The following is a 72089-nucleotide window of genomic DNA, read 5'->3' on the forward strand; positions in this document are numbered from 1 at the left end:
GAGAGAGAGAGAGAGAGATCGAATATGAGGGTTGAATGGGTTCTAGGAGGAGTTGGGCGAGGGGAAAGCATGATCAAATTGTATTGTGTGGAAAAATTTTTCAATAGAAAGGTCAAAGTTGAAATGAGAAAATCTTCTCACATTTTGTTGGTCGTATTTGTTGAGTACCCACCATAGTCTGTTTTACTGTCATTTAAGTGTTAATGGGAAAAAACAGAAACACATGTATACACGCACGTGCATGCACGCGCTCACACACACACACACACACACACACACACACACGAAGCAAACACAAGACGACACTTTATAAAGAAGTACTCTAGGTAATGAGATAACAGGCAGGGAAGACCTCCTGGGGATGGCGCTGGAGCCGACCACAGACTCACAACGTGGCTGCAGAAGGCAGAAAGAAGAGGCTAGCTAGAGGAATAGCGTGAACAACCACATCTTTCCTTGTTGCCAAGCAACAGGACTGCTGGGTCCAGCAGCATTGGGAGGCTGGGAGAAGGCCCCGCAAAGTGGGTCCCCACAGCAGCAGGTGCCTTGCTGTGTTTATCAGTTTCACCTGTTCATGTGGAGCAGGGCTTGGTGGGAAGGGACCTGTGACAGAGCGATGCTGATCTAGCTCTGATCTGCTGCTGAAGTGCCACAGGACGGGCCTCCGGGCCTCCGATAAGATGCCTTCTGCCCCTGGGAAGCTACTTCCTGTCTGGCCCTCTGCTGCTCATCTTCCGTGTGACGTCTGAACACCACAGCTCTAAAAAGCACTACTACCCCAATGCCTGGCCATTATAAACTAGATGAAAACGAGATACAACAGAATCTGGTTGTCGGGATTAATTTGTCTGAAGGAATCCAGTACTCTTCCATGTAAGCTGCACTTTCCTGGGGCGGGGTGGGGTCTGGGCTGGGCCCCCTCTTAGATGAAGACTGCTCTTCCACGTCACAGCTCTTGCTGGTTTTCCTCACGCCAACAGCTGGCCTGCAGCTGTCCATCTGCTGGCCTGGCTCCAGGCTGATAGGGATGGTAAAGCTATGGCACAGCCATGGGGTTACAGCTCCCCCAAATCACCCAGAGTTTCCTTAGAAATGGGCCACCGCCTACCACCTTCCCTCGCTGATGTGTCTAGAGTGTGGATTTTGGCACATGAACGCTGTGCACCATCCTCATGTGTGGCAGCCAGGGGACCACCCAGCCCTGAAAAGCTGGCCCACCACCCCTCAGGGTGATCTCTCTCTCTTCATGGCTGAACTTGTTTTTCCTGGCAGTGTAAAGGCCACATGTTTTGTGGCCTTACGTGTGAGGCGCCTACGTGGGCTCCTTTTACACAGCAAGGGGAGAGCGATATAAGAAGGGCTTCGTGGGAACAGAACCATTTATAACCCGCTAAACTGCCTGTCCTGATAGAGACCCAGTCCCTCCTGCGTGGAGTAATGCGTACAAGATGTGGAGCGCTTCGGGCCATCCCAGCCATGTGAGCCGGCCAAGCACTTATGTTTTGAATAACCTCTTGGGCGGCGCTTGCTAATTGATACCAGGGACAGCTTCGCAGCCCTCGGAGAACAGAGAAGCCAGGAATCCCCAGGACAAGGGGAGGATTCACCAACGCCCTTGAGTTACTCCACACCATCACATGCGTCTGATCCAGACAAACACTCCTAGTGACTGGAAGTGCACTGCCCATGAACTCCGGCTAGTCTGCTGGAAAATAGCTTCTAGAAAGTTCTTTCCTCAAGGAATCCAGACCCTGCCTCCACAAGTTTTCACGTTAGGGCCCTTGCCCAGTCGGTTCTGGTGGCGCCCCTCTCACAGGAGCACCCTTTGCTGCTGGAAGACAATCCTGAATTGACCCAAATTGCGTGAGACCCCCAGACTTCGTCTCCCAGGGCTTCTTAGACAAGTAGCTTCCCAAGTGCTTGCTGAGTGTCCCAGCGGGGAATCTGGATGAGTTCCAGGTTCATTCACAGTTTGCTCTTAGCTGTGGCAGCTACCAGGAACTAGGAGGCCTCCTCCTCAGGGTCTCAAAATATCTGTGACCCTGAGCTTCACGTCCACTAATGGGTTAACAGGACTTCGTTCAATTCTTTGACACTAAGAAACAGCAGCCCTGGTAGAACTGTGCTTGAGATATATCCAGATCCAGCTTAATCTCGTAGGCTTCATAGGCTTCAAGCAAACAGGAAGATAAGCACACCTGGGAAACTGAGGCTGGGATTAGGAGAAATGACATGTGCCCGCAGATACATGGCACACTCCCTGGGATCCGGAACTCTGCGTTTTGAGGCCTGATCCAACGCCTTTCCCTTACCCTCAGACAGCTCAGCCAGGCAAAGGGGATGGGACAGATCAGCCACCAGACACTTGTGTTTCGTGTGTTCCTGGGCACAGGTTGGTGTGGCTTCGAGCAGCCACCGTGCCCCTCCTCCCCTGGAGAGCACAGAACTGAGTGTGTATGGACCCCTGCTGTGGTCTCTGGCCCTAGAAACAGGGTGTGCCCACTCAGCCTGAGGGAGCCAAGGCGGCCAGTGCCTGGTCTGCCACTCTTCTCTGCCCGGAAGCCTGAAGGCACAAGGGCTGGCCGCTTTCCCAGAAAACCCAGCTCACTGCCTGCCTGTTCTGTCCTTGAGCTCAGCCCCAGCGCTGTCCCGTGACAGGATTCAGATTGGGGATGGAAGAAGCAGACCTCCTCTGAGGCTCCTCTGAGCCTCCAAGTTAGGGTCTCCAGGGGTGGTCCCTAGGACCAGGACCCCCCTACCCCAGGCAGTATGCACCTTCACTCAGGTTGGGAGGCCTGTATCTGGAAGACAGAACAAGGGTGCCCTCCCCTCCTTGATGAGTTACTTCTAAAGGTCCTGTCTCCAGAACGGGGGGGGGGGGGGGGGGGACGACTTGGAGGCTATCCAGGGGACAGCCTGCAGGCTTCTGTGGTTTCTACCAGCAGGGCTGGAGGACACTCCCCACTCCCTGTATTGTGTGACCCAGGCTGAAGCCTTAGAGTTGACCAGAGGCAACTTTTGAACTCTTTCTCCCCCACAGTGAGCAGAAAGCCCCTTTCTCCTGCTTTGGTGGGGTGAGGTGTGTTGTTGGAAGCCTGCAGGCACTGACTCTGATAGTGGCCATCAGTCAGTCTGTTCTCAAGATGGTGTCATGTCTCCCTTATCGTGTGGCCAGGTGGAAAGGCATGGGCCGTGGGTATGGTCATGTCTCCCTCATTGTCAATTTTGAGAGTAACATACTGATGCAAAGAAAGTGGTTGCGGTTCAGCCTGAGACTGACTCAGTGCTCTCATCTGTAAAATGGATCCTCAAAAATGTGGCCCGCTTAAAAGTCACTGGATTTGAATGGGCCTTTTCCACTGTGAGGTAGGGTGGGGTCAGCTGGTCAGCTGACGGTGCCATCCAGCCATTATCATGCTGGCCTGGGAAGAAGCCCTTAGCCCTAGCTGCCTGGGAGGGCTGCAAGCCGGGGTGACGCATCCTTCTTCCTTCCCCACTAGGAGGAGCACTCGGCACTTGCTGAGGTCAGGAGGGCGGGCGAGGGGGGCGGGGAGGGGGAGAGGAGCGTCTGGTCCCCGCTGCCGGGTCTTGCCCTCCCCGCAGAGCTGGACCTCGCGTCTCCAGGGCCGGCTCTCCCTCCCGGGTGCTGGCAGGCTCTCAGAGGCCGGAGGAGGAGGTCTGGCTGCCAGGAAGGGTGGGGCTGCCAGACGCTGCAGAGCCACACTGTGACCCAGCCGTCCCGGAAACGCTCCCAACCTTGGCCCTCAGCGTGCACATCCGGCCGGGAGGGGTGTTGGCCAGGCTGTCAGGGGGGACGTGGGATACCTCCGAGGTCAGGCTGCTGAAAATCACCAAAATGGGAAAGAACAAACGTATTTTTTTCTAGCTCATCCTGGGGTGAGAGGCTTTTTGAAGGGCTACGTGTGAAACAGAAACAAGCCTTTAGCAGTGAGTTTCTCTCTGGAGTCTTCCTCAGGTTTGCATGTAAATTGGATTTATTAATTAAAAGAAAATAGTCAATGGATATTAAAGAGTGTTCATTCTGTGCCAAAATGGTTACCTACACAAACACTTCTGCAACAACTCGGTATCTATTTTGTCCGTTTTATACATGGGAATGCAGAGGCAGGAAGAGCCATGGGACCAAAGTCACCTTAGTCCCAGCGTTGGATCCCAGATACAACACACCCCCCACACCGATTTTTTGCATTTTTCTTTTCTTTTCCTTTCCTTTTTTTTCCTTTCCTTTTTTTCCTTTCCTTTTTTTTCCTTTCCTTTCCTTTCCTTTCCTTTCCTTTCCTTTCTTTTCTTTTCTTTGTTGAAAGCAGAACCTTAGGTTACCCATCTCTGCAAACTGTCAGTACCTGGCATGCCCTCAGTCCAACTGTGTTGAGCAGGAGCCCATGGGCACTTGGGAGGGTCTCCTGAGCACCATGAACAGACCAAACGAAGTGACAGCTTTGAGGTGGGCACGCCATGGGGCCACAGTGAACCTGGGGCTAAGGGTCTGCACTTCTTCCCCTTCCCACAGACTGTGTCAGGACGATGCTGTTGGGAGTCACCGGCATACCCCTCCCTCATCCACAAGGGAGGATGTACCTGGTGGGAACGGAGGAGGCAGAACCAAGAGTCCCTGTGTGTCCCAGATCCTCCGGGCCTGGGGGAGGAGTTGAGTGGAAAGACACCTGCTTCCTTCGCTGACATCACTGTGGGAGGCCTTCTTCTCACCAAGTCCTGGTAGAGGAGATGACGTGGACCCAGACGGAATCTTGGCCTGCCTAGAGCCCTGAGTCACAGCATCTGGCCCATGTACTTGAGGAGTGCGGACTCTTATGTCACAGCTTCCAAGGATGCCTGGGCTGGTCCAGCCTTTTGCAACTAAGTGTGAGAGGGGAAGGGGTGCAGGCAGGGGACAGTGGGTATCCTTACTCCGACATACCACCTCACCTACCAGCTATAAGCGGAGCTCAGTTTTCCCTTCATGTTCCCCTGCCCTGTGTTTTTGACACTCAAGCCAGAACTGTCTTTTTCTCCCATCACTTTGACTCTTTGGGTGTGGGCTGGAGTTCAGCAGGTCACACTGATTTAGATTCAGAAGGAATCCCTATGGAAAATATAATCCATCCTAGAATCCTCAGCGGAGGGAGAGAAGTCATGCAGGCGTGGGACGTCACGAAGGGTATACACGGGGACAGCAAGCAGCCTGAGACTGGCGAGATGGGAAGTTGCTGTCATTCCAGACTGCAGGGCCAGAAAGAAAAAGGCATTGCCAGAAGCCAGAGGGGAACCACAGCCTCGGTGCACATTTCTTGGTAGGAGTTGGGCTCCAGGCGTGGTAATGCCAGGCAAAAGGAGAGAAACTGCTCCTTATTCTCCTCCCTGGATCTCCTGGCAGTAGGAGGCTTGCCCTTGGCAATGATAGTTTACAAGAATAGAGCTGTGAATCGGAAGGCAGGAAAGGAGGATGGGCAGATACAGCCCTGGGTCTGAGGCAGAACCGGTCACACACCCATTAACCTACCATCCCTCTAATGTGGGAGCAGGAGAATTGAAAAGCACACTTGCCTCCTAGAGACTGGCCTGAGTTGTTAACTCAAATGTTACTTCTGTCCTGAGGGGGTGGCATGGTGGACCATTTTTGGAGGATGACCTGCTTCCTGCACATTTTTCAGAAGATGGAGCTGTGTCTGGTGCTTAAACGAGCCCCAGATGCTTCGATAGACTGTCACAGCAAGGGTGGGGGAGGCGGCAAGACAGACTGATTTGACATGCTCATTTGGTTGATGCTGGACTCCATCAGGAGACTGAAGAGTCTCAGCTCAGATGTACCAATTAACTTTGAGCCTCTGGCTCTGCATCATTCTTCAAATGGGGACCCTGCTTTCTTCAGGGTTCTATAGAAACGAATGACAAGATGTGCCAGGGAGTGTGTAGGTAGATTGCTCGGATAAAGGCTTGTGCCTGTAAACAAGCGCCCTACAGGAGCATTGCATGACCTCGCTCATGTGGTTATCATCATGATGCCCTCCGGGGTGGGCACCTGTACTCCTCATCGCGTAATCACAGAAACAACAAACGGTATACAAGAGTCAGCTTGTCCACCACCCGGCCACGTCTGCAAAGAGTTCACTCTTCAAACTCCTCAAACTCCTTCCTCCTCTTTTTCACCCTACCCGCTACCTTGTTTCAAAGATATTTTGTAGCATTTTGTCAGGTGCGGGTCAAATAGTGGTCCTACCGGAGCAGGGTCTGGGCTCATCTCCCAGCTGGCCCAGTCTGTGAACACTGTCTGCTGAACATCGCTAGTAACAGGAAGCTCACTACTTTATGGGACAGCACAGTCTTCTTTATTAAAGCTGAGTTCCGCCTCCCTGCCATGCTTGTTCTGACTCCTTGGAACTTTGCCGGATGAGTGTGGCTCCAATTTCTATGTCACAGCCCTTGAAACGTAGGGAAATGAAGATGGTGGATCCGGCAAATGTTTTCACTCTCTGGTTTCCACTCGGGACAGGGAAGCTGACTTTCCACACTATTAGATCCCTCAAGACGGTGAGATAAGAGCTAGCATGGGCTGGGTTCCTGGGCTCTGTCCCCAGTGTTCCCGGAAGAAAGGAAGCAGCGTTGTGTACCCTGGAAGGAACACGTGTGGAGGTTTACAGGTGAGGGGGCAAGTTCACGTCTGTCTGGGGTCCTTCTGTCTGGGGTGCGGAATGTTTGCCAGGCATGCTCTGGGTAGCTGCCTGGGACAAGCCTGAGCTGCAGAGTTCGGGGTCTGTGTCACAGCTTCCTCTGTTCCCGAAGGTTCCTTTTTACACCTCCCACAGCTTGACCCCAGCGTCCCTGGGAATGGCGGCTGACAGCTGCACGGAGTAGAGCCGCAGCAGCCCTTGTCGGGTGCCAGCTGGCCGTGCCTGGCCACCACCAGGGGATGTCAGAGCAGAGCTGCAGGCCACCCTTCCGCCAGCAGGAAGCCCGGCCGCAAACACTTGGAAAGGAAGCCTGTGTGTTGGCCAGCTGAGACAGCTCTGGTTTCTCTTGTGTCTGAGGGTTTGGCCTCTGGGTAGAGGAAAGTGAGCCAGGTGCTGCGGGCTGCGCTGACGGGGCCACAGACTCCCCCTTGAGCTTGGGTTGTGGGTTCAAGGGTGTAAGCCGAAAAGCATCATCCAAGCTGGGGCAGAGGAGGTGTTTCCTGGAGGAAGGGCGAGGGAGCAGGGAACACGATGTTTACCAGGCCTGGGCCAGCTGGCTGATGCTGCGCTGTGATCCCTTTGTGCTGGCTCCAGGGACGATAGGGTTGATGGTTCAGTCCTCCAGTGCAAACCCAGGCTGGCTCCCATTTCTTGGCAGTCTCTACATCTGGGAACGCGCACTGCCGTCTCATGGGGTTGGGATGTCCACATGTGCCTGGCTTCCAGGATGACTCCTCAAGGGTGCCAAACTGTGTTGTGGGAGAATTACTGAAAACTGAGCATGCTCTGCCAGGAACAAAGATGGATTCTGCATGCAGGGCTGACATTTTTTACTCCTGACTATATATGTACATATCTTGAAGGCAGTCTCTGCTTTCATATAAGAGCCATGAAGGTCCCTAGGATCACAGGGCACAGGGGATTTTCACAAGTTCTCTCACAGCCTGATTATCCAGTAAGAAATGATTGGTGTCAGGTACCCAGGTAAGCAGATTGGCATAAGGTCACACAACTCAGCAGTGGCAGAACCTGGGTGACCACAATGGCTTCTGCCACTCTAGAAAGACAATGAAGAGGTTTCTTTCCAAAAATATATAGATGCTCATGCATCTATCCGAGCATGCTCACCCAGGCGCCTGCTTTGGGCTCACATCCCCAGGGGAACTCGGCTTGTGGCTTTTGTCACTTCTGGGCTTCCTCGCAGCTCTTTTCTTTTGCCGTTTGAATAATCTAGGTTTTATTCTACTTTGTGGTCTCTGTGGTTTTGATTCTACACCAGGGCTCAGCAACTTCTTCTACAAAGGCTGCCTGGTAAACTTGCTAAGCTTTGTTGGACATGTGTTATTGGTGGGCATGGACCCATCTCTCCTGTGCATGTGTAAAAGTGACTACAGATAATACATAATCAAGTGGTCTTATCTGTGTCCCAATAAAACTTTATCCACTGAACAGGCAGTGGGCCAGAATTGGGCCCCCAAGCCACAGTTTGTTGGCCTTAAAACTCCTTCAAGCCAAAACTATGGTTTTTTATTGTTTTTGTTTTTTGTTTTTATACAGAGTCTCACATATTGGCCTTGAACTCACTATGTAGTTAAGAGTCAGAGTTCATTCAATGACTGAGTAAATGAACAAATTAGTTTTGCAACAAGATCGTTTTCGGCACTGCTCCCACGCGTCATTCTGCTCCCCATGTGGGGACAATGAGATGTTATTGAATGTCATCTCCTTGAAGGAATACATAGGCTGGTTTGAGCCAGTTCTGCTCTGGTTACTCTGGCATGTGGCTCAGCTTTCTCATCTTTGTTCCCCTTTGAAATATGGGATGGTCCCAGCCTCAGAGGACGGCAGTAGGGTGGTGGTGTATAGAAAGTTTGAGGTTCGGTGGAGAGGGTTGGAGAAGTGACAGGAATTGCTTCCTGACAGGAAGCAGGGTGGCCACTGATAGTCACCGTGTCCAGACAGGTTTAGATTGAGCCTCAGTGTTCTCTTGTCCCATGGTCCAGGAATAGCATACTGTGAATGAGGAAAATTCCTTAGCCTGGGAAACTGGGCTCATGGTAGCTTGCAGAAGGCTCCTATGGGGCACCCCAAACACACTCTGTCCAAATGACCTCTTCATATCCACCTCGTCCCCTTTCTCCATCTCTCTAGACCCCAAGCCAGAAGCCCACCCCCACCCCATCTCCTCTTCTCCATGTATGGCCCAGTTGGGGTCATCATCTTTCTTAAAGTTGCTCTCTGCTTTTGAGTAGGTTTCTTGAGACATGATTCAGATAACTAGTAATTGACCAGTCTTGATGATAATTCAAAGGTTTTCATATGTTTACAAAATTGTATTGTCAGGGCTGGAGAGATGGTTCAGCAGTTCAGAGCATTGGCTGCTCTTCCAGAGGTCCTGAGTTTAATTTCTAGTACCCACATGGTGGCTCACAATCATCTATAATGGGATCTGATGCCTTCTTTTGACCTGCAGGTGTGCATGCAGAGTGTCCATACATAAAATATAAATAAATTAAATTTTAAAACCCAAAGTTGTGTAATCATTATTACAATGATTTAGAGCTTTTCCATTGTCCCTAAAAACAAAATCCTAGAGGCACTGTGGTCCCTCTGCACTTTTTCCTAGGCCTAAGCTAATTCTGTGGCTAGCTTATTGTACATTTGCCACTGGGGACCTGCCTGTTCTGAACATTTCATACAAATGGAATTATTATACCATACCCCATAGATGCTCTTGGGGTCTAGCTTCCCTCACTTAGCCTAAAAATTTCAAGCCTCCTCTATTTTGTTGCTCTTACCAATATTTTCATTCTTTTTTAAGGGCTGATAGCATCCCATGGCATAGATTTATGACATTTTATTTATCCATTCATTAACCATAAAATTTTAGTACACCATTCAAAGAAGAAAAAGAAGCAAGGAGGGGCTCAAGGAAGTCTCAGCCCCCATGGGATCTAATGGAATAATAACTGGACAAAATTTAACAACTGTGCATTGATTTGATGTCCGGGCAAAGAATGGTGACTTCACAGATGAGGGCCATCTTCCCAAGTGCCTTCCTCACCAGGGCAGGGCCACGAGGACCCATGATATCCTGACGTCCAGCCCTGTTGTGTATCCCCTACTTTATACAGCAGAGCATGGAGCACAGATGAAGTCCCCAGCGAGTCTGTATTGTTGACATGAGCATGGCCGTGTCAGGGACACCAATGCCTCAGAGTCACAGGGATGGCAAGGCTTTCCCTGGGTCAGGCTCAGAAGAACCACCAGGCTTTCCTTTGGTTCAAGTTCAGAGGTTGCCCTTTGGTTAAAAAATGGTGCATTCAAAAAAGGCTGCAGGGTCACCCCCCCCCCCGATCCCAGACTGCTCCCCTAGAGACCCTCTATGGATACCAGCTAACTACCTCCTTACCTGTGCCGTATGTAACAAACACCCTGAATATCTTGACTGCTTGTCTGTTTCATCTGAGGGCATGGCACACTGTTTTTCTTAACCACCTGTTGCTCCCAGTCAGGCTTGCAGGACCCTGCCTAGTGGACAGCACCGGGGCCTACAGGATGTGTATTGAGGTCATCACAGAAGCAATGGGGAATTGTAAGCTTGACCACCTTAGTTTTAATCTGTGTCCCAGAAAACCAATTACAGCTTAAGATCCCAGTGTAGGTCTGGAGTTACTTTTAGAGAATGATTTTAAGGACTGAAAGGCCACGCTTGTCACAGTAACAGGCACGGAGATTGTCACCTGTCAAACTGAAAAGACTTCTTCTGGCTCAGAGGTCTAGAGGTTTCAGCCTATGATGGACAGCTGTTGCTTACAGTGTGTCGTGGTGGGAACACGTAACAGAACAAAGCCACGTACAATGTGGCCAAGGAAAGAAGGAGACAGTCAGAACCCTACAGTCCCCTCTGAGTGTGTATATGAGGGTCCCGAAGGCATCTCACCAGGCTACCCCTCTTAAAGACTTCATCCTTTACCACATGGGCCTTTGGGGGGACTTTTATGAGCCAAACCATAGCAAACTGATATCGCGTTGCTCATTTCATCTTCTGGATCTCACCCAGCTCCCTTCCAGCCTTCTAGTGTAATCAGCAGGAAGACTGTATTAAAAACGCAAGAATCAAGTGTCTGACAGCTGGAAGGTACCTCCTGACACTTACTCTCGCCGGGCTCACAGAGGGGAGATGGCTGTCCAGGAAGCACCTCTGGCAGGGGCAGGCGGTGTTTGCAGAGGCTCCATCTGTCTGCGGTTTCCTAACAAACCACAGAGGCTGCCTCTGTGCATGATGCTGCCCCTCCAGGATGCTAGCTGCCTCCCCGTTGGACCTTTGCCTCTGCCGCCGTTGTAAAAGGCTATGCAGCCTCTCCGCCTTTGTATGTTCCCGCTGGCTTCATGCTGTCAGGCAGAAGCATGTGATTAGCAGGCTGTGAAGTGTGGAGAGCGAAGGCCTGCTCTCCTTTGGCCCCCGTGCCAGCAGGTGGGCCATGTTCTCACCTATTTTGGGATTCGTCTAAAACAGGAAAAATCTTTGGACACTGAATGGTCAGAAAAACAACAGGTGTCCACGACGGCTCTAAATATAGCGTTCTCGAGCAAGCAAAACACGGAGCTTTGTCCCATCAACAATGCCAGGGTCGGGCAATGAGTCAGACAACTGTCAGGCAAGAATAACGGGAGACAGATACTTTAAAAAGAGGTTGTGTCCCAGGTGAGTGTCTCAGAGGAGGGACAGGGTGCATGGAGGAGAGACTAGGGTCCTTCAGGGAGTGAGATGGTTCTAGTAGGCAGGAGTGTGCCTTTTGTGCTGCCTGAAAGTCTTCGGTAGACATTGGTAGGTGGGTCCAGGTTCCCGCAGGTACAGAGCCAGGTGGTGGGCTTGTCTCTCTACTACAGAAGCCACTAGCCCATGAGACCTTTTGCCTCTTATTAAATGATACACACCCAGGGCTGGAGAGATGGAGCAGAGGTTAGGATCGCTTGCTGCTCTTCAGAGGACCCAAGTAGCTCCTAGCACCATGTTGGGCTGTTATGTGCTGTCCTCTGACTCTAAGATTCTTCAGGAATGTCCCCATAACCAAGCTTGCTGGTATCTGTCCCTTTGGGGCTACTACAATTGTCCCTTTTGGTGGGGTCCTAATGAACCCAGGAAAAAGCAGTCTTTTCCTCTCCCTAGGTATAGAAGTAACTTTGAGGAGCAATAACCTTGACTGAGCTGAAGATTTATTTTATTTTTTTTATATGTTCCCACTTTATTGCTTTAGGGGCGAGGCCACACAGGTTTCCTTGGGCAGTCTGTAGAAGGGATAGCCTTTCTTTCCTGCCAGAGTCTTGCATAGATGGGCAGCTCTGGGCTTCCCTCAAGGGCGGGCCTGGCCAGGGAAGGTGTTCCAAGGATGGGAGAGGCAGGTGTGGGCTCTTCTTCCCTAGTCAAAGCAGTCATCCTGCTCCTGAGGAAAAGCTTATCTCTCCTAACACTAAAGGGGAAGGTGGGACTTGGGAGGTGCTAAAGCCAGGCCCGTCTAGTCTTTTAAGGCTCCAGAAATAGCCCAGTATCTACAGTGGAGAGATGCAGAGCTGGGGGGCAGATACTGAACATCTGTACCATCGCCTGGGCAAGTTACTCAGCCTAAGATCTGTATCCAAACCAGTGTTGATAATGGTCACTTGGGCATAAAATGGCAGTGTGGTGGAAGCCACTACTTTGCTGAGTTCTGGCTCTGTGCTCAGCACAGACCCGTGACTTTGCAGGCTTCTGCCTCTGCTCAGGGTGGATTACAGGTCATGTCCCCAAAGCTGCAGGTTGGGGCTGGGGTTTTCCTATCTCTCACAAGTTGCACTTGTATCTGAATTATAGACGTGTGGGTTTTCAGAGCCGTTAGGGACTCAAGATACCATCGAGCCTTGTTGCAGATTAGGCAACTGGTTTGCGAGTGTGGAAGGAAGGTGGCAGCTAGGGAGAGGGCCCTGGAGGGTTTATGTGTGATATGTGGGACCTTCTCCACCCTCTCCACCCCGTCACCCCTCCTCCCTAGACCCAGTCATTCAGGAAGACAGTCCAGTCCACTAACCAGAAGTCAGGAAGCCTGCAGGGGTCCCCACCCATCCTGGTTGCAGTGGGGCCCTGTTCCTAGCAACCATTGCCAGGAGGTATCTCCTGCAAGGCCTAATGCTTTCTCCAGTGTGTCCTGACTCCTTGCTTTGGCCTGGACCAGGAACTTTAGATCTCAGTTGCTCTGTTTTCTTCCTGTTTTATGACATGATGACAGCCTCAGGCCATCTGAGATTTTGGGGTGGCTGTCTGAGACCCAGACTGAAAAGAGATAAGGAGATTTTGTGTACTTGTGTGTGTGTATGTGTGTGTGTGTGTGGTGTGTGTATGTGTGTGTGGTGTGTGTATGTGTGTATGTGTGTATGTGTGTGTGGTGTGTGTATGTGTGTGTGGTGTGTGTATGTGTGTGTGGTGTGCGTATGTGTGTATGTGTGTGTGGTGTGTGTATGTGTGTGGTGTGTGTATGTGTGTGGTGTGTGTATGTGTGTGGTGTGTGTGTGGTGTGTGTATGTGTGTGTGGTGTGCGTATGTGTGTGATTTATTTTCTTCATATGTTCCCACTTTATTGCTTTTACATTTTAAAAAGCCACTAAATTTACTCATTTAATGCAAATCAGTTCCGAAATTCAAAGTATTTATCTTAGGATAAAAGAATTTGCTTTTCTTACATTGAAAATAGTCGAACAGAAAAGATAAATTGCAAAATCAATTTTCATCTTAAAGTAAATACAAATGAACCAAAGCTTCACTAGGCATTGACCAGAAGTGGACGCTCTTACATCATTGGACACCCACGCCTTTGTATGTGAGCACAGGACGCTTTGCTGTAGGTACTCATGCTTTGGGGAGCTTGGTTTCTAATGGGCTTGATACAGGAAGCAACGCATGTTCTTCTGGAAGAGAAACATAGGCAGGCCATGTGGAGTACCCTCACAGCGGAAGAGAAACAGGCAGGCCGTGTGGAGTACCCTCACTGCTCCCGTTCGCATCCCGTGTGGAGAACAGTAACAGAGCCCAAGGCAGAGACCTTGCCTCTCACTCCAGCCTAACTCTGGTTGCCTTGCACCTATTGTGAAGTCTCTTTCCTCTTGGTTGTCTCTCTCCAACCTTTGGGAATCCTCCCTGCTGAGCCCTGTCACCCTGGAATGACCCTGGAGTTACAGAAAAGACCTCTGCCCTGGTATCCTGGGCCAAGGTGAATCGCAGGGATGGTAGCTCAGAGGCAGTGGTGCTGGGGACCATTACATGTCACATTGAGAAGTGGGGAGTCTGTGCCTCTGAGCCCACAGTTGACCATCCATGACCCTCTGCTTGGTTGAGTGAGATCTTTGTGTTACCAGCTTGCAGCTGCTTTTGTTTTGCTCTGTTTCTGTGAGTCAAGCTCTTGTTATGTCTCTTCCAACCTAGTCTTAAGTTCCAGATCTCCCTGCCTCTGCTTCCTGGGCACTGGGATTATAAATGTACCCTACACACTGGCCTCAACTGCTTTTCAATGGGAAACCCCCTGACCCAACTGCTTGCTTTGCACATTGCTTTAAGTATCGAGTAAAAGTCTTTTCTTGGCCTGTACTTCTGAAGCTCTCCTATTCAAATGAGGTCCCTCTTGGAGGGGCAATCAAACTTTGGCATTAAAACTGCTCTCTTCCCTCTTTGGTTGGCTGTCTGTTCTTATTTATTGCAGGCTCCGAATCTTAGTCTGGTTTGTGAAGTCTGGCTGTTTATCTTGAACTGTGAGCCTGGACTTCATCAGAACCAGCAGTATTTTAGAGGATGTGTCCTACGATGAAAGTTTGGGGTCTCGGAGTTTAAACCTGAGCCTCTGACCTGAGCCCCAGAGGCATAGATTTTGCCACTTTAGAAGTTGCTGTCTTGGGAAAGAATTTACTCTAAACGATACCCCTTATCTGTGTGGCATATGCTCTAAGAGCTTCAGGGAGATGGGTAAGTCCAAAGGGAGGACCAAACAATATGCGTGCTGAGCTTTCTCCTGTACAGACACACCTATAACAGCTGGGCACAGTAAGAGGTGAACCCCAGCTCACAGCAGAGTAGACCAGAGTGACAGTGTACTGAATTGTACAATTCACTGTCCCCATTCAGCTTCACCACTGTAATAGAAGTCACACGAGTGTGGCCTCTTTCTGTATCCCGTATTGTACTGTACCCCATCTGTTCACCTTCCAGTGACAGCGAGAGATAATGCTGACAGGAAGCGCTCCCCGGCCTCCCTGGTATGTCCGGATTGTCCAGATTCCTATTCCCGGGTTTGGGGGTCCTCATTAAGAAAGTAGGGGTCATGTGAACTGAAGTACTGGGATGCTGCAAGTCAGTGTCATACCTGAGAGGACAATGCAAGTGGCCACGGTGGCTGTGGTGGGGGTTGTCTCTTCTTACCTGTGGTGTAAGAGCACTGTGCTTCTTCACACTGTTACAGAGAACAATTGAACTTAGTATTGTTGCCAGCCACGGTGACACATGACAGCACTTGGGAGAAGGGAGCAGGAGTTCGAGGCCACCCTGGGTTTCTTAAGACCCTATCTTGAAACAAAACAAAAACGCCACAAAAGTAAACCATTTGTGTTTGTTTCAGGGATTTTTTTTTACTTTGTATTTTCAGACTATGGTTGACAGTCGATAACAATAGCCCATGAGGTAAAAACTGCAGACCACAGGGACTACTGGCTGTAAATTATGTAGTTAAATAAGGCTGGTAGCTCTAATTCAATCCAGAGGAAACTTCATGGGGAGCCGTGCAGGGGACAGCTCATCCCTGCAGATCCCCAGCATTCACCAAGGGTCTGCCCTCAGGAGGGTGTTTAGTGAACACTTATTAGTGACCAGATCAGTGACGAAGTGCTATGGGAGCCTCACAGGGACAAACCTAACACAGACAAAGCTGAATCACGCGGGCGCAGGTGCCTCTCTTCCTGTTCTACCCACCGTGTGCGCTTTATGCGGAATTCTTGCAGTCAGGCCTGACTGATCTCTGGTATTCAGGTTGGCTTTAATGTCAACTGCCCGCAAATTAGAACCACCTGAGTAGGAAGCCTCCAGTGAGGAACCAAATATCTCGACTGCCTTGATTGATGTGGGAAGGCGCACCTTGCTTGCGGGTGACACCTTCTGGTCACCGCCTGGATAAAAACCATATTTCAGATGGTTCTGCAACCAACAATTACAAGCTTTCGTTGTAGGCTAGGGACCAGCTGCTGTCTGGGAAACTTCCTGGTTCCTGGTGCAGGATTTGGACTACTGAGGCGCCCCATCTCATGGACCGAGTAGCTACAGGTTGTCATGCTAGCAAATTCATATGCACATGTATAGATACATGTATGTATATACATGCACATGCACGTGTAAGTGTATGCGTGTTTGTGCGTGTGCTCATCCCCTTGGACTGGAGTTTCTGCCTTTAGTGCTCCGGTTCCTATCTAAGGCTCAGTCTGTGTCCTCCCAAGCTTTACTAGGCTGGAGCCTGTCACCTGCTGGAGACTGCGTTGTGCTGTTCTAGTCTGGATGGCCACCAGCTCCCACCTACTGCTCCGAACAAGGGCAATGCAGGCTCAACACTCCCACTCTACCTGGCACTGAGCCACCTTGGCATTTTCTGTCATCAAAAGACACCCCCTACATCTAAGTACTCAGCTAACGATCCAAGAATCAAGAATCGTCTTAAGTTATTTCCCCTCCCTCACCACCCTCCTCCAGTCAAAGGCGCACCCCCATCTCTCTGTTCTGGAGAATTCTCCTCTTCCCACACATGCCCATTTGCTTGCTCACCATGGCAGCCTCAGACCCAGCACAGGGTTCTTCAGATAGGTCAATATTGGATCCGTGAGTGTGAGCATGAGTGAGCTAGCAATTGGGAGACCTTCCTTGATGACCTAGCCCTTCCTTACCTCTCTGATTGCCTCAGATTTCCTTCATTGGCAATTTCTGAACCCCTTGTGACTCCGTGTACTTCCTGGGTCCCTCCGCTCCACCAGAGCCCTGCTTCTGTCTCTGTGGATGGCTCCTCTGCTCCCTGCTCTCTTTGTTTGTTTGGTTTTGGTTTTTAGTTTTTGGACACAGGGTTTCTCTACTCCTGGAACTTGCTGTGTAGACCAGGCTGGCTTCGAACTCACAGAGATCCACCTGCCTCTGCCTCCCAAGTGCTGGTGTAAAAGGTGTGTACCACTACCACCCGGCACTGTAGAGAACTTTCTTTGAGAGCCCGTATCCCATGACGTTGGTCTTGCCTATTCACATATTGATTTTTATTTTTGTTGTTGTTTACAGTGATTGTTTTTGCTGGGCGGTATTCCAGGAAACAGGATTTGGGCTTGCCAGTCACTGGATTCAAGCTTCTTAGGTATCTGTTGTCTAATGGAAACACAGAAAGTCCCCATGTTGTGACTAAACCCTTTTACCCTCGACTCTTGTGTGACACTTCTCACTCCACTGGATTCTGGTGTTGGTCACTTGAGGCCTGCTGTGCATGGCCTCAAGACCAGCTCCACATGGCCAGCTGCCTCTGAGAGCTGGAATTGCCTGTCCTGGTCTTTGCCACACCAGGTCACTTAGGGCAGAGTTCCCTGATCATTATAGTAAGTCCCGGTTTATTGTCCTTTGACCTCCTAGGGCATGTGCCATGTCCCTGCCTTCCTGCTGTGTTCTAAGTGTTTCTCCTGTGGGGCTCTGTGTTTGGAAAGGTTTGCTGACTTGTGAACTGCCCTAGGGCAAGGGTGACATTCATTCTCCCCAAACCTCTCCCCATCCCCAGAACACCCAAAACAGGGGCATGTGTGTGCCAGTCTGTTCCTGGGAAAGCGCAGCTGGTTCTGCTGAATCGATTTGAAGGCTGAAGGGAGGGAAAGAGGGAAGGGCTCTGGGAATTAGGCCAGCTGGAGGAAAGCCCTGAAGTTGAGGAGGGTGAAGGAGAAGGACACATTCTTCACCAGAAGTGAGGTGAAAGCAGGGAAAATGCTGACGATTGTGCAGGAATAGCTTGCGCAGAACCATTGGAAGACACCTGAGGAGAGCCGAGCTTGAGTCATGCAGCCTAGTTGAGTGAGGTGAGACCTCCCAGGTAGGTAGAGCACTGGTCCGCTTAGGCACTGGTCTGTTGGCGACAAGGGCAAGGCAAGGGTGCTTCACCCCACTTGCCCGTGAGTGTGCCTTCTATCCTTTTACCAAGATGAAAGTCAAGTCAGTGGCATGTTCTCTGTTCTCTTCAGAAAGGGCGTGACAAGGGTCCTCTGCCACCACCACCATGTCTCCCCTCTCTTCACTTCTCACACCAAAGGCAACATAATTTCCTGACACTCGCCTTTGTTTCTCATTTCACCATCACAGTTCTACGGTTTATGTTTCATCTGAGTCCAGGATCAGAGCGGTCAAAAGGCTAGCCCAAGGCCATACAACTGCTCTGGGAGCTGGGGAAGGGAAGAGCGTATGCTGTGCAAGCGTGCATGCCTGAGTTCAAACCCAGCACCCATGGGGAAAGTCCAGCAGGGCTGTGAGTATCTATAACCCCAGAGCTGGGTGGGGCTGTGGAGAAAAGGATTGCTGAGGCTCGCCGGCTGCCAGACTCAGTAAGAGACCTGATTCCAAGAGAAAAAGGAGTGACTGAACAGGATACTCAATGTGATCTGGTCTCCAAATGCACGCACTGGCATGGTATGCATGTATGCATGTGGACCGTAATACACACATACACACACACACACAGGGTGGGGGGTAAGTGTTGCTGGGCACAGCCTGAGTCTGTGCCATGTGCCTGTCCTTGTTCTCTGAGTGTGTACCTGTGTCGTCTACACCCCGTATGTGGGGGGTGACCCAGCAGTTAGTAAGTGCACACACGCAGAACTGTGCTGGGAGCATCCTGAGGTCAAGCGTGTCACATGTGGCCAGTGTGTACATGTGCTCACACACAGGGGCACTCCACCCCCTTCTCAGATGTCTTGGCTGTGGCTTTGACAACTGAAACCCAGCTGCGCTCTGGCTGCGGAAACATCCGCTGTGGAAACCTAGAGGCTGACAGTCCCTAAAGAGGGGTTCCACATGCTGCCAGCGAGCACGCCTGGCCCTCCGCCTAATTCCCTGCAAATGCGCCTTAAATCTGTTTCTAATTTGGACTCTGCCTCCTCCGCCCTCACCACCCCTTCCCACTCTCCCGGCTTGCCCCAAGCCAGTCAAATTATGCTGAATAACGGCTGTGGAGGGGAGGAGAAGGCGAAGGAGCAACTGTGGACTACCGGACGCTGTGACAACGTCACGTTTTCATTTATAAAGGGAACGGCTCAGGAGTCAAAGTGAGAAATAATTTGATCTAGCACGGCAGGTCATGCCACTTCAGGGAAGAACTCGGTAACTGTTACACTCCACTGTCCTCTGTGTCGAAGAAAGCCCACATACATGCCTGTGTACAGATGCAATACCAGGGACTGTCCATCCAAGGAGATGTGTATCACCAGCAAGGATCTCAGCAGTCTGAGCGGGCCCCAGATGCTCTGGGTATAAAGGTTCTAAAGGAAAAGATGCCTCCCATATATTTTGCCGTCCTGTGACAAGCTCAGTGCCTGGAAGCCCCAGCTCATGGGAAAGTATATACAAAGTTGAGGGAGGAGAAGGGGAGCGGAGTTCTTATGCACATACACACTGTACACACTGACAGCAGCTTGGAAAAGCTTATCCGAGTAGAGAAAGGAGGGATGGGCGCCAGAGATAGTGATCAAACGTGTTTGTGTTGGGGGCTGCGAAGCGGGTGCAGACACAGTTGTTTTGAGGCCCAGTGTACACATGGAAAGGGCTCAGGCATTCTCTAAGGCCAGGGGACTTGCCTTTCCGACCCTTTGGGGCTTTGCAGACCAGTGAGCTAGGAAGTGGCCAGGGAGGCCTTGAGGCACCTGTGCTTTGTGGCCAGGTAGCCGAGGAAGCCCAGAGGAGGACCAAGTCACGTGCACGCGTCTGGCCTCTGCAGGATTTGGAATGCATACCGTGTGCTTCCCGTCCCTACACCCCACCCCCCAACCCTGAGCGCCTGCAGCTGGTGTGCGCTGGAGAAGGGGCGGGTACTGCTTGACCTGGCTTATTGCCTGTCCCTCAGCTGGCTTGGCAGTTGTGGGAAGGTGGGGTTTGCAGCCTCGGGGCCACCAGGGAAGCCGTGAGGCTGTCAAGACCCAGAGCCACACGCTTCTCCATCTGGCTGCCAAGGAAGCCGGGAAGGAGCCGTGCTGAGAGCAATGACACCCTGAGGACGTTGCTTTCCTTTCCTACCACACAGCGGACAAGGCCACCAGGAAGCCCTGGGAAGAAAGGGGCGGATGTGGCCACCCTTCTGTGTACCCAGGACCTGTCTCCTATTTCACCCACTAGACCCCTCCCATCTCCCCCATCTTTAAACTGTTGCCACGTATTTAGTTATGGCCAATGCTAAGGGCGCTAGAGACATTGAAACCAGTGTTTAGCGCCAAGAGCACATCCGGAGGTTCTCTCAGCAGAGAAGGCTAGCCGGCTGAGACTGGTCCTCTCCAGCAACACCCCTGCCCTGGAATTAGCTGTTCCTTCCCAGCTCCCAGCCCCTACAGTGACTCCTGGGACGTGGTTCTGACTCACATCTTTGGGAAAAAAAAGAGGGCTGCAACCCCTAGAAACTTCCCTGGAAGTATTTTCCAAGATTTGTCCTCTTCTGCCCAGATGGGACAAGGATGATCTGACCTTGGGGAGGATGCAAATTAAAATGGTACAACAGCTGCCTCTGGCATTCTGGCTTTTCGAGTCCCCTATAGAGAATGGTTGACAGCAGTGCGTCCTTCAACTAGTTCTGAGCAGCAAGTGAACCGCTCTCCTGTGTTTGAACCACATGCAGTTGGTGTTTGTTATAGCAGCAAACTGACCCTTAAGGGATTAATTAGGAATTCTCACTTCCCTTGTACGAATGAGGAAAACCAATTGCCAAAGTTGTATAGTCAGCAAATAGCAAGCACAAGACCAACATGCCCTCTTCCCGCGCTCTGGTCATGCGGCCCTTCCCCTCTTGGTAGGGTTGCGCACCTGCAGGCCAGCAGTGGCTCCACAGAACAGTGCTAAGACCAGCATCTCAATTCTCCTGCCACTAATTTCCAATGGGTTTAGGAAATGTCACCTTAAGCCCAACAGGTTTCTTTGCTCAGCCCTCTTCAGGATCTGAATGAACTGTGATGGCCCAGTGCTCACCCCCACTCCCCAGCCCCAGGAGTTTTTATGACATGTCAACAGACAGGGACCTTTTCTTTCGGAGCTTCTGGTGAGGCTAAAAGTTTGGGGGAGAGGCTGGCCTCCAGCTTTCTGTCTGTCATGGTGGGATTCATGGGTCTTGGCAGCATGCCAAGGGCAGACATCGGAACCCAAGCCCCCAGGACTTCAGTTAAAAGGTGGTTCTAAGTCAGTGCAACGGGCATCCTTATATAAGAGGACATTCAGATGGGGCTGGACACGGGGTACAGAGGAAGACGTGAAGATGCAGGGAGATTTCAGGTGGATATAGAGTATTAGAGGGAAGAGCATCTGAGCCAAGGAGTTCAAAGACAGCTAGTAAATGCTGAAAACTGGTCTCCTAGCCTTCAAAAGTGTCCCTCTTTCTTCAGACACAAGTAGTATGTCAAGAGCGGTAAACTGCTGCCGCTTGAGAGAGGGGCTGCTGGGCTCTGCCTCCCACTTCCTCTGTGTCCTGGGCTCATTACTTCGTCTCTCTAAAAGGCTTTCTTTTCTGTAAGAGGGGATGCTAACACTTCGTAGAGTATGTGGAAAAGGTTAGATGAATTAATTATTGTACCTAGAATGCCTAAGGCTGGTAGCCAGTAGGTAGCTAGTATCTGTCGCTTTGACATGATCCAGGCATCCCTTGGTAACTTTACAGGTAGCTATACCTGCGTTGAGTTTGAAATGATGCAGTTACCATGACTGTCATTATGGGTGATCTCCATTCACCCACACAAGGAATCAGAGTCAGAACCTTGTACATGTTAGGTGAGGGCTCTCCCACTGTCTTATACCCCAGCTCTTTTGTGAGACAGGGTCTCATGTAACAGGCTGGCCTTCAACTCTCATTCTTCCCATTTCTATGGCCATGCCTGACTAAATGATTTTTTTTTTAAGTAAAATCATGACTCTAAAAAGGATACAGTGAACATGTGGTGTTACAATGATTGAACCAGGGTATGTTGGATCTAATTCAGAGGAGAATCGGAAGAACAGACATGTTTAGGTCAGGAATACAGATTTTCAGATGGGCTCTGGTTACCTTGAATGGGCCCAAATGCATCTGATACCAGAGGGCCACGACACACTGGCTTTTGCTCAGGGTAAGGGGTTTGATTAAGCTCATCAGATCCATAGTCAAGAGTCCCCGTGTGTTCTTCTGTTCCCCAAATCCTACAGAGTTGTAAAATTGGCTCAAAGACTTGAGTCAAGTAGCCAGGAAGGACAGGCTCCAGGTAGAACAATGTTTTTCCTTGCAGGCATTCAGTAATCCCGTTGCTTATTCCAGATATCCTTAGAGTTGTTCACACATTTCTGTGTATGGAATCGGGAAAAGATGGATGTACACCTAAAAAAAGAAAATCACTTCCTAAGGTATGATCCTATTTTCATAAAAACAAGCAAGCTGTGTTTGTATAAATACGCACACACCAGCAGGTGTGCGTATAGAGCGTTGATTGAATATAGGCAAATGTCCGGAGGAATACCCGAAGACTGTAAACAGTGACTACCTCTAGAGGGCAAGACCAGTGATGGTGGCAGTGGAGAGAGCCTTTCACGACTTATTTGCTAAACTTTGGAGTTGTTTAAATGAAAACACGCCTTACAGCGTGTTGAGATGAGGAATACCGCCATGTGGAAAATGTCCATCATGTTTGGCAACACGTGGAGCATTCGTTACGGTTGTTCACTTACACTCAAAGAGCCTCGTTTCCCTCAGGCTTGTTTGTAGGAAGGGCATTCCAACAAGAAGCATCTCATTGAAGCCCAAGGCCTGCCTTCTCTGTGAGCAGCTTACTTGGCCTTCTCCCCCAGTTAAGCATTGGGTGGTGCTGTCTATTCTGTCTCCTCGGCCCCACAAGCAGTCTCACGCTTGTGTCAGCATTAATCCGACACAAACTTCTCAACCAATGGGGGCCAAAGCCCAGACAGAAGGGCTGTCCAGCCCTAATGGTATCCCCCTGCTCAGACCTGGGTCATGAGACATCCATTAACTTGAGGAGTCTTGTTAGCATCTGTGGTAGTTTGAGTAAGAATGGCTCCCATAGACTCACAGATTTGAATGCATGCTCACTATGTCATGGCACTATTAGGAAGTGTGATTTTGTTGAAGTAGGTGGGGCTTTGTTGGAGGAAATGTACCACTAGGGGTGGTGGGCTTTGGGGTTTCAAATGCTCATCAGGTCCAGTCTCTCTCTCTGCTACATGCAGATTCAGATGTAGAACTCTCCGCCACCTCTCCAGCACATCTGCCTGCACGCCGCCATGCTTCCTACCATGATGATGATGGACTAAGCTTCTGCATGTAAGCCAGCCCCAATTAAGTGTTTTCCTTGGTAAGAGTTACTGTGGCCATGGCTTCTCATCGCAGCAACAGAACACTGACTACAACAGCATCCCAACCATGGAGGAGGTATGAGACACAAGGGGCAAAGAGACACCTGGTGTTTGACCATGCAAAACTAGGGGTCAGTTTTAGCTTCTGACTAACCTGCCAGCGGTCAGCTGAGTCTGTTCGAGAGGATGAGATGACCCTACCTAGTGAACATATTCACTACTGGTATCTGTAGGCTGTGCCTGTTACATTAGCCGCCCAGTGACTATACAGATATTGTCTATCACTACATGGTACTGTGAAGCTGTAATGGGGCAATGCCTGGGAGGTTTATTAAGAACTATGCAGATATGTAGAGGTTTTTACTTTGACTGATAAAATGAAAAAGTCAGGGTATTTAATACACTGTTAGATTATAACAATAGTGAATATACGGCTCCTAACTATACCAGGCTTATGATCGTTGTTGATGTATAGGAAAGCAATTTATATACACACATACAAATTTGTATCTTACAAACCTGCTCTAAAATTTATTTTTTTGGGGGGTCGGCTTTTTAAGTTTTTTAAAAATTATTTTTATTGAGCTATACATTTTTCTCTGCTCACCTGCCTTCTTCTCCTCTCCCCTTCTACCTTCTTCCACGACTCCCAGCCTGCCAATTTACTCAGGAGATCCTGTCTTTTTCTCTTTCTTATTTAAATCCATGTATGTCTCTCTTAGGGTTCTCTTCATTGTCTAGGTCCTCTGGGGTTGTAGGGTCTGGTTTTTTATTTTATGCCTAAAAGCTACTTATGAGTGAGTACATATTATTTTTGTCTTTCTGGGTCTGGGTTACCTCACTCAATATGGTTTTTTATACTTCATTGTGTAAATATACCACATTTTCTTTATCCAGTGCTCAGTTGAGGGGTATCTATCTAAGTTGTTTCCAGGTTCTGGCTATTATGAATAATACTGCTATGAACATAGTGGAGCACATGTCCTTGTGGTATGATGGAACATCGTTTGAGTGTATATCCAAAAGTGGTATTGCTGGGTCTTGAGGTAGATTGTTTCCTAATTTTCTGAGAAATTGTCAAACTGATTTCCAAGTGACTGTACAAGTTTGCGCTCTCACCAGCAATAAGGACCTTACCCCACATCCTCTCCAGCATAAGCTGTCATCAGTGTTTTTGATCTTGGCTATTCTGACAGGTGTAAGATGGAATCTCAGAGTTGCTTTGATTTGCATTTCTCTGATGACTAAGGATGTTGAGCATTTCCTTAAGTGTCTTTCGGCCATTTGAGATTTATCTGTTGAGAGTTCTCAGTTTAGGTTTGTATATATATATATATTTTTTTTTTTTTTTTTTTTTTTTTGGTTTTTCGAGACAGGGTTTCTCTGTAGCTTTGGAGCCTGTCCTGGAACTAGCTCTGTAGACCAGGCTGGTCTCGAACTCACAGAGATCCGCCTGCCTCTGCCTCCCGAGTGCTGGGATTAAAGGCGTGTGCCACCAACGCCCGGCTACCTTTTTTTTTTTTATTGGATTATTTGTTCTTTTGATGTCAAGTTTTCTGAGTTCTTTGTATGTTTTGGAGATCAGGTCTCTGTCAGATTTGAAGTTGGTGTTTTATATTTTTGAGTGTATCTTTAGCTTTACAGAAGCTTCTCAGTTCAGTTTCAGGAGGTCCTGTTTATCAATTGTTGCTCTCAGTGTCTGTGGGGTGCAGGAAACCTGCTCTAAAATTTACTGGTCCCATGAGGATTTTTTCAAATCTATTTTTTTTTAAAGCAATCCTTTTGGATTTTTTACATGGACAATTATGTTAACAGTGAACAGTTTCTCCCCTAGCCCAATCAGTATATCTTTCATTTTCTTACTTTCTTATTACATTATCTGAGATTTCCAAAGAGATGCAGAAAAATGTGATGGGGGGTATCCTTGCCTTGCTCAGATATGAATGGGAAGTCTTTGGTATTTCAGCACTCACTAGCATGTGAGCTGTAGGACTCTGTAGGCATTTTTTTTAAAAATCAAGTTAAGAATGTCCCTCTCCATTCGGTTCACTGAGGGCTTTCCCATCAGGGGCTATAGTTTGTCAAACGATTTCTTAAGCACATTTTAAACACTTACTTGTTTATTGTGTGCATGCATATACAACAGCATTCTATGGAGGTCAGAGGACAATTATGAGAATTAGTTCTCTCCTTCCACCATGGGACTTCCAGGGATTGAACTTATGTCATCAAATTTGATGGAAAGTACCTTTACCGACTGGGCTGTCACACAAGCCCCCAAACAATGTTCCTGTATCAATTGCTATGATAATGTCATTTTCATCTTAGTTTGTTGATATAACTGGTTATATTATTCAATTTTTTTCAAAGTCAAGTCAGCCTTGCCTACCTGGGATGGGTGTCCGTCTGGTTGTGATAGATAATTTTCTGTACATTGTAGGGTTTGATATGCTAATATTTTATTGAGGATTGTTTCATATATATGCAAGGGAACTATTAGTAGTTTTCCTTTCTTGTAATATTAGAATGATTATAACCTCTCAGAATGATTCAGAAGGCATTAATTTTGCTTTTTTTCCATCTTCTGTGATTGTAAAGAAAGGACACATTTTCTTCCTTGTTGGTAGGACTCACCAGTGAACACATTTGAGCCTACTTTGCTTCCTTTGGATTTAATTTGTTTTTGTTGTTTCTAGTGTTCTGTACTGTTTTTTTTATTTGTTTGTTTGGTTCATTGATTGTTTTGTGTGTGTGTGTGTGTGTGTTTGTGTTTGTCTTGTCAATTTGACACAAACTAGAGTCACCTGGAAAAAAGAAATGCCTCCCTCAGGCTGGCCTGTGAGCACACCTATGGGGTATTTTCTTGACTGATGATTGACATGGGAAGGCCCAACCTATTGGGTGATGCTACTCCTGGGCAGTTGGTCCTGGGTTTTATAAAAAAGCTGGGAGCAAGCCATGGGAAGCAAGTTGGTAAGGTTCCTTTAGGACCTCTGCTTCAGCTCCTGCCTTCTGGTTCCTGCCTTGAGTCCCTGCCCTGGCTTCCCTCAGTGACGTATTATAGGCTATAAAGTGAAGCAAATCCTTTTCTCCCCAAGTTGCTTTTGGCCATGGTGTTCATCACAGCAACAGAAAACAAACTTGGACATGCTCCCAGGTGGTGGCTTAGTTTAGGTGTCTGAGTTCAGATCTTTCCAAGGTGCATTAAATGCTATAAACCCCCAACACTGAGCACTGTTTAGAGAGATTTCAGGGCGTCTCAAGGTTTTTGATAATTTGTATTTTTATTTTAATTTAGTTCAAAACATCCAAAAAGTACTTTTAGACATCTTTGACTTATGTGTTTTTTGGAAATATACTTTTAACCCCCAAGTATCTGGGCATTTTCTAGAGCGGTTTGCGATTGATATTAGTTTGATTCTGTTGCAGTCAGGGAGCAGGTTTTGTATGTTTTCTATTCTTTTACATTTGCCCAGGTATGACTTATGGTCCAGACTGAGATCTGCTTTAGTGATACTCTCTGTGCCCTTGAGAAATCTGTGTTAGGCTGTTGTTGGATCAGTGTCTCTGGAGAGGTGCATCATCTCAAGTTGACTGTTGGTGTCCTTGAACTCAGCAGTGTGCTTAGTGGCATTCTGCCTGCTTTCTCCGTCCATTCTTGTTCCGGCTTCTATGGCAGTCATGGAGTCACTTACTTCCTGTTCTGGCTTCTGCTGCAGTCATGGGTTGCTCACTTCCTGTTCCGGCTTCTATGGCAGTCATGAAGTCACTTAGCCCTCCACACTCTTGCATCATCTTCCCAGCTCACATGCTATGATGCTCTGTCCGTGCACACATGTTAAGGGCCACTGTACCTTTTGGGGAACAGAGACCTACATCATTACATATGCCCTCTCCTTAGCCTTCACGCTTGCTCTGAAGCCTGCCCAAGACTAATACTGCTGTTCTTACCTTCTTTTGCTTAGCTTTAACCTGCTCTACCTTTTCTCATTCATTTACTTTACATCTATGTGTGGTTTTATATACTTAGTGTGGGCTTTTTTAGGCTCACATAGTTGGTTCTTGTTTCCCAATTTATTCCGACAATCTCTTTCTCTCTTCTTTCGTTTATTTACATATAGAAGACAGTCTCTCACTTTATCTCCCAGATTGTCTTAAACCCATGATCCTTTGGTCATTCTTCTTTTTCTTGTTTATTCACTTTTTTCTAGCCTTATTTCATGTATGTGTTATATGTAATGCTGATGTGAATGTGTGCACATGGCACTCACATGTTGCACATATCTGTGCACAGACACAGACTGATATTGGGTTCCTCACTTCCTCTACACCTCATTGTGTAAGACCAGGCTCTCACAGCACCTGGACCTTACCCATTTGGCTGGCTGGTCAGTGGGTTCTGGATGTATGTCACTGTACCCCATTCAATACCTTCTTTTCTATTAGGTTATTAAATGTTATGACCGGGTGCCAAGGATCTGAACTTGGGTCTTTTTGCTTATGGCTAACACTTTACACATAACCATCACCTAGCCCCCCTGATGCTTGAGCCCTAGCCTGTGATGGGATTATAGGTGTGTACCAGCAGGACTGGCAATCACTGTCTTTGAATAGTCACATGTAAAACATTCATTTTAAAATGGTTATTTGTAGAGCTGGCTCAGTACCTGCGATAGTTGTTATTGTGTTTTATTAGCTGCCCCGTTCTTTGTTACTATTTTTTGCTTTCTGTTGTTTCACTGTCTTGGTGGTTTTGACTGAGCCTTTTATGTAATCTCATTTGCTTAAAAAATTTTTAATTGTATGTGTGTGTGTCTGTGCACACGCACATGTGTTGAGGGTGTATGTCATGGTACACATGTGGAAGTCAGGAGACAGTTCTGGGAGTCTGTTATTTCCCTCCATATTTGCATGGGTTCTGGGATCAAGCTCAGGCCCTCAGGCTTGTAGAGGCAGCGGCAAGGACTGTTGTTCACTGAGCCACTTTCCTGCCTCCACTGTTTCCCTAACTGTGCAGGGTTTACGCCCTGTTAGTGTTTGCTCATCCACACCATCCAGGGTTTAGCGCTGTCCATTACAGCTTAGCTGTTCTCACTTGTTAAGGACTCCTCTGCTGTCCAGACCCTGCAGGGACCTAAAGTAACCAAGTGAGGTCACTCCCTCCTTCACGGCTGTGCCTCATTTTATTATGGCACAGTTGAACAAGTTGTTTCTTTCTTTTGTTTTCTCAAGTAAGTACAGGAAAAAGAAAGTATTTTTTTTTAATTTTTATAACTACTTATTCCTAATACTTTGGCTTTTGTAGATCTGTTTCTGATCTGCATCATTTTCCTTCTCTATGAAGATTTTTCTTTTTCTTTTTCTGCTCTTTTCTTTTTTCTTTTTTTAAGATAGAGTCCCACTCTGTAGCCCTGGCTGGCCTAGAACTCACTATATATACCCACGTGAACTTCAAAATGACAGAGTTCTGCTCATCTCTGCCTCCTAAATGTTGGGATTAAAGATGTTTGTCACCACACTCAGCCTCTATGAAGTTTTTAAAAGTGGTTTACTGACAACAAATGCCTAATTTTAGATTATCTGAGAAAGTATTTCTCTTTCACAGTTGGAGTGATTTTTCAGAGCACAGACAGCAAGGCTCTGTTTTGTTTATTTTTTTCCTCAACACATTGTGGTTTTTGCTCGCTCCCTGCCTGCCTGCGGGGCATCCGAGGAGCTGGAAGAGAGCCTTCTTGCTCCTGAGGGGACAGAGTGAAAGCTTAGAGGTGGAAACACTAACGGAAGAGAATGACTTCGACAGAGTTTTCTTAGGAGACAGGGCACCCCAAGATAACATTTCTGAATTTTAGGATATCCTATTGAAACCTTCTAAACCGGAAACACTAACAGAAAAAGGTTCAAATCAAACTACACCATGAGCTGGGCGGTGGTGGCGCACGCCTTTAATCCCAGCACTCGGGAGGCAGAGGCAGGCGGATCTCTGTGAGTTCGAGACCAGCCTGGTCTACAAAGGGAGTTCCAGGACAGGCTCCAAAGCTACAGAGAAACCCTGTCTCGAAAAACCAAAAAAAAAAAAACAAAAAACAAAAAAAAAAGCTACACCATGATACCCAAGAACCATGGGACAGCTGTGAATGGTGCAATATATTTATGTATGTGTGTATACATATATACATATACATGTTTGTATGTATGTACACATGCATGCATGTGTTCCATATGTACAAATGTATGTGTGTATGTATGTATGTATGCGCATACATATACATGTGTGTTGTTTGGATCCAGGCTTCACCCCAGAACCTGGACACCCCTATATCCAAGGAGTCTGAAATGTTTGATGGAAAGTTCCATTCCAAATCCTCTCATCTGAGAGTTGCCTCAATCCAGACTCCACCTCTGAGAAAGCCTGCCAAACGGTGACCCCTCCCCAGAGAGGGTCAAGACCACTTCCACAGGCTATTTAAACTGCCCCCCAGAGAAAGGAACACGTGGTCTTTCTGGTCTTCCTTTCCCCTCTCCATGGATTTTCTGGTCATCCTACCTATCTCCATCCCTGGGGGGCGTGGAAGGCCAACGGGGAGCCTTGGCATCCATTAAACCTGGACTTTTTCTAATTCAGTTTGATTTGGTCTGAACTGGATTATTGCAATGGTGGAGAGGTTTGTTGGGCTGTACAAACTTTTCACATGTATGTGAGTATGTGTGTGTATGTATGTATGCATAATGGGAATGTCAGAAGGAGAAGAGAGTTCCTCCCTGGCTTATTTCAGAAATATTTTTCCTTTGTTTCTATAATTTGAAAATAGCCACTTGGGAGGCAGAGGCAGGAGGATCTCTGTGAGTTTGAGGCCAGTCTGGTCTACAGAGCGAGTTCTAGGACAACCAGGGCTATTACACAGAGAAACTCCATTTCAACAAACAAACAAGAAAAGCACGCGTCGATGTGTCCTATTTTGCTTTATTGTTAGCACCCATTTTGCTTGTTCATTGGTGTTTATCCTGTGTGGTGTCTGCTGCGCTTGTTACATATGTATGTATGTCACAATAACTTGAGGGAAGTTCTCAGTCATTAACTCTCCTGCCGTATGTCTTCTGTTCCTTCTTCTGCTTGCTCCGTGATTTATTCTTTCCTGTCTTCAGGCTGTTACACTTTACACCTTTTAGGGTGAAACTGTGGCTTCGAAGCTTCCCATCTGCTCTATTCCAAGCGGGGAAGCCTCTTCAGCCTGGCTGTAAAGAGTATGCCATAGACAGAACCCTCTTCCTCCCCCAGTTTCCTCGTGGTTAGTTCTCTTGTTCTCAGTGTCTGTGATGTCACTGTGAAAGAATGCACCCTAGGGTCAGGGGCAACTACCTGGTGGACAGAGCCCAAAAAGGAAATGGAGGCTGGAGAGATGGGTCGGTAGCTAAGAGTACTGGCTGCTTGTCCACAAGTCCCAGGTTTAACTCCCAGCACCTGCATGATGTCCTCCAGCCATTTGTAACTCTTGTCCCAGGGGTCCGATGCCCTCTTTTAGCCTCCATGGATATCAGGAATACGTGTGACTCAAGACAACATCTGAAAAATTCAAAATCTTTACTTCGTCCTTTGATTTAGTCAGGAAGACTCCCCTTTACAGTAATACTGACAGTCATCTGGGGCTGGGGATGCTGCAGTGGTGGAAGGCATGCGGAACCTGTGTTAGCATCTGGGGTTTGATCCCTGGCAACATACACACACACACACATTCACACACAGCCATTACTATGTGCATGTGGAGCATATGCTAGCACCTGGGGTTTGATCCCTAGCAACATACACACATACACACTTACACACACATACACACACTCACTCACTCACACACACATTTGCACACACTCACACACACTGACACACACACGTACATTCACACACAGCCATTACTGTGTGCATGTGGAACATATGTTAGCACCTGGGGTTTGATCCTTGGATGTACACACACACACACACACACACACACACACACACACACACACACTACCATGACTTCTGCCAGGTGCAGTTGCATGTGCCTTTAATCCTAATGTTTGGGAAGATACAGACAGGAGGATCAGGGGCTCAGAGTCATTTCTTGTTACATGGTGAGTTCAGGACCAACCTGGGCTACATGAAATACTCTCTCAAAAAACAAAAACAACAACAACCAAAACAACCCCCAAATCCAACTATCCCTTCTGGAGGACATACATTATTGTAGATGCTGTTTTAAATTCGAGTCCAGTGTAAAAACTAATTTACTCTCAACAAGGCTGTGCTATTGCTGTTTGGAAGAGGAGTGCCAGGCCGATGAGACTCCACCACCGTTCACAGGGTCACCAGAACATGGAACAGTCTTATCTTGGGGAGTCCTTGACTCCCCAGGGTTATCTAATCGGCACTTTGAACTGCTGCTTTCTCAGTCCTCCCAGCGTCTCACACCTCAGCATAGAGCATAAACTAAGAATTCCTCCTTTATCTCTTGGAGGGTCAGGGAATGGGGTGGGGATGGGGTGAGTAGGGTACAAGTGGGCGATACAGGTGGGAGTGGGGTGGGGGGTGGGGTCACAGTTTGCCTGCCAAGGCACTGTTCACATCCAGGTCCTGATCTTCAAATTTCCCATAGACTAAGGATTATGCTTTCTCACAAGGCAGTCTTCCCAAGGTACATTCTGGGGGAAATGGAGAGAGCCCCTTGCAGAAGGCGATAGCTACTTGTTTACCTCTGATGTGGGAAACACACAGTGATGCTTTCCTATAAAGGCATTCAGGGAAATCCTATTAGTTTGGCTGGTTCATCAAATAACGATTCTTTCCCACCATTGACTCCTACCTCAAAACAAAACAAACAGACTGCATACCCTCCCATGGGTCCTGAATGATTAGGTGTGGAACTGTACCCAAAGCCACACATCTGCACAATGAGGTAATGACCTTGGTGCTCTCCCAAGGGTGCCACCTATCTATGATTCCTCTGGGGGGGGGGAGCAGGGGAGACTGATAAACTTTAAGAACCAACCCTCAAGCTTCTAAGTCAAACCTCTGCTCCCAGATGTGTGGCACAGGAGGAATTGTGGGGAGGGGACTCGAGAGTGGCATGAAGTCCTGGTAGTTTAGAGTCCTTACTGGTTCACTGAGACCCTTCAAAACACTTTTATCACAGTTATGATGTTCTAACATGAGACACAGCCAGGCTAGGCTGTTTCGCCATTATTTGTAACTGTGGCTCAACTAACTGAATCATGAAACACTCTAGACAGAGGCACAGCATCCGAAGGGAAGGCTGGGAGTGTTGGAGCTGCGTGTGACCTGCCACACATAGTGGTGTGGGAGGTCCTTCTGTCTATGTGTTGCTTTTCTTGGTTAATGAATAAAGAACTGCTTTGAGCCTATGGCAGGGAAGAACAGAACTAGGTGGGGAAAACTAAACTGAATGCTGGGAGAAAGGAGGCAGAGTCAGAGAGAAGCAATGTAGCCCTGCCAGAGACAGACACTGAAACTTTAGCTGGTAAGCCACAGCCATGTGCCAATACACAGAATAGAAATGGGTTAAATTAATAATTAATAGAAATGGGCTAAATTAATATAAGAGTTAGCCAATAAGAAGCTAGAGCTAATGGGCTAAGCAGTGATTTAATATAGTTTCTGTGTGATTATTTCAGGGCTCGGTGGCTGGGAACCAACAAGCAGCCCCCCTCGTAACACCATAGCAATAGTGATTTCTGCTTCATGCCTCTCCCCCAGGCCAGCATGAGGAAAGAGTAACAAGTAAGCTTGTTGAGTGGTACAGACCATGGGAAATATAGCAGCTTGATGTCCTCTTGGTCTAGTCAAATGATGCAGTAGGGTGCAAGAGCATTGCTTGGAGATCGTAGAAGGTTACGGAGCTAGCATCATCCTCAGCTTCTTGACAAACAGCAACCTTTGGTAGATGTCTACCAGTGTGAAGAAGGTCTGAATGTGCCAGAGTACAGTTCTCCGATTGAACACACCCCCTGCTCTGGCACCATTCAGATAGCCATACTCTTGAATCGCGGCTGAAATGTCTGGGTGGGTGCACCATGCCGTTGCTCCTGGCTGTTGCTGTAGAATCTCAGAGGTACTTCCCTTAGAACACCAATGGCTGGAAAGCCCCATAGCACAACATTGGAGGAGGCAGTCACATTCTGGTCTGCACACTGGCTGTGCGCCAAGGTCCCTGTCACATACACCACACTAGAGTCCACTGAGCCACCACACTCTTCTCTTACAGGGATAAGGCTGTGGCAAAATGGTGGCTTCCACACTGGTGATATGGGACTGGGACCTCCGTTGGTAGAAGGGTCCTTTCTATGCTTCATGACCTTTCTTCTCTGCCACGGTGAAGCTGAAGTGGATGATGGAGGATGCAACATCCTGCTTGCAAAGACTTTGTCAACAGAGGAGACAGCCTGGTGCAAAACAGGCTGACTCCAGAGAGCAAGCTTGGTTTTCCGAGAAGTTACAAATATGGCTCTAAGGCTCTCTCAACCTGCCCTCATCCTGCTAGGTTTTCCCTTGGCATTGCGTGCTAACTCCCTAGGTTTGCAAAGGAAAGGCTGGGATTACTATGGTCCTGTCAACCAGCCCTGTGAACTTCCGTGGTGGTGGTGGGGATATTTGATCTCCTGGAACCTCTGCTTGCTCATCTGTAAAAGCGGGCATAACACTATGGGTTGTTGAGAGAAAAGTGTCTCTTGTCCTGTAATGTGGTGTCACTCTTATTGAATGACAACCATTAATAGAGAAAGCATGGCAGGCAGTGGTGGTGGTGCACTCTCTTAATCTCAGCACTTTGGAGGTAGAGGTAAGTGATCTCTGTGAGTTTGAGGCCAGCCTGATCTACAGAGCTAGTTCCAGGACATCCAGGGCTGTTACAGAGAAACCCTGTCTTAAAAAGCCAAAGACGAGAGAGGAAGAGAGAGAGAGAGAGAGAGAGAGAGAGAGAGAGAGAGAGAGAGAGAGAGAGAGAGAATAAGAATGATGCCTGACTGGTTTTTCTTAGTGTGTCTCTGTTCTGGTCCATGGCTGGTGTGCAGAGCAACTCTGAAAGCAGCTCTCAGGTGACACACACCCTTTGATGGATCTATCTCCAGATGAGTAGGCTCATTCCTGCTTCCAAAGAAAAGGGAGGAGAAAAAGACCAATTTTATCTGTGGCATTGCACACTTTCCAGAACTCCACAGCCACACTTTGAATGAATGCTGGAGGAACAGTAGGCCGAGAACCTGACAGGCTGGGGCTGCCAGGATATTAAAATAAAATAATCGAAACTGAAGACAATCCAGCTGGTAGTTTCTGCAGGGAATTTTGATCCAAGTAGAATTCTTCCCAGAGCAAATGAGAGCAGGGAGAGCCGGCAGCTCTAACTGCATGGTTTGTGTTACTGAAGGGCAGCCACTGGAAGGCAGAAAGGAAACACATAACTGGGAAGGGCAGACAAAGGGGAGAAACAGACCTGGGCACAGAGTCTCCTCCCAGGGCCATTTTGGAAATGATTGTGGAGTTTGCTGAAACCTACAACATCTGAACCAGCAAAGAGGCTCCCCACTTCCAAAACAGTGCTCAAGCAGGGGCCTAGAAGGTCTGAAACCCCATCAGAAGAGCTGGGCATGACCCACCTTGTCCCTGTTCTGCTCTGTTTTAGAGCAGCGGGTCCCCAGGGACACAGCTTTGGGCCCCATCTGAAGGAACCTGTGTGCTGATCGAATTTCACAAATTGTTTGGGAGGCAGTTCAGTTGTAGGGTGCTTGCTTGCCTAGAATGGAGGGAGCCCTGGCTTCAGTACCTAGCATTGCACAAATCAGGCAGTGTTTATGCTTGTAATCCCAACACCCAGCCGGTGAGGCAGGAAGGTCAGGAGTTCAAGGTCATCCTCAGGTACATATTGAGTTTGAGGGCAGTCATGGATACAAGAGACCCTACCAAAAATAAAGTACATGAATAATGAAAAAAATATAATGAAAAATGTATATAAATGAGATAAAGGAGTATTTAACAAAAAGCTAAAATGATGAATAACACTTAAGAAACATAGATTGCCTACTGTCTGTACCTGTAGGTGACACATGTTAAAAGTTTGGTGTGATTTCTTTAGGATTTAGAAAAAAGCTAGAGTGATATTGTCCTGGTTAGCGTCTGTCAATTTGACACTGGGGTCATCTGAGAAGGAGCCTCAGTTGAGAAAGGCTCCCACAGGACTGGCTTGTAGGCAAGCTTGTGACCATTTTCTTGAGTAATGATTGATAAGGGTGGGACCATCCCACAATGGGGTGATGATATCCCTAGGTGTAGTAGTAGATGATGTGGGAGTGATTTCTTTCTAATCTATTGCTTTCATTGGTTAATTAATAAAGAAACTGCCTAGGCCCATTTGATAGGCCAACCCTTAGGTAGGTGGAGTAGACAGGACAGAATGCTGGGAGAAAGAAGCCGAGTCAGGCAGTCGCCATGATTCTCCCACTCCAGACAGACGCAGGTAAAGATCTTTCCTGGTAAGCCAGCTCGTGGTGCTACACAGATCATTAGAAATGGGTTAGATCAATATGTAAGAGTTAGCCAGTAAGAGGCTGGAACTAATGGGCCAAGCAATATTTAAAAGAATATAGTTTCCGTGTAATTATTTCGGGTATAAAGCTAGCCGTGCGGGCGGCCGGGTGCCAGAAACATAGCCCGCCGCTCCTATTACAACACCTGGGCCAAGAGTCCTGAGTTGTATAAGAAAGCAGGCTGAGCAAGCTATGAAGAGCAATTCAGTAAGATGCGCTTCTGCATGGCCTCTGCTTCAGTTCCTGCTTCTAAGGTCCTGCCGGGACTTCCTTGGATGATGGGCCGTGATGTGGAAGTGGTGGTGAAATAGCCCCTTCTTCCCCAAGTTGCTTTTGCTCTTGATGTTTTATCACAGCAACAGAAACCTAACTAAGATGGATATAATTGGAAATATATGTGTGACTGTAACTAGGTCATTCTTCATATTATTTCGTATTTTTTCTACATAGCAGCATTTTGTAGAGAGGACTGAATCCCTATATATTATATCAAATAGACTTATTACTGGTGACTTATTCTTTTACACAAAGACATTTTGGATATTTTATTCTTTACTAATATAAATAATATCACAATGAATGTTTCTTAAGTGACTTACTGGACTGTAACTCCCATATTATAAAAGTCACTTGTTTAAAGTGTATAGTGTAGGACTGGGACACAATTCGGTGGTAAAGTGCCAGCAAGCACAAAGACCCGAGTTCGATTCCTAGAATGCATGTAGAAAAGCTGGTGGTAGCAGCGAGTGTGTAATCTGGGAATGAAGACAGGCTGTCCGTCCCTGGAGCTCACTCAGCAGGCAGCCTAGACTGCTGGGCAAACTGTAGGGCAGTGAGAGACCCTGTCTCAAAAAGCAAGGTAAAGGACTCCTGGGGAGTGACGCCTCAGTTTGTGTAAGTATATACACAACCCTTACACGTACGTGTGCCCCAACACACATGTGTACAGGCTAAAGCTTTCAGCATAGCAATAGTTGGACAACAATCAGCGCTATGTAGCAGACATTCTTGGACACCAGCCCCCAAATCATGACACAGAGACTTATTATTAGTTATGAAAGCTAGGCCTTAGCTTAGGCTTGTTTCTAACTAGATCTTATAACTTAAATTAACCTATTCCTATTGATCTACACGCTGTACATGGCTTGTACCTTTCACCTCTCCTCCTGCAGGTCCTGCTTCCTCTGCGTTCGGCTGGTGATGCCCCTTTTCTTCCTCCTAGAGCTCTCTCTGTCCAGAAGTCCCACCTACACTTCCTGCTTAGCTATTGACCATTTAGCTTTTTATTACCAATCACAGCAGCACACCTTTGCACAGTGTAATTAAGTATCTCAAAACACACTGGTTAGTTCCAGAATATTTTTATTATCACCTAGCAAAAAGGAATCATCTCTAGATTCTTCGCAACACATATACAAGAAAAATGGAAGTTGTCATGTTGTATTGTTTAGGGAATAATGGCAAAGAAAAAGCATGTACACGTTTACTACAGATATCACACACACACGCACACAAACACACACACACGAGGTTTTTTTTCTATTCATAATTTATTGAATCCTTGGATTAGGAAATTGTGACAATGGAGAGCCGATTAAACACAATTCCTTTTTATGAATGGATGGTGTTGCACCGTATATGGACTGTACCTATGATGGTGGTAGGAAGGCCCTGACATGGAGATTTCATTCAGCCAGTAACTCAAGCCTCAAGAGCAAGGAGAACCGGCAGTCACCTGCTGATTGACAGCACGCCTTCTGGATTCATGCTGTCAGTGAAGCTGCAGCTGGAACCAAGCAAAACAATCCTAGCTAAACAAAACTGGACGGAAAAAGCCCCACAAGAAGTGGGGGTGGGGAACAGGCTGCCACTCATAACGAAGATGTCTTAATAAAGATGCTGATTGGAGCCAGCTGTGGCAGCTGGATGGTTTAGCTGCATGGCTTACTGGCAGAGAGCGCGGCAGCGGCTTTGGTGTGAAGGTGCTCGGAGCAGCACCTTAGCAACCAGACCCGGACGAAAAGCGTGGCAGCTGGGTACCAGCTCACTACCACCACCACAGTGGCAGAAGCAGGACCTGCCACCTAATGGGGAACTTCTAGATTGCCCAGAATTCTTCCCCCTCCCTTCTATATTTGGCAGTTCTTCCCTTATCCCCTGATTGGTCCCATTTTGTGTCTTATTGGCAAGCACACAAATCCAGCCAATCAAATTCTACTTAGCTCTATGTACCTGGCAGAGTGTGAAGACAAACTGGTAGGTTCTTTGGAGGAAGAGGAGGAGGAGGATGTCAGAATTCAGTTCCCATCCTGATTCCAGCTTCCAGACTTGCTGGAGGCTTTCAGCGACCAAGTATCTGACCTCAGGCAGGGAACTGGCTCAGGATCCCATTGTTCCAGCCTCTTTAATTGCGGGCTGCAGGCAGGGGGATTTATTTCTGCCTTACCCTCCAAGACTTGACACTTGGTCTGCAGATGGGAATTGGTTTCTGCAGCTTGGAAAATGATGTGGGATTCCCCTCTGCATGCTGTGAATATCATTGGTTAATAAAGGAACTGCTTTGGAACTATAGCAGAGCTATAGGGGAACAGAGCTGGGTGGGAAAAACTAAACTGAATGCTGGGAGTAAGAAGGGCAGAGTCAGAGAGAAGCCATGTAGCCCTGCTGGAGACAGACGCCAGAACTTTAGCCAGTAAGCCACAGCCACATGACAATACACAGATTAATACAAATGGGTTAAATTACTATGTAAGAGTTAGCCAACAAGAAGCTAGAGCGAATGGGCCAAGCAGTGATTTTTTTCGGGGTGATTATTTTGGGGCTGAGCAGCCAGGAACAAACTAGCGGACTCCTAACGACAGGAAAACACCAGCTGTCCATTGATCTCAATCCCAAAAGCTCCTGTCTCCAATCACACACAGAGGGCCTGCCGCTCCTGTTGCTAACATCAGTAACTTGCTTCCTGAAGACAGACTCTGCAAGGAACTGCCCTCAGTTGGGGCCCTGAAGCCCTCCAAGAACTTTTGAACTATAACACTTGCCAGCAGTCTCTTAGCTAGTGCCCCAAAACCTGCTCAGAGTATACTGAGGTAACAACGCTGGCATTCTGCTGCCACCCAGGGTCTCAGAGTCCTGCTTTCCTGTTGGAGGCTTTATGTTTCCATTTATATTGTTGCTCTGAAGTGGCAAATGAAGTTCCCCTTGATTTCCCCTTACCGTTTGCCTACTCCTTCCCTGGAAGGAGGGCAAGGCAAGTATTTGAGACAGAAAAATTGAGTGTCTCACCTTTTAAATCCACTGATTGTTTGGTAGACACCTTTGGGATACTATAAATAATGCTGCTGGGAACAGTCACATACAAGTTTTTTTGTTTGTTTGTTTGTTTTTTTGTTTTTTTGTTTCCTTTGGTTTTTCGAGACAGGGTTTCTCTGTAGCTTTGGAGCCTGTCCTAGAATTAGCTCTTGTAGACCAGGCTGGCCTTGAACCCACAGAGATCAAGTTTTTTAAGGGCATATTTTGCTCCCTCCCTCTTCCTCTTCCTCTTCCCCTCCTCTTTCTCCTCCTCCTTCTTCTCTCCTTCTCCTCCTCCTCCCCTTCTCTTTCTCATTCTCCTCCTCCTATTTCTTCTCCCCCCTCCTCTTCCTTCTTCCTCCTTCCATAGTGCCTCTTTATTACCAATAGCAGAAATTATCTGGGGCTCAGGGGAAACACATTAGGCTAGATGTGGCATCTGACAGGAATTTTTAGTTTGGGGAGAGGACTGAGCTGCCGAGGGCAGCGATTCTGGGATAAGGATAAAAGGTGACTGTAGCAATGTCCTGGAAGAGCAACTAACTTTTCCCTGCTTCCAGGGTCATAGAAGGGTCTAGTCCCTCATTGTGCCCAAAGGAACAAACTGGAAGTCATGGATTCTTAACTGCCCAAGCTAAGGGAGGCAAAGGTAATCTTAGCAGAACCATGAAAAAACAAAGGTTTAAACCCCAGAAGCAAGCAGCCAAGAAACACATGTAGTTCTGGGGTGACATAAGGAGGCTGGCTCTAGCTGTTCGCCATTGCAGAGCCCTGATGAGATTTCTTTCATAGGGAAAGCCCCCTCTCCAGCTTTGAGAACATCAGTTGTCCATTGTTCTCAATTTCAAAGGACCCTGCTTCCCCTGGACTCAATCTCTAGGCCTGTTTACTCCTCCTTCATGACATTTCCCAGTTCCAAGTAGGTCACTATGAAGATGCCGGGTGCACAGTACTCTGTTGTGATGTGGACTCCATTGCCCGGCTCCATCTCCCCTGGAGGGGGCACTATGGACATCTGCACTGGCTCCTCCCTATTGATCTCTGCCAACTCTGCTGCAGGGATCCTCCTGTGTGTCTATCTGTTCCTTTCTCCCTCCCTCTCTTCCTTCTTTCCTTCCTTCCTGAACTCACATATCCCAGGTTGACCTTGAACTTGCTATGTACTTGAGGAAAACGTTGCACTTGGTTTCCATCTTCTGAGTCCTGGAATTACAGGTACGTACCATCACGCTTACCTTATATGTACTGTGGAACAAACCCAGGGCTTCATGAATGATAGGACAAGCAGTTAATACCATCTGGTCTCTATTCCCAGTCCCTTATAGTATTGACACAGCTCCTTACCACACAAAAGCTTTAAATTTTGATTAAGTTCAACTTATCTCATTCTTTTCTTTGATTGTGAGTGTTTCTGATATCATTCCTGAAAACTTAGTGCTTAGACCAAGGTCACCAAGTCTACACTGTTGTGGAATATTATTTTGAGAGGGATCACATTTGTTTATATTGTGGAACATTGGTTGTAATGATGCAAAGATGGATTGCGTTCTTTTATGTTACATTTGTTGAACTCTGTGAAGCTGTGGTACTGTGCCTGTCTGAAACACCTGCTGGTCTAACAAAGCACTGAATGGCCAATAGCGAGGTAGGAGACAGGGTAGGCTGGACTGGCAGGCAGAGAGAATAAATAGGAGGAGAAATCTGAGAGGAGAGGAGTAGGAGCAAGAGAACAAGGAGAGGAGGACATCAGGGGCCAGTCACCCAGCCCCCCAGTCACCCAGCCCCCCAGTCACCCAGCCCCCCAGTCACCCAGCCCCCCAGTCACCCAGCCCCCCAGTCACCCAGCCCCCCAGTCACCCAGCCACCCAGCCCCCCAGTCACCCAACCCCCCAGTCACCCAGCCCCCCAGTCACCCAGCCCCCAGTCCCCCAGCCCCCCAGTCCCCCAGTCACCCAGTCCCCCAGCCCCCAGTCACCCAGTCCCCCAGTCACCCAGCCCCCCAGCCCCCCAGTCACCCAGCCCCCCAGTCACCCAGCCCCCCAGTCACCCAGCCCCCCAGTTACCCAGCCCCTAAGTCACCCAACCCCCCAGCCACCCAGCTGCACAGCCAGCCATGGAGTAAGAGTGAAAGTCAGATTACAGAAGTAAGAAAAGGAAAAGGGCCAGCAGCAAAAGGTAGATGGGATAATTTAAGTTAAGAAAAGCTGGCTAGAAGTAGCCAAGCTGAGACCAGGCAGTTATAAGAATGACTCCGTGCGTCCATTTATTTGGGAACTGGGTGGCAGGCCCCCCAAAGAATAAAGAGTAAAGAAGCAATACAACATTTTCATGGTCCATGGTGAGGCTAGAGTAAAAGAAAACCCAACAACAACACACCTCAATGTCCGTGTCCCAAGATCTCAGCATCCGTGTTAACAGAAATACGCATGACTCGTTCCTAGAAAAGAAGTGCCCAGTGAAATACTCAGAACAGTTGGACATCTCTGGATACACACTAACAAATTGTTCTCCAAAGCAGGTGTGCCAATTTTCATGCCTCTTAGGAAGTATGGGAAGCACACATTTTCATCGTACACCGAGAAGCTTGTTTACAGGTTTTGTTAATCTTGGTAGACCAAACAACATCCAATTCTCACTGTCCCTCCTCCCATGATGCCACTCACTCTTTTCTAGGGAACATTATTTCTAAGTATTGCAATAATCAACAATGGGCAGTCATTTATTTATTTATCCATTTATTTATTTTCTAATATATTACGAGCAGAGTAATTTATTTATCTATTTATTTATTATGTCATATATTATGAGCAGATTCTTTTTATGTTGCCCAAACTGAAGAAATGGAGTAAAAATTGAGATACTGCAGACATATTTATTTCTTCAGTGGAAATAACACCCCAGATATAGCCTTGGTGCACAGCGCTGTAGAGAGCAGTATGGAAAGGAGGAGAAAGGAAAAAGGAGACACAACAGTGAATTGTATAGCCCCACATGCTCAATGTTCATCCCCAATCCAGGAAAAACTAGCGCTCGTAAGGTACATTCTCACAGTTCCTGGAAGTTCTAAACAACCTGATGGTCAACAAGATGCCATCCCTATAGCAACTGTGAAGATCAGCTCGGTGGTAAAAATGACTGATGTGGCGTGCCAGCGACAGGCCAAATAAATGACCCCTTCTGAGTTTAACTCACCCAAACTGGTGAGTTTATCAAGGTGAATTACAGAAGTGTAGGAAAAGGGCTCCAGCCGCATCACCGAAAGCCCACCCACCATGGATGACCCTTCGAGAAAGCTTCATACCTGGCAGAATTACCCAGAGCAGCACTGCGGGACTGAGCTCCAGAGACAACAGCGCTGTACACAAGGACAAACCAGAGCACCTGGTGATTCAGCAGATTTGTGGACTTGTCCCTCCAACGTGTCTCAGTCTGCTCATCGGAAGCTTCTGTGCTCTGGGCAGTTTGCCCAGGAGTTTGCTAGATTGTGTTGGATGTCCACATACCTCTGGGCTCAGGGATGACTCACGGAAGCACTTCCAAGATGGCAGGTAGGACCCTGAGTGCAGCTTGTCACCCAGGCCTTTGAAGCTTTCTGGTGTTGGGTGTTTTCTGCTATGCTTACAGCCTAGGGCATAGATGGGTGCTGGGATGGGGTCCTCTACTGAGAGGGGGGTGATAATGAGCAGCCAAGGGCTTCCCCTCAGCTGCCCTTGTCCTAAGGAAGGAGGCATCAGTCAAATGAAATCCCAGACCTCCCCAGCCTCATTTTACACTGAAATAGCCTTTTACATTTTCTTGTCTCTATCTGTCTGCTTAATCCCCAGCAGTGTGGACAAACCCTTTCCTCTTCCCTCAGCAGGCTCTGCATTCCCACTCATCTGCACACTGACATAGGATTTCTTTTTGGAGGTAAAGTTCAATCCTGCTTTGCAGAATGGACTTCTCCTGATGTATCAAAGTTTGCTGCTCACGAGATGTCCATTGAAGTAGAGTCTCTAGCTCACCTGTCTGTCATAGGCCCAGGATTTTCCACTTTTAACCAGCTTCCTGGTGATGCCAATGCTGCTGGTTCCCAGGTCACACTTGGAGGTGCACAAGCGTCAGGTGCCTATGCAACACAGCCAATTGACCTGAAGCCTGAAAACACAGAGGAGTCCCGGGCTGCATGTGTGCTGTGAGCATGTCAAGTAGCCCTGAAAGGAGACTTCAGCCGTATCTGGTTTCTCATTCTTGGGGGTCTACCCCCAGTCCCAGTGCACCCCAAGCTACAACTCTCCTCCCACGTCTGCTCAAGGTCATCTTGCCCTGAATCCCTGAGCCATGTCTGCTGGGAAGTCTGGGCAGGTTGAAGAAGCCTCTTCCTCTTTCTGATACAAGACAGCCTAGTCCCTCCCTCACCTGCCATCATCTGTGTTTGGGGTACCCCAGCATGTGTTGCCATTCAGACACACACACCCCAATGAGGTGTTGTCCCCTCTGATGCCACATGGTTAAGTCTTTCCCAGGTGGCTCCTTGTTTGGGCCTGAGGGCTGGGTTTGATCTCCAAGAGAGGAGGTGAACTTCAGAGAAAGGAATGTGGATTAGGAAGTGGTCCTGCTTAGGGAGAACTAAGGCCGTTTATGAACCTATCACAGTGAATCTGATTCCCTTATCAGTCATATAAAAAGTATCCCTTTTGGATGCTAAACCCACTGGCGTTATCTCAAGTTTTGACCTAACGTTGCAGTCCACACAGAGGACAACATCAGTGTACTCGTGGGCACCTCCAGGTATGTGGTGCTGTGAATGGGAATGGCTCCCATGGGCTCTGATATTTGAATACTTGGTCACAGGGACCTGGAGATCAAGATGTATCCCTCAGTTATTACTCCAGAGCTTTGAGAGATGCTATGCTTTCTGACATGATGATAATGACTTGAAATTCTGAAACTGTAAACAAGCCCCAGATTACCAGGAGTGGGACCTTGCCCTGAGGTCACTACCCCCTTTATTCCATTTAGCATCAGGCTTTTCTTTAAACTTTTATCTCCTTGAGCACCAGACTTAGCTCAATTACAATTCCTGGTACTCCTTTTCTCCACAAACTGTATGTTTTGTATTTCTCTTTGTCCAGTGTGCTCCTTTTTCTTATAGATCTGTGTATGATTGATTACTAAAAACCTTACGTATAATCAGACGGCACAGTCAATACTAGCTATCTTGAAATCTCCTCTGCCAACACCAATAATCCAAAACTCTTCCTTTTAGCCTCAGGCAGATTTTTAGGACAAGAGCATCATATTCTTTGCCAAAATATCACAAGAATGGTCTCTAGGCCACTTATAATTAATGTTTTTCCCCTTTGAAACATATTGTGAGCCAAGCCATCATAATTTATACTGCTCTGAGCACCGCTGTCTTAAGCTCTATTTAAAGCATTCAATTGATTTCCTAATCCAAAGTCCCAAAGTCTACATTCCACTAACAAACAGCATGGTCAGTCAAGTCTGTCACAGCAATACCCAGCTCCCTGGTACCAACTCTGAAGCAAAGGAAAACTACTGAGACCAGAAAAATATCAGGGGTATCCATGCATGGGGACCCAGAGAGGCTATTGCCTGAAGTTGTGAAGGTGAAACCTGGATTTTATTGGAGACTTCAAGGTGTTGGAGGTGCAGAGACATGGGATATCTGCCAAGGAGAGCTGCTAACAAGGTCTGGGACCAGCCCGAGAGAGAGAGAAGTGTGTTGCAGTCAACAAAGCAAAAGGGTGTCGAAGATCTGAAGGGTACTTTGACATCAGATATGGAGATGCAGAATTTGGAGTTTGCCCAGCTGGTTTTCAGATGTGCTTTGGTCCAGTGTTTCCTCGCTGTTCCCTTTCCTCCCCATTGGGATGGTAACATATATTCTGTGCCTTTGTGTTTTGGAAGCATGTGGTCTGCTTTTTAATTTTGATTTTGCAGGACTTACAGCTAAGAAATTGCATGAATCTCAGAAGAGATTTTGAACTTGTCACTTTTCAACAGTGTTGAGACTCTGATAGACTATGGGGACTTTTGGAGTTGGACCAAATGCATTTAGTATTATGATATGGCTATAAGCCTATGGAACCCAAGGGGTTAGGTGTGATGGTTTGAAGAATGGTCTCCATAGGCTCACATATTTGAATACTTGGTCTGGTGGTTTGAAAGAAAATGGCCCCCAAAGGGAGTGGCACTATTAGGAGATGTGACTTGTGGGAGGAAGTTTGTCACTAGGGAGGTGGTCTTTGAGGTCTCATATGTGAGCAAGTCATGCCCAGTGAGACAGACCACTTCCTGTTGCTTGCAAAAAAAGATGTAGGACACTCAGCTGCTTCTCTAGTCCCATGCCCGCCTGCCTGCCACCATATCACACTATGATGATAATGGACTAATTCTCTGAAAATGTGAGCCACTGCAGTGAAATGTTCTTCCTTTATAAGAGTTGCCATGGTCATGGGGTCTCTTCACAGCAACAGAAACCCTAACTGAGACTTATGTGTTTGGAAGGAGGTAGGCAAGGGGAAGATGTGTAGGGAGGAAGGTGATAAGCCCATGTTGTATGGGGCTGCAAGTCATGAATAGAAGTTGGATTTCATTCTAAGTTGCATAGAAAGGTGTTAGAATGACATCAGAAAGACTGGGTGAGGAACAAGAAGGGTGTCCATTTGTGTTTGCTGGAGAAGGGGCCAAGTGTAAGGTCAAGATATGGGACTGTAAAGCTGATGACCGTGGATTGGATGCATCTCGCAGAAAAGCTTATAGAACCTGCTAGTGGACTGACTGTAACATATACGACTAAAAGATGAATCCAATATTATCCCTGGATTCTGCTCTGAGAAGACAGATGTGCTATTTATCAAGATGGGAAATGTTTGTTGCCACAAGGAAGAAAATTTTAGAAATGATCAGAGTCTTCTTTGGACCTCGTAAAACGTCAGTGTGTTCTCTCTAAGCAGAAGCCAGGCTTAGTTCTTTTAGACTTCTATAACAAAACAGCAGGCTGGGAGACTTAAAAACAACAGAATTTTCTCACCATTCTGGAAGCAGGGAATCCACACAAGGCAGCTACAGAGCCAGTGTTTGGTGAGATCCACTTCCTTGAAGATAGGCTTCTGGCTCCAGCTTCAAGTGGCAGAAGGACTGAGGGAACTTTCTTTAGCATCCTATAGCGTGGCACCAGTTCCAGTCCTGGAGCTCAACCATCACAGCTATTTCCCCAAAGTCCTATGCCTAATGCCATCACTTTGGGGATTAATCTGTTCACAGGGATTCTCTAGAGGAACAGAATTTATAGAGTCAGTCAGTCTGCCTATCTATCTATCTATCTATCTATCTATCTATCTATCTATCTATCTATCTAGGGTTTTATTAGCATGGCTTACATGCTGTGGTCCAGCTAGTCCAAGAATAGTTGTCTACCAATGGAAGGTCCAAGAATCTAGTAGTTGTTTAGTCCACAAGACTGGATTCTCGGCTGGTCTCCAGAATCTGCGTCTGATTTGTTCTGGACTGCTCGTACAGAGCAGAACTGTCATATGTGCCAGAATCCCGAAGAGCTAGGCTCTAAATGCCAGTGGAGGAATGGACTTGCCAGCAAGCGAACAGGGAAGGAGAGAGCAAACGTCCTTCTTCCCTGCCCTTTATGTAGGCTTCCAGCAGAAGGTGTGGCCCACGTTAAAGATGGATCTTCCTATCTCAAAGATCCAGATTAGAAGTGGGTCTCCCCACTTCAAATGATTTAATTAATAATAAAAAAAATCCCTCACGGGTGTACCTAACCCTTTGGTTTTAGTTAATTCTAGACGTCGTCAAGTTGACACCCAAGAAGAGCCATCACAGATAATATTGTAACATTTGGATCAGGAAGGGTCATGAGCACTCAATGCATTGCATGTCCTGGCCAGCACTGGGTTTCCCTGACTTTCTGTACTACTTAGCCATTCAAAATCTGTTTACTGAGAACCTGCTAGGCACAGCGCTCTGGAAGAACGGCACAGGACAAACCAGACACAGACACAACCCTGACTTCAGCAATGTCCCAAATCAGAACCAGAAACTCTCCTGAGGTCCTCCTATGTGTTGGACACATGCACAAGAGCCCAGACACATCCCCAGCGCTGCAGAGTTTTCAGCCTAATTGAAGAGTGTAGGCAGAGAAACCGAGAGTCATAAATGTATTCAAGATGCCTTTGGCGGGCGCCTACATATTCCAGGCACCGTGCTAAACATGTGCTGCGTGCTGTGTGAACAGAGACGAAATGCATTTCTGTCTCTCCCTCTACCATCACCAACAACTCCCCTTCACATGGAGGGAGGTGGGCAAGCAAATGCTTCCATTCCAGCATGGTGGAGGAGGGACCCTACTGAAACAGACATGCACGCTTAGCAGGGACTACTCTCCCCACCAGGGGAGTCACTTAGAAAAGCACTTGTGTCCGCTGTGCCTTGAAGAATGACCCCCCCACCAAAGGAAACCATTCCTGGTGAAGGGGAACAGGCGGAGTGGGTATTGGGAGAGAACAGAGCCAAGGGGCTTGCAGAGGAGGAAGCCCCTTGGAGTGTTCAGTGAGGGGTCAGTGGCAGGCCTTAAACTTCATAGTTCCACATGTGTAGCTTTAGCTGGTGGTTGGCATGGATGTGCATGTGGTGTGTGGAGGGACTGACAAGGGAGAGAGAAGAAACAGGAACCTGAAAGGAAAGACAAGGGGCTTGGGTGAGGCTGGGACTCTGCCACCCTCCAGACCTGTGCAAACCCCGGGGAGAGGGTAGAGAAGAGTGGAAAGGAAAACTCGGACCTAAAGCTGTGGGCTCTAGGGCTGTGTATGGTCCGTGGCCATGACCATTAGAAGCAGAGAGGCCCTTCTGTGGAGCCTTTTATCCTCCCAACGACACTGAGTTAGGCACACATCCGTCTTTGTTTTATTTAGTGTTTGTGTGTGCTTATGTGTGTGACATGTGTTTGTGTGTGTATGTGGTGCATGTGTATGAGAGTGGGGATGCACATACCTGTACACACACACATGGGGACTACAGCAGGGTGTCAGATGTCTTTCTCTATTGCCCTCTGCCTTCTTACCTTGAGACGTGGTCTCTCACTGAATGGCAAGCTCAGCTTGTTGGCTAGACTGGCTGGCCTAGAAAGCAAGAAACCTGGAAACCCATCCCATGCTAGGGTTATAGATAAGTGTAGCCATGCTTGGTTTTTTTATTCAGAGTTGGGGATTTGAACTCTGGTCTTCATTCTTGCAAAACAAGCACTCATACCCATTGAATCATCTTCCTAGCTCCTACCTACCCCATTGGAAGGCAGGAAAACAAAGGGCCAGAGGGGTTGGTTGAGGTGACTGGCTATGCTGGGTGAGCGTTCCATACTTTGTCTTTGACTTACTGCCTTTGATCTCATATCTCTCCTTCTGTTCCGGGTTAGAACTCAGACAACACCCTCTACCCCCAAGAGGAACCTGGTCATTATACTGAAACCCCCAAGGAACAAGAATGGATGTCAGGCTAGACCAGAGCTGGTGGCAGGACAGGTCCCTTGCCCAGCCTAGCAGTCCCTCCCTGAGCAGTATGAGCCTTCCTCCCCTGAGACTCAAGGACTCATCACCCCTCCTTCCCTGCTCCCCAGCACATCTGACAGCCGCCAAGCTCATCACCTCTGAGATCAGAAGGGCTGGCAAGTAGACACTAGTGGTCTAGAGCTGGGGAGAACACACAGAGGAGCAATTAAAGCCGCACGTGGTTGCGAGCCTGCTCTAATGGTTTGCAGCTGCAGAGAGCACTGGTTCCCCAAGCTCAGCGCTCGCTGGGGCTGCCTGTCTGTGCTTCCCATCCCGGCCAATTAGATCCCCATGTGTGCTGCAGGCGTGAAAAAAATAGAAAGTGAGTAATCCTTCATTCGCCTCTGCGTGGCACGCAGCTTTGATCCTCCTGGTGCGGTGGCCCCGTTCCATCAGAAAGTGCGTCTGCCTCGGGTTCTTTTCTTCCTTTTCTTCTCTTTTTTTCTTTCTTGTTAACCCAGTTTCTTTTTCTCAGAATGACACGAACCTCCACCCAGAGACCTGTGAAATGACCACCATCCATCTTCAGACCCTTCTGATCAAAGCTCAGGTGGGTTTTTTTTCCTTTGTCGCTCTTTTAGACTTTTGCTACATTCAGTTCCTCCTAAGACTGGTTGGCCGCCAGTGTTTCCAGACTGAAATCAAAAGGAGCTGTCTATTAATATCAGCCTTGGGCAACAAGGCCAACATTGTTTTTTTTTTTTTTTTTTTTTTTTTTATTTCAGAGTATCTACAGTCTCGGGTGGGAGTGGGGGGCATGTGTGCAGACAGATTAGATAAGCCATTTCAAAAAGAAGCAGGGATAAGTGTGTTAGCAACTCTGGTATCTTTCGAAGATGTGATCAGTTTCTATTGGTATCGATAGATTGGAATATTGGGGAGCCGTTTGATTGAAAGTGCTACCTGCAGTCCTGGAGATAGGTCTGTTTGTGAGGAAGGACCTGTTGGAAGCTTATAAAAAAGGAGGTGTGTCGTTTCTGCTGCTGGGACATATGGAGCTAGAGGAGGTGGCAGGGATCTGGGGTGTTGCTGGAAGTGGTTGTAGAGGAGGAAGTAGAGTTGAGGGTGGTGGGGATGTTCTTGGCGGGTGTGGAAAAGATGCAGGTGGAGTAGGTGCTGGGAAGGGGTGTTGGTGCAGAAGTGGGAGCCAGCTACGTGGCGGTGGTGAGACGAGGAAGGACAGAGGGGTGCTGGTGACCTGGGAGGTCCAGAAGTGGTGAAGGTGATGGTGTGAAGGGGACAGGACCCTGCTTGGGGACGTGTGGGGGGCAATGGAAAACAAGGGGGAGCCAAGGGATGAGTTTTGAGCAGAGCAGAAGGGTGCATTAGTTACTTTTTGTTGGTGTGAAAAACATTGACTGAAACTAGCTTGGGGAAGAAAGGATCTAGTTGGCTTACACTTCCACATCACAGTGTGTCATAGAGAGGGCAGGGACTCAAGTGGGAACCTGGAGGCAGGAACGGAAGCAGGGGCTGTGCAGGAATGTTACTTAGTGGCTTGCTCTGCTTACTTTCTTATACAACTTAGGACCATGTACCCAGGGTTGTCACCGCCCTTGGTGGTCTGGATCCGCTCATATCAATGATCAATCAAGGAAATGTCCACAGACATGCTCACAGACCAGTCTGACAGAGGCATGTATTAGGTGCTTTCCTATTGCTGGGTGATAAAACACCATGACTTACAAAAGAAAGCATTTAATTGGGCTTACGGCTCCAGAGATTAGAATCCATGATGACAGAGTAAAGGCGTGGTGAGAGAGACAGGTGAGAGCTAGCATCTAGACTGCAAGCAGGAGTCAGAAAGCACATTGGGAATAGCGGGAGTCCTTGGAAACCTCAAAGCCCACCCCCAGTGACACGCCTCCTCCAACGAGGCCACACCTTCTAAGCAAATGGTCCAAATATGCTCCCACAGGGGCCATTCTCATTCAAACCACCACAAGGCAATTCTTCCATTGAGATTTTCTCTTTCCAGGGGACTCTAGATTGTGCCAAGTTGACAAGAACCAGGACAAAGGGGAAATGGAGCACCAAAAGAGAAGAACCAGGACAAGTTGCTGTCCCAGCTGGCTGCACAGTGCAGAAGAATCAAAGCGGAGAGCCCCATTTTTATGTAGGAACAAACACATCTCTTCTGGGACTACTGGGGCTGGCTGTTGCCACTCCCATCTGAAGCTGATCTGGGTAGCCTTCGCTGGTGACAGCTGCCTACAGGCACAAGATTCGATCCTGCCAGCTGTTGACTCCTCTTGGTGTATCTCCCCGAGAGGGTGAATAGGATGTCATGAGAGTCACCCAGCCCATCTGCACTGAGTGTAGTTCCTGAGTAGCCTGTCTGATCTAGTAAGAAACACACCCTGGGGATCCTGGACCAGTGTTTTGACCCTGCCTCTGCTAAGCTGAATGGCTTTGACTGGATCACTTTTCCTCTCAAGCCCCTAGTCTCCATTGTGCAAAGTAAGGTCATTAAATCTGAAACCCTTTATGAGTTCTGACACCCTGCTTTGGCTGTGGAGAATTTAGTGACATCATTGGAGCCCTGCTTGAGGTCACTCCTTTAACTGTGGAGTTCTGGTTTCCATTGCTTCTGGCCGTCCTTTTCTGAAGGTCTCTATTCACTCTTTGCCAGTGTTGGAAAATGAGGGGGGTGGACCACATTGCGCCCACTACTCTCAAGTGACAACAAAATCAGAAGCAAATAAATTCTTCCTTTAGCAACTGATGGAAACAGGGGCAGAGACCTGCATGGGTACACTGAACTGTGCTCCCAAAGTCCAGTTGAAGAGTGGGAGGAGTGAGAATATGAGCAAAGAGGTCAAGACCATGATGGGTTCACTCACTGAAACAGTCTAGCTGAGCTGAAAGGAGCTCACCAACTGTAGCCAGACAGGAAAGGAACAGACATAGGACCAGACTAGTCACTCTGAATGTGGTTGACAGTTGCTTGGCTGGAGCAGACTGAGGGGCCATTGGCAGTGGCACCAAGATTTATTCCTACTGTTTGTACTGGCTTTTTGGGAACCTGTTCTCTTTGGATGGCTACCTTGCTCATCTTAAATAAATTAGGGAGGGCCTTGGACCGTCTCCAAAGCAATGTGCTTTACCCTCTCTGTGGAGGGGATGGGAGGAGAGGAGGGAGTGGGAACTTGGATTGGTATGTATAATGAAAAAGGATAGTTGGTTTTCTTTTTTAAAAAAAATAAAATAAAAATTCTTGCTTTAGACGCTAAAGTTTAGAGGAAAGGTTTCAAGTTTTGATCAAGAGTTCCCAAGTGGACTGTTATCCCCATGAATGCAACGGTGAAGGTGAGGGATGCTGGTGAGAGCCACAGCATAAATTTAGGTATTCCATCAGAGACCAATGAGCAGCTTGCATTAGAATAAAAAAGCTGAGATAACAGAGACGGGAGATCCTGCAGTGAACTGACTCCTGGCTGCCAGCAGTGAGCCAGTCACAGTGTTTCTGGCGTCTGGTGCTCCGTGCCCTGAAGACTTTAAAGGAGCAGAAAGATTTTCATTCCTTTGGATCAGAATTGGTTCCAAGAAGTTAAAAGGAGAGTTGCTGGTCATAAAGGCTTCCAAGATAAATTTGCTTTTGTCAGGCTGCAGCGATGTTTTTGATTAGGGGTTGGGGCTGGGGTATGACTTCATTCTATAGAGTGTGTGTGCCTAGGCTACTGCCGTACACCCTGAATGTGCCTCATCTTATCTGATCTTGGAAGCCAAGCAGGGTCAGTCTTGATTAATACTTTGATAGGAGAGTGTATCTAGCATGTGCCAAGCCCTGGATTCTACTACACACAGCAAGGTGAATAAGGGAAAAAGAAAGTATGAAGGGTGATTGATTGATTCTGAAATGTATTTCTGAGACTCTTGATATATTGCTCCCTTGATCTCAGTCTCATCTCCATTGTCATGGGAACAATAATGGATGCTCTTGGGTTAGCCTGAGGTAAGATCGAATTCATGGTAAAGGAAGTGATGGCTCCAACTCTCCTGCAGTCTGACTAGTATGATGGGGAAGGTAGAAGGAACGGTGAGCACCAGGAATGGGGTATCCTTCTGCCATTACTGAGCAGTCCCTATCCATGCCAACTTCAATGTTCCCAACAGGAAGAGCATCATTAATGACCCAGAGCTGAAGTCTGATTTGACATCCACTGGCCATAAGTCATCTGAATGCTTCCAAAGATGCAATTACCTCCTGGAAGAGCCAAGCCTTGAGAAGAAGAGAGCTGACATGGTGGACCCCAGGGCAGCATGGCCACACATGGGACCCAGGCCACACAGCTGCCATAGCAGACAGCACTGGGTTTCAGGAAAAGCCATAAGTTGGCACTACCCAGAAACAGACCATCCAAAGGAAATTCCTAACATTCTAACCGTTGTAGATAGGATCACCTGCTAGCACACACCCATTGCTTTTCACCAAGACACCCCTAGAAAAATGTCAACCAATCAGGGATCCTGAACCTTACAAATCCTCATCCTACCTTTGCTACTATAAAAACCCAGCTCCAACTGAGCTCAGGCTCTCTGATCACTCCAATATACTGGACACAGAGAGAGTCTGAATTTGCAAACTTGGCTAAGAATAAAGGCTCTTTGCTTTTACATGCATGACTCAGTCTCCCAGTTGGTTTTCAGAGGACTCCGTGATCTGGGCATAACAACATTTTCTAGTATAGACTGTTCAGCAGGATGGGGGCTGTTCATGATGGATGGTGATTAATTTTTCCATATCTATATTATTATCTCTGACAGGTAAGAAAATTGAGAAAGACTGAGTAGCCCAAAGACATAGAATTGGTTGGTGGAAGAATCAGGGTTCAAATCCAGATTTTTTTTTGTCTGCTTGACTGTGTACAATTCCACCATGGTAGATTGACATCTGTGGTAGTTTGAATGGGAAATGTCTCATATTCTTGAGCCTCTGATTTCCTGGTCCCAGTTTGTGATACTGTTTGGGTAGTCTTAGGAAGTGTCTTAGAGTTTCTATTGCTGTGAAGAGACACCATGACCATGGCAACCTTTTATAAAGGAAGACATTTAGTTGGTGCTGGCTTACAGTTTCAGAGGTTTAGTCCATTATTGTTATGGCAGAAAACATGACACTGCAAGCAGACATAGTGCTGGAGAAGAAAATGAGAGTTTTACATCTTGGTCCACAGGCAACAGGAAGTGAACTGAATCCCACACTGATTGTAGCTTGAGCATATAAGACCTCAAAACTTGACCCCACAATGACACACTTCCTCCAAAAAGGCCACACCTACTCCAACAAGGCCACACCTTCTACAGGCCAAGCATTCAAACACGACTCTATGGGAGTCATTCCTCTTCAAACCACCAAAGGAAGTATGACCTTGCTGGAGGAAGTATGTCACTGGGGGTGGCTTTGATGTTTCAAAAGTCATGTGCTATTCCCAGTGTCTTCTTTTTGCTTCTTGCTGTGGTTTGAGATGTGAGATTTCAGTTGCTGCTCCAATTACCTGATGTCTACTGTTTGCTCCCCCCACTCCTCCATCGTCTGCTCTTCAGAACTATAATAAACTCTATTCAATTAGTTATTTTGGTTATGGTTTCATATCACAGCAATATAAAAGTAATTAATATAGAAGTTGGTACCAGGGAGTGCATTTTTTTTCTATAGTAGACCTGACCATATAGTTTTTTGGAGGGATTCTGAAGGCTCTGGAACTTTGAACTAGAAAAGAAGTTGAGCACTGTTAGCTGGTGATTCTCAACCTTACTAATGCTGTGACCCCTTAATACAGTTCCTCATGTTGTGGTGACCCCCAACCATAAAACTGTCTTCATTACTATTTCATAACTGCAATTTTGCTACTGTTATAGGCTGTAATGTAAATGTCTGTGTTTTTCAATGGTCTTAGGTGACCCCTATGAAAGGGTCATTTAACCCCTAAGGGTTGAGACAGGCTGAAAACCTCTGCTGTAAGGTGAGCTAAATGGAGTCGTCCTAGTAGGAAGATAGTGGTGCTGAGAGCTGTGTGGACTGTGGAGGCCCAGCTCAAGAGGTTTTAGAATGGAACAATATTCTTGTGATTCTTTGATGTTTTGGCCAAGAATGTGGCTGATTTTTACCCTTATTCTAAAAATTTATCTGAGGATAAATATAAGAATAACAGACTAATTTCTCTGGTGGAGGAGATTTCACAAGAGCCTAATACCGACTCTGTCACATAATTATTATTAATTACTCTTATGATGGTCAACAATGACAAAGGACAAGGGGGCAGAAATACACACGTGCAGTCTGAAGAGGAGAAGACTTTGCTAGAAGAGAGGCTGGAGTTGTTAATGAAGTTGGTACCATTGAGGGACTAGATCTGCTTTGGAATAAAGGGAAGGATGCCCTCAGGACAGGATCCCACCCTGTGAAGCTTCTGGAAAGGGGAAACAAATCAAAATGCAGCAAATATGCCTCAAGGGTATCACCCAAGTTGGTGGTCGAGCTTAGCAGTGTCATCCACACAGTGCTGACTTTAGATCCATGAAGGATACCAGACTAAAGGTTTAAGAGCACTTCTGAGGCCAAGCATGTGACAGGGAAGTACTGTCACAGAGACCCTAAGAAGCTACTTCATGAGGCTATGGAAGTGAAGCTGGTGTTGCATCCCACGATGTTAGAAGTACCAGAACTGTGGGGTATCTGCCAAAGAGAGCTGTATCCAAGGAGTGAAATCAAGCCAAGAAAGCTCAGAAGTGTGTTGTAAGCACCAAAGTTGGAAGGGCTGAGCCATCTGAGCCCTTTGACATCAGAAAAAGAGCTCTAGGGTTTAGAATTTTCCCTGCTAGGCTATAGTCTTGCTTTGGTCCAGTATTTCCTCACTATGCTCCCTTCCCAAAATTTTGGAATGGTAATGCATACTTGTGCCATTATATTTTAGTTTGGAAGTGTGTGATTTATTTTTGATTTTGATTATTTATGAAATTTTTTTGTATATGGGTCTTTTGTCCACATATATCAGCAAACCAGAAGAGGGCATTGGAACTCATAAGACTACATTATAGACAGTTGTAAGCTGCCATGTGGGTGCTGGGAATTGAACCTAGGATCTCTGGAAGAGTAGCCAGTGCTCTTATTCACTGAGCCAACACTCCAATCCATTTGATTTTGACTTTGTAGGAGATTACAGTTAAGAGATTTCATGAATCTCAGAAGAGACTTTGAACTTTGGATTTTCAAACATCATTAAGACCGATTTAGACTATGGGGACTTTTGAAGTTGGACTAAATGCATTTTGTATTATGATATTGTTACAAACTTATGGGGGTCAGGGAAGGGAATGTGGTAGTTTGAATGTAATTGGACTCCATTAGCTCATAGGGAGTGGCACTATTGGGAGGTATGGCCTTGTTAAAGTAGGTGTGACCTTATTGAAGCAAGTGTGTCACTGTGGGGATGGGCTTTTGTTGAAGCTTTTCTCAGGGTCATAGACCATTTTCTGTTGTCTACAAGATGTAGAACTCTCAGTTCCTACTTCAGCGCATGTCTGCCTGACTGCCGCCATGTTCCCTGTCATAATGATAATGGACTAAACCCCTGAACAGTAAGCCACCACCCCAATTAAATGTTTCCTTTGTAAGAGCTGCTGTGATCATGGAGTCTCTCCACAGCAATAGGAACCCTACGACAATTAGACAAAGAAATTGTGATCTGTTCCTAGAGTCGACACTCCTTTTGTCAAATCCATTTCTCCATCTTCTAGGTCAGCCAAGGAGGGCGGCAGAATAACTGTGAGGGAAACCTTGAACTCAGTTTCCCTGAGTTCATTCTCATCCCCTCCTAGGTAAGGGTGGGGGGGCATTTCTAAAGACTCTCAGAGGGGAAGGGATTTCTTCTCAATATGGTTTGCCTGAAGTCAGGGAGTGGATAGTGCCTGGGTGATTGGTACTCATGAAGATACCCAGGAGAAGCAGTCTTGGGGTGCTTAGTGAAGAGTGCTCCTTAGGGTCTGTGGTGATCACACCCTGCTATGTGGGAGGAAGTCATGTGATGCTCCAGAGATTCTCCTTGGCCAGGGCATGGAAGTCAACATCGGTTTTGTTGTCTCTCTGGTTGGAACTTGTCCTTTCCCTTCTGGATCCTTTTCATGTCTCAGGTCATAGTTTATTTACAACCCAGGGCCCCTTGCACAGTAGGTAACTCTCATTTATCTCAGTCCATGGGTATTACTTAAATGCCATCTGTCTAGATGAGATGACCGGCTCTGTAGGCGTCCTTTTGTTCTTCACAGCACATTCCAGCATTCTTTCCCTTTATAGACACGCCGATCATGAGTTATAATATTTCTTGATTTCCCTGTGTGTCTTTTGTCTCCATAGGAAACCATTGGACCTGTGAGCATTCTCATCACCCTGGTATACTGGTGTCATCATCAAAGAGTGGCTGCTCTAGTGGCTATGCTGGCACATGCCTTGAATTCCAGCATTCAGGAGGCCGAGGCAGGAGAATCTCTATGAGTTTGAGTCAAGGCTGGTCTACATAGTTCAAGGCCAGCCAGAGCTACATACTGAGACCCTGTGTTTGAAAATAACTGCTGCTCTGTAGGACGGATAGACATTGAGGGTGGGGAAAGAAAAGGAGTTTTCATGTCTGCAGGATAAATATCTGAGCTCTGGAGGAAAAATAGTCTACAGTAAGAAGAGAAGTTTCAAGTCCAAACAGCTCTAAAAATAAGGTCACTTATTCAGGACTCACAAGAAGCCTCATGGCAGGGGCCTCTACAGTCGGCACAGAGATCTATACTGTCTTTAGAGATCCACATATCTCCAGGCCTCTGCTTTTCCCTCTTCTTGATCACACAGAGGGGCTACTACCCTCCCAGGGATGCACACTGACCAATCACACCCTGTGAAGGAGAGGCAATGCGTGACCTCGTCATCAGGGACTAAAGCTTTTCAGGGGACTCGCAGTTGACTTCTCTGATTGTAGGATCCCTGGCCAAGACTGGGCACCCTTTCCTTTTACTGGCACCCAGGTCATGCTAGGTCCAAACTGAAGTAACTCAGTAGCTGTCTGTTGGAAAGTTAGCCCCACCTCCTCAAGCTAAGATATTAAACTTGGATTCTTTCCTTAGAAGACCACATTAAAGAAATTCACATGCTGAAATCATTAGAGTGCCGCTTGTTCAATGCTAGGTGACACCATATGGAAAGATGTAGAAGGCCTCATCCTCCCCATGTCAGTCCCGAGCTGCAACCAAGTCTTCCTATTAGACACCACAAATCCCTCCCTTATTGTATATTTCTTGCGTTGCATAGCTGGCTGTTTAGTAGATAGTATGAGTCTTAATGCCTTCAAACCATGTCTAGGCGATTACTCCCACCTACAAATCTGCCTCTTTCCAATATTTTCCATAATAACAAATGTACCACCTCCCCTCAAGCCCAAATCAAGAAATGTTACCAGGTCTAAGAATTTACCTTTATCTGATCCATCAGCAAGTCCTTCCAACTTAAACTCTAAAATCCACGCTGGGTCCAGGACCTCTCAGTACTTCCTTGCCCGGTCTTTGAACGCCTTCCTCTCGGCTACATAACTATAGTTGGCTTGTGTTTGCCTCCCTGCTGTTGTTCTTACTCCTCATGGGTCACTTTTCACTTGACCATCAGGGTGGTCTTTCTGAGGAGTAAACCAATCATGTCATTGCCTACTTCCTCTCTCTCCTGTCTTCCCGATGCTCATAAATGCAGCGTAGCCTTCCTTTGCAGCCCTTCAGACCCTCTGCCACTGGGTGCTGGCCTGTACCACAGGCTTCTTACAAGCTCTGTTTGCCAGGCTTTAGCTGAGTGGATTCTTTCCCCGGAGATGCAATGTGCTGGTCTTTTCTCACTTGGTCTTCCTGTTCCCACGCTTCTAGACATTAGCTTTCTCTGCTTCACTTTAATCATAGCAGTTGTCACTGTCTGAGGCGATCTTCCTTACTGTCAGGACCTTTTTTGGTCTTCTACAGCAGAATCTGTTCCCCTCATGTGAGCGTTTTGCTGTCCGTGCTGTACTCTGCACCAGGGCCAGGTCCATATTGCTTGGAAACCAGTTACTAAGAATGAATCTCAAAGCCTTTAAATGAAAAGCCTTCTTATTACAGTGCATGCTCTTTGAAAGAAAAGAAAGGCAGTTCTTCTTGGACCTTGGAAGGACTAAAATGATGGAGCCCAAGAAGTCCTACAAATAAGGGTAGAAGGCTGTTGTGAAATAACCTCTTTGTACACTGTGAAGATGCGTTGCTCTCATTGGCTTACTAAAGAGCTAAATGGTCAACAGCTGGGCGTGAAGAGGTTAGGTGGGGCTTGTGGGCAGGGAGGGAGTTCTGGGATGAAGGAGGGAAGAGGCATCAAGAGCTGTGGGGAGAAACAAGGGGAGAAGCAAGGTGAACATGCTGCATTAAAGAAAGTCATAGAGCCACATGATAGACTGTAGAGAAGAAATATGGGTTAATTTAAGTTGTAACAGATAATTAGAAGCAAGCCTAAGCTATTGGTCGACCGTTTATAATTAATAATAAGTCTCTGTGTAGTTATTTGGGAGCTGGCTGATGTGACAGAAAATTATGCCTCCAGAAGACACTTAAGACAATACTGCACCAAGCAAGGGAGGTTAATGGTAGTAGCTACATGGACAGGTAGCCTAGATTTGGTCTGGATTCATCCCTGAAATATTTGAAAACTGAGATGTTGAGAGGACTAAAGATGTGAAGGAGAAGAAAGTTGTTCAAGTTACATTTCTGTTACTCTGATAAAATACCGTGACAAAAAGCAACGTCAGCAAGAGAAAGTTTGTTTTGGTTTATAGTTCCAGAGAGAACACAGTTCATGATGTCAGGGAAGGCCTGGCAACAGGAGCAGGAAGCTGGCTGATCACATTTTCATTCTCACATCGCAAGGAGAGAGAGAAAGAGAGAGAGGGAGGGGAGGAGGGAGGAACAGAGAGAGAGAGAGAGAGAGAGAGAGAGAGAGAGAGAGAGAACAAGAACGGAAAGTAGGGTGGGAAGGAAATATCACAAAGCCCGATCCAGTAATGTACTTCCTCCAGCAAGGTTCCACCTCCTAATGGTTCATAGCTTCCCCAAACAGCACCTCTAATTGGGAACCAAGTGTTTAAATACTTCAGCCCATGGGGGGCATTTTTCATTCAAATCATAACAAAAAACATCCCTGCAGGACGCAGAATCTCTTCCAGGATAGGAAATTTCTTATCATGCTTCTTCCCTGGGTGACTTCAAAAGCTCTCTCCAAGACATCTGGCCTCCTCCTTGCCTTTGGCTTCAAAAAACACACAAGGCTTGATTTACAGGCAGTGTTTTACTTAAGGCCCTATAGAAACCCTTGAGATGGGCCCATCTATCTACCTGTCTGGGCAGTTTTGCAAACTCTGGAAGAAGCAGGCCAATCAATACTTTAAGAAAGTGACTATGCCACAGCAGTGGGTGGGGTCTCTGCTTAAGCCAAAACTGCCTTCATCGGGCTCCAGTTTTGCCGGAACTGATGGAGGAAGGTCATTGGTTAAATAATAAAGAAACTGCTTGGCCCTCATAGGTTAGAACATAGGTGGGTGGAGTAAACAGAACAGAATGTTGGGAGGAAGAAGAAGTGAGCTCAGACTCAATAGCTCTGCTCTCTGGGGCAGACGCGATGAAGTTCCAACCCAGGATGGACGTAGGCTAGAATCTTCCCGGTAAGCACACCTCGGAGTGCTACACACATGAATAGAAATGTGCCAAGCAGTGTTTAAATGAATAGAGTTTGTGTGTTGTTATTTTGGGGCATAAGCTAGCCAGGCTACCAGGAGCTGGGGCGGCAGGAACACAGCCCGCAGCTCCCACAACATGGAACAAATCGTTGAAGCTTCCAAGTTTTTTTCCTCGCGTCCAAGTCGGGGACTCTCACAGTAGACTCCTCCATGGAATTACTATGAGAATGGAGTACATATTGCATGTAAAGTACTTAGCTGATTTCTGGCACACACCAAGAACACAATAAATAATGAGTTGTGGTTTTACTGACACATGGTTGTGTATATGTGTGTATGGGAGAGTTTGTGTACCTGTGCCTGACGAGGGCCAGCGACGGATGTCAGGTGTCCTCCTCTATTGCCCTGTACTACCTGTGCCTGACGAGGGCCAGCGACGGATGTCAGGTGTCCTCCTCTATTGCCCTGCACTGAGTTTTCTCAATCACGGTCTCTCGCCAAATCTGTCGCTCACTGAGTTGGATGAGGTGGGTACCACATTCCAGGGATTCGCCTGTCTTTACGTATACCCGGAGGTGTATATGGAACTGGACTCAGGTCCTCACAGTCGCCCACAGGCTCTTTACTCCTGGAACCACTAAAACATGATTTTAACTAAGGCTAAAAGATTAGCAGTAAGACTGGTGATTTAGCTCAGTGGGACTGCATCCATGCTAAAATTATCAATTATTCTCACCTAGCTCGGAAATGCTACAAAGGTTTAGTAGCGATCCTTGGCTTTCTTCTGTCTTGCCTGGCAAGGCTGATGGTGAATCTCAGGCTCCTTAAGAAGCAGGTGGTGCAAGTCTCGTCACGATGTCTCTCCATCAGCCTTCTAGAATAACCCATAAAAAGTGATCTCCTCCTCCGAGGCGCCAGCTACCAAAGTCAGCTTCTGAATGGAACCGCTCCTGTCAGGACAGATTCCCCCTCCTTCTGCTCGCCCACACCCAGGCTTCCTTTCCAAAACGTTACAAGTAAATATCGTTTATATCGATTTTTAAAAAAACTTTCCCTCTGGGGAACCTACTGCCACCCCCTTAAAGTCTGGGAGGCCTGCCTGTGATTATATTTTTCCTAAGCCCAAGTCCAATTTTTGTTTGTTATGGAAACACTTAATCTTTTTAAAACCGCCTCAAGTCTTGGAGAAAGACACTAATATGGGCCATGTATGTACACCAAGAACAGGAGAATCGGAGTGGAGTGGAGGACAGCGGGGCTTCTGGGGAGAATAATCGTGGTGTGTGGGAGTGGTCGATAAAGGGGGAAGGAAGAGGGAGAGAGGGAGGGAGGGAGGAAGAGAGGGAGGGAAAGAAGGAGGGAGGGAGGAAGAAAGCGAGGAAGGAAAGAAGGGAGCCAGGGAGGGAGGGAGAGAAGAAGAGATGAGGAAGAAAAGGAAGGAAGGAGACACATCTCCGAGTCTGGGGAGACGGGAACATGGGATGGGGATCTGGGAAAGAATTGTTTCTAAAGGGGAAGGCGACAGTCTCTGTAGTTCTCAAGCTCTCAAATTCTGACAGAGAATGACGAATACCAGAATAGGAATGACTATCAACCCTGGATGTGTATAAGCGTAGGTGTGGCTTTAGGTTGTTTTATATTGTGTTTTTGAGCAGAGCAAACAGATTTAATAAAGAAAAGGAAGAAGAACTTCAAGAGTTGGGGGAACTCCAAGGAAGATTTATCCTGCTTTAGGTTGAGTTGTTTTTTTGGTTTTGTTTTTTGTTTTTTGGTTTTTCGAGACAGGGTTTCTCTGTAGCTTTGGAGCCTGTCCTGGAACTAGACCAGGCTGGCCTCGAACTCACAGAGATCCGCCTCCCTCTGCCTCCCGAGTGCTGGGATTAAAGGCGTGCGCCACCACTGCCCGGCGAGTTGTTATTTTTACACATTCCTTTATTTTGTGTGTTGGCATACATGCTTTGCATTTTAAACATACATGCTTAGGTTATAACCAAGCCTTTCCACCCTGCATTCTCCAAGTCTTGCTACATGCTGTAGCAAGCTACAAGCTCTCCAAGCTGTGGGTAGATGTAACTTTGATAGTTATAAGAACTAAATAATGTAATTTACCCAGCATTCCCTGTTTACATTATGAAAATATAAATTATGTTTATAATGGATCCTTGCCGCAAAACCATGATTACTTTTTCTTTCCTGGAAGGTAGTAACTGATTTTTCTGCCCCGTTTGTCTCATTTCGTTCTCATTAAGCAATAATTAAAAGTTCAAACTCTGCCAGTTCTAAATTCCTTCCGTGGTGGTTTAGAAGTTCAACTCTTTTATGAACTTCACCTCCTGGCAGAAGCCTGCGCTCGTTCCCACCCAGGCTCCTTCTGAGCTCAGGGTGAAGCTACACTTGGGGCCCTCCAGGACCCTTGACGCATCTGGGGCTCCATCTGGCTGCTCTGTTCTCCAGCTGGGGTTCTCCTCTTTCTTGCTTTCTTCTCTCAGTGGCAAGAAGCTCACTCCCAGCAACTTCAGAAGAGAGGAAGTAGGAAGTGGGCCTTTCGTATCTCACCACTCCCAGCCCTTGGTGCTATAGGTACTCCATAAGTGCCTGCTTCATAATAAATAAGCCAATAGGGAGGCAGGAAAACATCGCACAAATAACCTTGTGAGAGACCTAACAAGCAAAAGAAAGATTATTTGCATAAGACGTAGTGGAAGTTGGGGAGAGCACCAGGGCAGACAGAGCGCAGGAGCAAATAGCGATCCTGATACCACACATCCTCTCTGGGACTTGGCTTGCACAAATGGTAGCACCTACTTAGGAAAACCATCGCATTGAATGGCAATGCAGTCCTGCCGAGCACCTTCCAATGTCGTCCTTTAAGAATGGCATTAAGTTAAATTTTATATACAAAATCTCCAGCAGGAAGTCTTTGGTAGTACTTGCTAATGGGAAGGACTTCAATCTTGTTGTAGGATGGCCAGCCACACTGCATCACCAAATGCAGCAACATGAATTATGTTCAAAACAATCATAGAAAATCAGCATTGGAGGTTTGGGGTGTGGCTCAGTGGTGGAGCTCCTGGCTAACATGCAAAGGCCCTGTGTTCAATTTCCAGTACACAGGGAAAAGAAGTTTAGCTTTGGATTCAAGGCAATAGTGTCAAGGTCACCAGAAGTCTCACAGCCGTGCTGTGTGTTCTCAGGCAAGTTTCTTCTGCTTTCTTAGCCTGAGTAGTTTCTTCCCTTCCACCCTTTTAGGTTAGTTAGCACAATCTTATCTTATGACCTGCCCTTCCAGAACAGCTCCTCCCGGCCTGCTGCTGTGAGCCAGCCTGTGCTAGCTTGCTCCTGGCACCAGCTTCCTTGGGGTCTGGGGTTCAGGCTGCTGTCCTCTGAGGCGGAATGGGAAGACCAGTTCGCATACAGTCTTCTGCAGTGTAATGCAAAGCAGATCCGGCCTCGGCTCCAGCCAACACCAGGGACATGGACGTCGTTGTAACAAGCCACCTTGTCAGCGTCAGGCCTGGGTGATTAATGACTCTTTAATCCCACAGCCCAATACCTGACAAAATATGCTTGGGTCAAAGAGGCAGAACAAACCTAATTAGCCTGGCCGACCCACTCCCAAGGTGTGGGTTGCTAAGGATCCCCAGGGCTTGGAGAGCAAGCCTCTCCCTCCCTGTTCCTTTCAGGTCCCTGAAAGAATCAAGTGGCCACAATGGGGAAGGGACTCCATTAAAAGGCAGGGGCTGGCCAATGAATAAACATGCAGGTTACCGTGTTGATATTGCGCTGAATGCAGTTCTGAAGTGGGGTGCTCCGGGGGCCTCGGAGGCCGGTGCCCTGGGTATTGTGCCGGGGGAGGGACTGGCCATTTGAAGTCAAGGTGAGAACATACTGGGGGCAGATGGAACCTGCTTTGTTGGTGAAAGAGTTTTTCTGCTACTTATGCTAATGAGTGGGAAACACTTCTCAAGCATCTCAGATGGTTTTGTAATGAGGCCCGGCAGAATGTGCCAACATTGTTGGCCCGAGACAATCTCAAACTCCCACTCGGCACATTAGCAACCCCTTTCTTTACAGGAAGGCCCTCGGAGGGTGAACGAGGACAATAGAGGAAGAGTGAAAACATCACAAAGAGGGGCTTTTGTTTCCCGCTCCTTTGAACCCTCTCAAAGGCCCGGTTTCAAGGGGTATGTTGGGCCTGCCTTTCAGCAGAGCTGAACCCGGAATCCCCTGTTGTTTAGCAACATAGAAAGCTGACCTTAATTGACTCCACTTCTGAGCAGCCTTTGTAAATCACTCTGCCCAGACTAGAATTTCCTGATGGTGTCTGTGGGTGAGAGAGACCGTCTGTACCAGGGACACCGATGTGATGTATCGTGTGGTGCATTGCACAATGGCTTACAGCTGACCACTCTGATAGACCCTTTTCACTTTTATTCTCACGAGGACCTCCCTTCTCAATGATGAATCACGATGCCCATTTTATAGGTGAACAAAACAAGGCTCCCAGAAGCTAGCAGACCTGTTGAGAGGCCTATATCAAGAAGAAAGATGACCTGGGACTTGTCCCTTTCCACAGCATCACAGACGATCTGGGCTCTAGAGTGTGTGCCTGTGTCAAAAGAGATAGATCCCTTCCGCGATAAATTTCTTTAACAGATTGTTTTGCAGAGTGCAGAGAAAGAACACCACGAAGCTGTGGTTGCACTCTGGATTTCCCCTTCCACTTCTGTTCACGATAGCATTTCCTTGATGAGACTTGCCTTCCTCTGTGCTCCGGCTGTGCACTGCTGATTTCCATCCATCCTTCCATAGCCCACCCAGTGTCACTCAGCTATCAGGTCCCCAGTAGAGAAGAGGTCTGGAGGTTCCACCTTCTGTGTGGGGATGATGCTTCCTTGAGCCTTGTGGGAGTCAGGCTATGGTAAGGAAGGGATCCACCCTGGAGCTTACCCAAGATACCACGTCTACATCCTTAAAGCCTCTAGACCTGGAAGAGTCAAAACTAATGGACACGTGACCACGAGGCCCTCCTGATGAGCCCACGTTTATATCAGTACTCTGATAGCACAGTCTTGATATTCTCTAATAAATCTCTGTTGTGGGAATGAAGTCTAATAAGACAAGGGAGCAGGAGAGATTGGTACCGCTGCTGTTGCTTGCTACCTCCTGCTTGGAGAGCATCCTTTATGTCCCAGGAGGACAAAATAGGGGCCTGAGATACACAAGAGTGTTCTATGGTCTCATCTGTGTAAACGGGGCACTGATGGTCTCAAGAGGCCATGTGTTCCAGTCAAACGAGACCGAAGAAAATTCCAGAAAGATGACAGTAGTGCTCTAAAAAACACCCATAACTGAAGGACCCCATGATATCCTTTCTTGTTAACAGCCCAACTGTTTGCGCCAAGAATACTACAGAGGAGGAAGTTGCCTGGATGAGGATAGCTGCTGTCTGGTGAGTCTCATTTTTTTCTTATTTTTATTTTATTTTTCTATTTTTCGAGACAGGGTTTCTCTGTGTAACAGCCCTAGCTGTCCTGGAACTCCCATTGTAGATCAGGCTGGCCTCGAACTCACAGACATCCGCCTGCCTCTGCCTCCCAAGTACTGCCCAGCAAGCTTCGTTCTCAAAAGGCTGGAGTATGTGAATGTTTCCAAGAAGCCACCAGGTCAACACCGCACTCCCGTTGTAGTGAAAGCAAATGAAAGATAGGCATGAAGGGGCTGCGGAAAGATACTTCTACTTGGGAGGTCAATGTTCTGTTTGCATCAAAACTGGTACCAACGTTTTAAAAGATAAATAGTGAAATCCGTAAGAACATGGCACACAGAGAGACCATAACCAAAATAGGAGAAGTCATTTAATGACGTTCTGTCTTGGTTTCTTTTCTGTTGCAATAAAATTCCCTGACAAAAGCTACTTAAGGGAGAAAGATCTTGTTTCTGGCCCACAATGCAGTTTACAGCTCATTAGGGAGGGGAGTCATGGTCAGGAGCCTGAAGCTCTTTCCCCACCGTGCCAGCCGAGCAGGTGACTCTTAAGTGTCTGTTGACACCTGAAGAACAGTTTTGGACAAAATCATTTCTGCTTTCAGACTTGTACTCTGACCGCACTAGAAATCTATACAGACATGATGCTGTCTTTCTACAGTGCCTTAATTTATTGAGTAGAGACGGATTCACAAGCTACTTCAAGTTCCTTGGTTGTAATTCTCCAAGTAGTTCTGAGTTTGCTTGGTAGTGCCTGCTGACAGCGGCAACTTCTCAGTCTTAATTACTAATCGTAACTCTCAGGTCATGCACCACACTTCACACAAGGCCATATAGGTTTGAGAATGGCTACGAAAAAGGTAGAGGCCGCAGGATTCAAAGAGGCTCATAGGACAGGCAGGGGCAGAGAGCTGATGCAGATGCAAGGAGACCCACCCACCAAGGGCCGACAGATACAATGTTCCGGAATGTGTCTTTGTGAACTGTAAGCCAACCCTAACGGAATGTTTCCCCTTTAAAGAGTTGCTGGGATCATGGTCTTGTCACAGCAGTAGAAACCCTAAGACTGTCACAAAGCTGTTGGGAATGCGCACAGAACCTGCAAGTGGAGGTACAACACAGTCTAGTCTGGACCATCAAAATTGGGGGGAGGGGGCGGGTGTCAAGCAGGAACACTCAGGAGTAGGGCGATCTGATTTGGTAGGTGGCTCTGTGAGGAGCTGTGTCATTCATTGGTCGAGCACCCTGGTTCTCAGCTTTCCTAATGCTGTGGCCCTTTAATACAGTTCCTCATATTGTGGTGATCCCTAAGCATAAAATTACTTTCATTGCTATTTTATAAGTGGAATTTTGCTACTGTTATGAATAATAGTGTAAAAAATGAATCATAATGTAAATATCTGATAGGCAGGATATCTGGTATTTGACCCCTGTGAGTCATTTGACACCAAAGGGTCGTGACCCACAGGTTGAGAACTGCTCGTCTGACTTGTTCAATAAGCTCCTGACTTGACTTTCGTGGTAAGGTTTTGACATGCCCATGGGCCCATGTGTCCATATTTTTCTGTATAAATTAGTTCTTTCTTAGTCTGGGTCTTATTGCTTTTACCTCACAGGTGTAGGTTTTGTTGGATATCTGGCGCAAACAAGGTGCAGTCTTCCCTGAAATCCGTACCCAAACAAAGCTGAGAGCTGTTTTGTAAAATGGAGTCACTCTGGACAAGGCACAGCCTGAAATGCACCGTTTTCTGTAACATAGAGTAAGACAGAGTAGGGCATAGCTGAATCATCACAGTGTATAAGCACTAAAGGCCAGAGGACTCAGGGAGTGCAACTCCACAGCCCCCAGCCCTTCACACAGACAGGTGCACGGTGGCGCTCAGCCCCTGGGCGGTCAGCTATCCTGAACTTGCTGGATGGATGCTCATACTGCTCTGCTGACATAGGTGCTTTGCGCATGACAATCTCAGGCCACCCAAGCTCAGTCCCTGAGGAACACAGAGGTGTAGGCCATGGCTACAAACTACCAAGTCCCCAAAGCTCTGCTCTCTCCTGAGCACACTTTGCAAAAACCTGTACTTCTTTCTTGGCTGTAGTATATTAAATGATGTTTATGACCCCGAAACGAATAATTCGGTAGCACTTCCCTATGACTATAAGCAGAATAAGCAAGTGTGGACCAGCAGGTGGGAAGAACAGATTCTGTCAGAGCCTTAGGAATACTCCCCAGCATGGAAAAAGAGGGAAGTATATGGCTGAACTCAAAAGAAAAGAGAGGCAGACCCACAAGAAGACATAGAGGATGATGTATTTAAATGTAGTTCCCAAAGAGGTGAATTTATCTCAGGGTTGTAAGAATCAGAACAGTGGTTGCTGGATCTGGGCAGATAGACTGGAATGAAATCTTGATGGCACTTTTTGGAGAGTGTGTGTGTGCGTGTGAGTGTGTGTGTGTGTGTGCGCGTGTGAGTGTGTGTGTGTGTCATGTTTTCTGTCTTGACAGGCTAGTGCATAGAGAGGTTTCTTTGCCAAACTGAACACAGTAGGGATGCCAAGATATGTGCATTTTATCTCTATGGTCCTCAATATTAAAACTTAAAAAGCCACGCTATCCTGGGCACATCTCTGTTTCCCAGGTTGTACTCCTCCAGACACAGTGCCCCAGAAGTGGAAGTCACACAGGCTTCTCTGCAGTGTGGCGCCTATGGAGTGGTGGTGGTGGGTTCTCACATACAGGGGACAGTCTGCCCATGTGGTCCACTTTCCACCAGACACTTCTCTGGCTCTTGGCACATACCTGCCTCTCCCGAGGTCCTCCAGGGCCCAGGGAGAACTTTCATCATTCTTGTCTTGACTTTTGAGCTATGGGCTTCTCGGTGCTTGGTTTTTTTGTTTGTTGGGGTTTTTGTTTTGTTTTGTTTGTTTGTTTTAGAATCCCCCTGCGCTCCAGCCATGCTGCCCTTTCCGAGTCTTCTCCATTTCCTTGCTGGGATATGCTCCAGCTGTGTCCAGGGCTACTTAAAGGATTCTCTGGACACTGTCGCTAGAGAACTTTATTTGACTTCAAAGTGATTTTAGTGGGAGGAGGAGAGCTACGAGACATTGTCTGAACCACCACCAGGTTAAACTTTTTTTAAGAAGGGCGAAGAGACCCGGAAATGTGGTAGGATCCCACACGGGCCCTTGCCAATGATTGACACATATTTAAGCAGACCCAGCCTTCGTGCGGTGCCATGGGCTGATACATTAATAGATATAATTTGTAGGCTCCCGAGGAGAGGTTAAAGGGGAGAGTGCATTCCTTTGACGCTTGGTGCCCGTGTCCTCTGTCACCCGGCTTAATCAAGTTATCACACCAACACTGTGTCTGTTGGATCTCACAGCTCTGTGTCTGAACGAGGAAAAAATTGGCAAGCAAATCTAGCAGCAGGGAGTTGGAGCTGCCCTGCGAGGCTGGATGAAAAGCACCTGTGACCTAGCTAGGCTCGGTCCTGCTCCTGTGGGGGGTGGGGGTGGGGAGCAGGGGAGCTTCTGTCCAAGGGATGCTCTTACCTATTAGGCCGCTCAGCCGACCCTGGCTCTCCCCCAAGCAGCAAACATCACCACGCTGTGGAATTAAGGAGAAGTGGAGTAGGCCAAACTACTTGTTGGATAATGCGGCACTGGTTTATTGATGTTGGCTTCTTCTGTTCACAGGATGACTGGGATAGCTCCAAATCCAGAAACTCAAAAAACAAACAAACAAAAAACACCTCAAGAAAAGGATGATTTTCTTAAGTGGTATGGATTACTATTTTTAAAAGGACATTGGAAAGCTTTTTCAAAGATTTTATTTTGAATCATGTGTGCATGTGTCAGTGGGGCAGGGGTATGTACACCTGAGGACCCATGCCCTGGCGTCGGAGTTCTGGGAGGTGGTGATTTCCCCTTAGAGAGAGGTGGGTGCTCTTAAAACCAGCTCCATCTCCCAATATTCTGCAGAAACTTTATAACAAGTATACTTTACAATGCTAGGAACTAATTGTCTTATTACAGATTGCTTTCTTTCATGAGCTTATAGCCAGACTATAATGTTATCTGTTATTTTATAATGAGAATACAAATTTCCACTGTCTTTGCACATGTCTTCCTGGACTGAGGTGGATTTGCATATAGCACCCGAGTATGTGACCTCTTCAGATTGCCTTTAAAAAATAGTTTTCTTTAAAAAAAAAAAAAGAAAGAAAGAAAAAGAAAAAAGAAAGAAAGAAAGATTGAGCCCCTGCATAATCAAGAGTTGGGGGAGGAGATAAAGGAAATTTATGAGGTAATGTTTCACATTCCTTTCATGACCATGGAAGGTGATGGCGTCTCTGCCCTGGGCGTTTTAAAATCTGCTTGCCTCTGCGGCTGGAGAGAGAAGAGCTTGTCGGACTGAAGTGCCACCTGGGATTGGGGACAGTGAGGGGCGGGTAAGAAACGGAGTAGTTCCTTCCTTCATCCATTCTCTCTGCGGTCGAGGGGAGACCCACTCTCCTAAGCCCCACGTGTCATTCATTCCTCGGGTTAAGCGGCTGGAGCGAAGCCGTGGAGCCCGCGGTCCCAAAGCTCGTTAGCGTCCTTGTAGAGAACTCACCGGGCAGTTCCCACGGGGCTGGGAAGTCAGCGTGGAGGGGCGGCGGGCTAGGGGCAAGAGGCTGCCGGCTTTTATTTCGCGCCATAAAGGCCTTCACAATGTCTGCTGGAATTCCGAGTTAAAGGGAGCGCTCGGCACAAAGGGGCGCTTCGGCTGTAATGGGGAAATAAATTTGATTTTCTGAATTCTTTGGCAGCTGGTGACAAAGGGCCAGGTACGGCGCTCGGTGGGGGTGATCCTTGCAGAAGGCAGCGACGCCGCGGGGGCATGCAGCCCGGGAGGCACAAAGACCTGTGGCCAAGGCCAGGGGCAGGATCCCGGACATCAGGGGCCTTCTTTTAGGGGCCCGGAAGCCCCAGGAGACTTTTAAAACTACTTCATCAAGAAAAGTGAAGGCAGGGGTCGTGGAGCACGCTACTAATACTGTCTCTCTGAAGGTGGCTACAGAAGATCGTGAGTTCAAGGTCATCCTCCACCACGTAGACTTTGAGGCCAGTCTTGGCTATGTCAGGCACTATCCCCTTTCTGACAAAATATGAATCAACACCTTGGCTAATTCAGCACTTTTGCTAGAGTTTGCAGGGGCCACAGAGCCTCCTCTTGGTTGTCAACTTGAGGGGGGATGGGGGATGGGGGGACGACACGACACCTCTGCTGAAGAAGTGCCTCAGGAGATGGGTTCATGGGGCATGTTCTTGATTGTTAATTCATGGGCGGGTGGGGGCAGCCCACTGTGGCCACTGTGGGCCTGGGCTGTATAAGGTAGCTGGATGAGAGACTGAAAGCCAGGGCCCCATGCAGCTTTCCTCCTGGGTTCCTGCCTCGGCTCCATCTTGAGTTCCTCCACCGATTTCCTTCAATGATTGGCTGCGATTCAGAACCATACATAAGCCCAATAAACTAAATTAACCAAGTTAATTTTGGTCTTTTTTTATTACAGCAACAGAGAAGCAATCTAGAATACGCCCCTCTCCGTAGTACCTCAGATACTTCTAGCCTCAACTGAGACCTCTCACGTCCCTTAAGTATTGCGGCTTTATGATTCTGCCTGACTTTCTTTCTGAGGGCCACTCTTTGTCTTGCAAAGTCAAACTCAAAACCATGGGGAGGAAGTCTGGGAAATGATGTGACCAGGCTTCCAAGAGCAGCAGCTAGGGTTTCATTAAATCGTTCAAAGCCCCAGCAAGCACCCCTTCTGCCCACCCTGCACAGGTCTCAGAATACTCTTACCCCCGCCCACCCCCTCCCCACCCCAGGTTTCTGCTCTATCTTACCCCCGAGCGGTGACTACCGAGCACCAAGCCAATGCTTTCACACAGGAAGTGTCCAACACAGACCCCAGCTTGCCTGGCAGGGAGTGGCGAGAAAATCATCATCCCCATGTTCCCTGTCCCTCAACTCTGCATGCTAGAGTTGAATGTCCTCACCCTCGCTCTCTGAAGCCTCACTGCCACCTGCAGACACCAGCCACCCTTTGGTCCCATTCCCTTCCTGTACAAACTGTGACTGTCCACAGTGTTGATTTTATGTATAGAACATGTTAGAATT

Source organism: Chionomys nivalis, chromosome 3 (assembly GCF_950005125.1).
Source record: "Chionomys nivalis chromosome 3, mChiNiv1.1, whole genome shotgun sequence".
In the NCBI taxonomy this organism is placed as follows: Eukaryota; Metazoa; Chordata; class Mammalia; order Rodentia; family Cricetidae; genus Chionomys; species Chionomys nivalis.